General features: G+C 45.1%; 1 protein-coding gene across 2 annotated transcripts; it reads right to left on the reverse strand.

Annotated features, from left to right (window-relative positions):
• Window positions 1–7,670: 7,670 nt before the first annotated feature.
• LOC121555202 (glycophorin-C) lies at window positions 7,671–59,680 on the reverse strand. 2 transcript variants are annotated; one of them, XM_041869045.2, is made up of 4 exons: window positions 59,349–59,680; window positions 56,833–56,971; window positions 9,336–9,377; window positions 7,671–8,359 (listed from the first exon to the last, which is right to left on the reverse strand). In XM_041869045.2, the coding sequence occupies exons 2-4, from the start codon at window positions 56,912–56,914 to the stop codon at window positions 8,163–8,165; spliced, it is 321 nt and encodes a 106-aa protein (XP_041724979.1). In that variant the 5' UTR covers window positions 56,915–56,971; window positions 59,349–59,680; the 3' UTR covers window positions 7,671–8,162. The 2 variants fall into 2 exon arrangements, with proteins under 2 accessions (XP_041724979.1, XP_045067990.1); XM_045212055.1 differs by lacking the exon at window positions 59,349–59,680 and having other exon boundaries at window positions 56,833–57,043.
• Window positions 59,681–72,089: the final 12,409 nt, after the last annotated feature.

Genomic DNA, 72,089 nt, shown 5'->3' on the forward strand with positions numbered 1-72,089 from the left:
CTAACAAAATCTATGGGGCCCCGCTGGGGGGGGACCCACTGGTTGATGCTTTAGAAAACCCTCTTAGGCCTCACTCCCTCCTATCTGAGATTCCTACTGTAGCCCTCATCCTCCACATACAACACCCGTTCTGCCAGTCACATTCTGTTAAAGGTTCCCAAAGCACACACAACGTCCCTGGGTCGCTCCTCTTTTCAGTTCGCTGCAGCTAGCGACTGGAACGAGCTGCAAAAAACACTGAAACTGGACAGTATTATATCCATCTCTACATTCAAAGACTCAATCATGGACACTCTTACTGACACTTGTGGCTGCTTCGCGTGATGTATTGTTGTCTCTACCTTCTTGCCCTTGTGCTGTTGTCTGTGCCCAATAATGTTTGTACCATGTTTTGTGCTGCTACCATGTTGTGCTGCTACCATGTTGTGCTGCTGCCATGTTGTGTTGCTACCGTGTTGTTGTCATGTTGTGTTGCTACCATGCTGTGTTGTTGTCTTAGGTCTATCTTTACGTAGTGTTGTGGTGTCTCTCTTGTCGTGATTTGTGTTTTGTGCAACATTTTTATTTTTAATCCCAGCCCCCGTCCCCGCAGGAGGCCTTTTGCCTCTTGGTAGGTCATCATTGTAAATAAGAATTTGCTATTAACTGACTTGCCTAGTTAAATAAAGGTTAAATGTTATTTAAATAAATATATACAAAAGTATGTGGACACCCTTTCAAATGAGTGGATTCGGCTATTTCAGCCACACCTGTTGCTGACAGGTGTATAAAATCGTGTACACAGCCATGCAATCTCCATAGACAAACATTGGCAGTAGAATGGCTTTACTGAAGAGCTCAGTGACTTTCAACATGGCAGCGTCACAGGATGCCACCTTTCCAACAAGTCAGTTTGTCAAATTTCTGCCCTGCTAGAGCTGCCCCAGTCACCTGTAAGTGCTGTTATTGTGAATTGTGGATATGTCTAGGAGCAACAACGGATCAGCCGTGAAGTGGTAGACCACACAAGCTCACAGAACGGGACCGCCGAGTGCTGAAGCGCGTAGGCGTAAAAATCATCTGTCCTTGGTTACAACACTCACTACCAAGTTCCAAACTGCCTCTGGAAGCAACGTCAGCACAATAACTGCTAGTCGGGAGCTTCATGAAATGGGTTTCCATGGCCGAGCAACCGCCCACAAGCCTAAGATCATCATGTGCAATGCCAAGCCTTGGCAGGAGTGGTGTAAAGCTCGCCGCCATTGGACTCTGGAGCAGTGGAAACGCGTTCTCTGGAGTGATGAATCACGCTTCACCATCTGGGAGTCTGGATGCCAGGAGAACTCTACCTGGTGGAGGAGGAATAATGGTCTAGGGCTGTTTTTCATGGTTTGGGCTAGACCCCTTAGTTCCAGTGAAGGGAAATCTTAACTCTACAGCATACAATGACATTCTAGACGATTCTGTGCTTCCAGCTTTGTGGCAACAGTTTGGGGAAGGCCCTTTCCTGTTTCAGCATGACAATGCCCCCGTGCACAAAGCGAGGTCCATACAGAAATGGTTTGTGGAGATCAGTGTAGAAGAACTTGACTGGCCTGCACAGAGCCCTGACCTCAACCCCATTGAACACCTTTGGGATGAATTGGAACGCCGACTGCGAGCCAGGCCTAATCGCCCAACATCAGTGCCCAACCTCACTAATGCTCTTGTGGCTGGATGGAAGCAAGTCCCCACAGAAATGTTCCAACATCTAGTGGAAAGCCTTCCCAGAAGAGTGGAGGCTGTTATAGCAGCAAAGGGGGGACCAACTCCATATTAATGCCCATGATTTTGGAATGAGATGTTCAACAAGCATGTGTCCACATACTTTTGGTCATGTAGTGTATGTTACTACTGTCAAGTGGACAGGCAAGGTATGATAGCAGTATGCCTACATGTTTCTTTGGGTATAGTTTTGTTGTTTGAGCGTGAACGATTGTTACGGAGAGTATATGGTTGGAAAGAGAATGGATTATTTCAATGAAGCCGTCCATGCTTTAGCCATTATTAAGGTCTGAGGCTAGAGGCTCTGAGTGATGCAACCTGACCAGGAACATCTCTGGGCCCTAGTTATAACTAGACTGTAATTATGAAGTTCAGTCAGATTTATACTGTACGGCAGAAATAGATTAATTCCCCTGGAATCATGTTGGAGCTTAGAGATTTCAGAAGAGTGGTTTACATGGAAGCAATACTCAGTTCATCGTTTCTCAGCTTGTTTAGCGTTCAGAACTAAATCTTCTCTGCAGGGGGACACATGCTTGATAGGTTTCACAGCAGTCTTTTGATGGTGGGCTCGTCAGAGGTTTTGATAAACAGACTCGCTCGGACTATACTCAGCTGTCTGTTGATCCGGAACAGCTCACCAGTCACGGAAAATAATTCTGAACCCGAGCAGAACTTGTCACTCATTAATACATGTATATTATTGTATATATATGGGTCGTTCCACAAATTCGGTGCCTTTTGAGAAGTGCAACTTGGTAAAAGCAACAAAAAAAACGTTTGATTTCACCTAATTTTAACATTTTGTCATAAAGAACACATTCAACTTAATACAAAACGAGTTTTCCTCAAGAGGTTAAATAAAAAATTATTATACTAATGGGTGCCAAATAAAGTAACAGGGTTGACCGTAACAGGGTTGACCGTAACAGGGTTGATTGTAACAGCATTGACGATTTCATCTTAAGTCAGCCATAAATCCCCTTGTAACAGGGGGAATTGAAGCATGTTGTGTGCAACAGCGAATGGCAGTTGGGTGACAGGGTTGACGTGTAATGCGCGACCCTCTCAGTTTTCCACCACAATACACAAGCAAATGGCAAAAACAATAGAACCAGCTCACCTGCTTTTACACTATGATTTGACTATGTTCAATTTTTTGGTGTTGTTGTTGAAAATGAATAGTTTCACCATATTAAAATGAGAGTTCAGTTCACTTAAAGGGGTTGACCTTAAAATGAGTTACAGATGTAAATAAATCACTAATCACATGAAATAAATTATTATCTTCAGAAATGACTTTGTCAAAGCAACAAAATAACTATGATGGTGAAAACTTGGAGACATTTTGGGGTTAAGTGGGTTAAAATGTTCCTAAAAGTCACAGAGGGTGCATGGAGGGACATGTCAAAATGCTGAATCTTAGCACTTTCGCAAGTCTTTATTCATATAAAAAATATGTTTTATTGAATTTTCCATGTGGTCTATATTAAAGGGCACTTCATTTAATATAACATGCTTTTAAAATTCAATATTGGTGCACAATTTCTACTATCAAAGGAACGCAAAAGGCACTCATTTTGTGGAACGACCCATATGTCATTTTCGAAAACTTGGAAATAGTAAGTTTGACTTGGAATGCCTTTTATTTGCTTTTAGTTTAATATACCTTGTGGAAATAAATAAAACATTTGAGCTTCAAAATAATTTGTCAACATTAATATTTAAACAGTTAAGAAAACATTTGTGGTGAAGGGGACTTAGAATATATTCCTCCCGCTTTAATCCGGTTATCCCTCAGTGCAAAAGAAACAGAGTAACATTTTATTTCTTACTGCTGCTGAGGCAAGCTGGGATCTTTCTGCTCTGTTTGTCAATGTCAGTGGTCTCCTGTCAGTTAAGAATGGGAAAAAATAAATGAAATGGATGTTTGAAAACAGCTATTACTGTATGCAGTTCACTTACAGTGAAAGTCAATGGCATGCCCTATTGCAAAGAGGGCAAAAAGCAAACAGATGATGCATTCTGGGATCAATCTACAGTTACGTAAGAGCTTTTGCTATATGCTATGCCGTAGCATAGCCATGCATCCTCTTACTACAAGTCTTTTCATTTTTATCTTGTGTTAGGAAATTACTAGAGAGAATTTCAATATCTTCAGCAGAGATGAAATAGATTTTGGTGACAAGTGTCTTATGCTCCACTTAACGTGTGATCTAAAAAGAAGTGGCCACCCTATGGAGAGTGAATAATTATATCGTTGTGTGTGTCTTATACATGTTTGCAGAGATTTAATCATACCTTGATCAGCACTAGTTATCAAAGCAAAATGTGCAGAGGAGCCATCTAGTTATCAAACCTGCTGTTTGAACCAAGACAACTCTCATTTCTTTTCAAACTTGGCAATCATAGAGACAAAGAAAAGTTCTGCTGAGTTTTCACATTTCACATAGCCAACAGAGAATAGGGGGGTTGGGAAATTAAAATGAGTCTTGGAGCTCAGGGGCGTATTTCCAGTTGCCATTTCCACCACAATAAAATTAACTGACAAAAAACATTTCCTTGGTGTTCTCATTTTTGTTTAGTTTCATCCTGGCAGAAAGTCACAAACAATATCCAATGATTGAAGTTGTTCTTTCACTGAGTCAGGGCAGCTATAGCTGGAAATTAGATGTACTTTAATATTGTATTTTTTTGCAAGGCAATTTAAAAAGCATCATTACAATGTTCCAAGAAATAATCCCACAAAAAGTTCCACAAATAGATTTACAACACTTATCCATCCTCAGAAATTTGAACAGGACATAAATTTGTCAGGCTCTGACATAGTCATCATTGAGTTCTGCACCAATCCCAAAACAATGATAGTCTGTAATGTCCATTCTAAACATTTAATGGACACAAACCGCACAATACTTGAAGAATCAATAATGCATTAAAAAGCATTTTTTATTCATTAGTAATGTTGAGGTGTAATTTATTAGGCCCAAATCAGGATGGGAAGACCACAATATGTTTGGTTTTCTGTGGCTCTCCAAATAGCATGTCAATTTATACTTGGAATTGACCTAAGTCAGTTGACAGGCTGCTAGTGAGAAAATATCATTAGGAACCGGTCTGAACCCTGGTTCTCCCTGTCTAGGACAGAGCATCACTTTGGCCTTCACAACTAACCCCCATCAGGCAAGGTCTTCCTTCATTTTAAAGTTTAAAATTGATTAAATTGAGATATTTTTTGTCACTGGCCTACAGACAATACTCCATAATGTCAAAGTGAAATGATGAAATGTCTTGAGTCAATAAGTATTCACCCCTTTGTTATGGCAAGCCCAAGTAAATTCAAGAGTAAACATTTGCTTAATAACATGTCACATAATACGTTGCATGGAATCACTCTGTGTGCAATAATAGCAATAATAGTGTTTAAGATTATTTTTGAATGACTGCCCCATCCCTGTACCCCACACATACCCTTATCTCTAAGGTCCCTCAGTCAAGCAGTGAATTTCAAACACAGATTAAACCACAAAGACCAGGGACGGTTTTCAGTGCCTCGCAAAGAAGGGCACCTATTGGTAGATGGGTAAAAATAAAAAAGCAGACATTGAATATCCATTTGAGCATGGTGAGGTTATTAATTACACTTTGGATGGTGTATCAATACACCAAGTCACTACAAAGATACAGGCGTCCTTCCTAACTCAGTTGCCGGAGAGGAAGGAAATCGCTCAGGGATTTCACCATGAGGCCAATGGTGATTTAAAACAATTCCAGAGTTTATTGGCTGTGATAGGAGAAAACTGAGGATGGATCAACAACATCGTAGTTACTCCACAATACTAACCTAATTGACAGTGTGAAAATAAGGAAGCCTGTACAGAATTTATTTTATTCCAAAACATGCATCCTATTTGCAACAAGCCACTAAAGTAATACTGCAAAACATTTGGCAAAGCAATTACATGTTTGTCCTGAATACAAAGTGCTATGTTTGGGGCAAATCCAATCCAATACATTGCTGAGTACCACTCTCCATATTTTCAAGCATAGTGGTAGCTGCATCATGTTATGGGTATGCTTTAATCGTTAACGACTGGGAGTTTTTCAGGATAAAAAAGAAACGGAATGTAGCTGAGCACAGGCAAAATCCTAAAGGAAAACCTGGTTCAGTCTACTTTTCACCAGAGACTGGGAGCTTTATTCACCTTTCAGCAGGGCAATAACCTAAAACACAAGGCCAAATCTACACTGGATTTGCTTACCAAGAAGACAGTGAATGTTCCTGAGTGGCCGAGTTACAGTTTTGACTTAAATCTGCTTGAAAATCTATGGCAGGACCTGAAAATCGTTGTCTAGCAATGATCAACAACCATCTTGACAGAGCTTGAAGAATTTTGAAAGAAAAACAATCTAATCCATTTCGAATACAGGCTGTAACACAACAACATGTGGAATAAGTCAAGGGGTATGAATACTTTCTGAAGGCACTGTAGCTGGTTTAGCTCTCTCGTTATCTCTTTGGGTCTGTAATTAACTAGTTATTAACCAATGATACATGCGTTCCCTTGAAATTGGTATCTCACTTTTTTCAGACAGGTCCCCATAGGAAGATGTTCCGCATGACAAATTAAGAGTTTCATTCAAAAATGCTATATATCCATTCTCAGAAATGTTGGGATATTAGCATTTATTGTTAAAATGATTTATGAAAGAGATTGGTGTGTTTTTTCACAACTCAATATTAGGAAGTTGTTGCTAATGTTTGGTATACTCAGTGTTTTGTTTAAAATCTATCGATGGTTTCATTTTAGAGAAACAAATAATAATCTATTTATTTTTACGTTTTACAAATGTAACAAATAGCTACATTTTTAAAATAAAGAACTATACAAATGATACATTTGAAACATCAATATTTATAGTCTATTCACACACCTCTGCGTCAGTCTAATTAACATAAGAAAATCAAAATCAGTCAGTTTAAGCTAGAGTTGGGTTGCGTCTCAATCCATTGCATCCGCCGATGTTGGCCTTCCGCATCTGCGCTGGAAAGTGGCAGAGCTACAGCGCTGTTTATATAAATAGGTATTCTCATGAAAACGTCTGTGCGTCCGAACGGTTTGGCCTACTAACTAATATAACCAAATGGAAAGATGTAAAGGTGAGACTCTCACGAACACGATGGTGTTCTCTGTTTTGCTCTATGACCCACACGGGACTCGTCTGAAGTCGGTACCGCCGATGTGCCAACTTCCGAACCATTTGGGCTACAAACTAATATGACCCCACTGTGGACACAAGTGCCATGGGACTCATCTGAAGGTCACCCGGTACCGGTTGAAAAAAGGAATGGAAGTATGGAGCTAGTTTTGTGCCAACGAAAAAAGGGGTTAAATATGTGTCCAAAAAACAAAAATATTTCCTGATCTTTCTTATATCTCCTAGATATAGCACAGACACTTCAAAACCTTGTTCCTTATGATGTATTTTTTGACCGTCTTTTTTTTGCCATTTATGAACATGTTATTCAATTCGTTTCTATGGGATATAGTTGTAAAGGCCAAATTCAATATTTTAACAAGTAATTGTTTTGATACCTACAGGGGTCCTAATCATTCTAAATCAAATATATAAATGATCCATGTTATGACATCTTTAAAACAATTACATATGTTAACTTAGTAGAACGCCAACCCCCACAACCCCACCCCGCCCCCACACACACACAGTAATATGAGATCTGTATGTAAAACATTTTAGTCATTTAGTAGATGCATTATCCAGAGCAACTTACAGTAAGTGCATTCCTCTTAAGATAGCTAGGTGAGACAACCACATATCACAGTCAAATAAACAGGATACGAACATTCCATTCCAGCTAAACAATTGATATGTAGCGTTTTGCAAAAAAAACACATTTTCATACACATCTAAAAACTATGAATAAAAAATCTGTGTACAGTAATATTTTACACACACATGTATAAGCAATCATTTCTGATGGAAAAACACAAATGAAATCAACTCTTCAAATATAGCCTCCTCATAGCAAAGCCAATGTTTTGTTTCTCTATGTTTGGTGATATGCCAAATATATTAAAGAGGAAAACAGTTAGGTGTGAAGAATACTGAATAAATATTATCGTAAGATGCCTCTTTGGTAAATTGTTGTCTAATCAGTCACTGACCAGAGTCTCATCAGGAAAACAGACCTTTAGCCAGAGTCTCATCAGGAAACAGAGACCTTTAGCGATAGAAGCAGATCATCTTTAACTGATAGGACATTATTCACTTAAGTACAGCGAGGTCATTTTCACCCACTCTCCAAGCTTTCTATTCTCCAACCCCAAAATACCCCAAAACACATATTTTGGGAGCCTAATGTCCATAGTAAACAGCAGGGGGCGCCACTCCTCAGATTAGATAAAGTACTCCTTCTTGCTCTCGTCCATGGCATCCTGAAGAGCCGGGTCGCCCCGGAGCGCCGCATCCGCTGTTTCGGCAAACTCAGTGCCCTTGTCCTCGTTGGTGTGGTAGGTGCCCTTGTGCCGGTACATGTAGCGAATCACTACCACCGCCAGGCACAACAGCACCAGGACCACAGCAGCAATGACAGCTACAAATGCAGATGAGGATGTTATAGCAAGGACTTCGGCTTCACAATGACAATTCACTATCACAATGACAATGGCAAAATACAATGGGGATGGTTTTTACAATAGCCCGCGATTCTTCACGGGCAGGACTTCGACCTTGAAGTGTCATTGATCTTTGAATGGGCAAAGTCATTGGAATGTATGTGGATCAGAAAGAAGACTGCTCCTTGCCTAGTTGGTAAACGCCAACCCAAAAGGGATATGCATCTCCAAAAGACTGATCAAGCTTAAACCTGCCAACAGAGTGCAGTGCAAAACAAGAGTTTGTTATGTAGTGTTTTCGGCAAGTACTAACCACTGTGAACAGGCCCAAACAGCTGTTTCTCTGTTATTTTCAAATGAAAATTGTTCAATCAAAGTTCATCGTGATAGTTTGCCAACAGTGAATGGTAGCGGTAGTGTGGTAGGAGAGACACTTTGTCCTACTGTGAACCGTTAAGTTTGAAAGAACTGCCTGAGGCAGAAAACCACAACTTGTGAAGATGTTTTGTGACTTAATAGTCTATTTTGTGGAATGCCAGTCTCTTGATAATATAAAAGACAGTTTCAGGCTAGATTCTAATTTGAACACATTACTGGCAGAAGAAGAACAGTGTCTTTTTAAATGCATATTTCGTGGTCTTTTACAGCTGTTGGCAGACAATGGCAATATTTTGTGCCATAAAAATAACAGTAGCATTACATTTTAAATTTGGCCCGTTGGTTGGCTGACTTCAAAAATTGGCTTTAAATAGCTCTGTTCCGAAACATTTAGCAGACTCTATTGCTCTCTGAAAGAAAGAGAAAGAGATGTATTTGTGTTGCACCATCATTAAACTTCTGCCTCCAGCATCAAATCTATCAGCAATATCGACGTGGATGAGGTTTGCAGTGGGAGGCAAAGCATGGAAGGCCTTTGAATGTTCTGGGTATGAGAGGAACTCTATTATAACTCACCTCCTAGTATGGCATCCAAATATCCATCGTCCACATTGTAATCTAAGGAGGCAAAAAGAAAGGGATTTCAGATCATGTGCTAATATACTTACATAAGGTTACATAAATAAGTTACGTACAGTACAGTGTGTAGTTATTATAACGCTGTAAGTATAATTATTTTACCTTCAATTTATGCCATGTATCTTGAACCACATTCATATTTATTTTCCCCAGACTTTGAATTTGTTATTTGAACATGTGAATCTTTCATGATGTTTTTTTTATAGACAGCTGTCTCTCTGGTGTGTGTGTGCAGAGAGATATTTTGTATCTGTCACCGGGGGGACAAAACTCTCATTGGAGAAAGTGATTAAAGGTAATCATTAATTATAGCGCAGGCAGCATCTGCCTGCCTTGACTTTCTCTGAAGGACAGTCACAGAGTCAGTCAGCCAGAGACTAAACTGTGTCATTTATAAAAACACAACGTGAGATCCAACATGGAGATTGATCCTCACAAGCTTGAGAAAGCGCTATAGCTAAAGAAAGAAGAAAGAAATATATGTTTTCTTTGTTAAGTCCCCAAAGTGCGCAATTAAAAGGCAGCCTCATTAATGCCTAATCACCCAAAACATCTAGGTGTTCACCCACTCATTAGATCCTCATCACGATGCATTGTTTACAATGTGGACACATTGTCAGCAATTAAAGGGGCATTACAGAACCTGATCATTTGGGACAGAGGGAGAGAAATGAAACAACAGATCCCAGTGTGTAGTTACAGCCTGTGGTAGGAAAGGGACACATCTAAACAGCACCATGGGTGTGGCTCTTTCAGTAACTAAATCACTATTTGAATTTCTATTTTTCTTTTTCAAATTAGTAAAAACAAAGAGCTTTAGGCCTATGGACTTTGACGAATGCTTGTCTGTTCCAGGGGGCTATGAATCCCATAACCGTCATTAACTTGTTGCTATGATTGGCTATTTTAGATGCAGACTCACATTATTCAAAAATGCGAAAACTCAAAACACAAAACTAAAAAATGAACCCACCAACAGGAGTTATGGGGGCTGCTGCTACACTCAGACCTGTGAATATACTGGGATAGCAGGCAGGGTTGTGGAATGCAGAGCAGGAGTAAGAAGGTGGCAGGTAGCTTAGTGGTTAAGAGCGTTGTGCCAGCAACCGAAAGGTCGCTGTTTCTAATCCCCGAGCCGACTAGGTGAAAATCTGTCGATGTGCCCTTGGGCAAGGTACTTAACCCTAATTTCTCCTGTAAATCGCTCTGGATTAGAGCGTCTGCTAAATGATGAAAATGTAAGACAATATGACTTTCACTCCAGAAACGTATAATCATAATAGTCTCTTCACTTCATGGTTGCTGAAACAATATTTTTTTACATAGTTACACAATAGGTATAACTGATATACTTATAAAATGTAGGTAGACAATGTTGCTCAACATTTCGTTACAGAACTGCACTCTTTCAACTGCATGCATAATTTAAAATACTTGCAGCAAGCAAACCCGGCTGGAAAAAATAGAAACGTTGATTAAAGGCAAGATTTATCATCACAGATAAGTCAGCCAGTCAATAGTATAAAGCGGGGATGAGCAACTGGCGGCCCTTTGTACGAATTTCACACCCCAAAAAATTATATGTACAGTGCCTTCGGAAAGTATTCAGACCCCTTTACTTTTTCCACATTTTGTTACATTACAACCTTATTCTAAAATGGATTACATTGTCCCCCCCCCCCATCAATCTACACACAATACCCCATAATGACAAAGGGAAAATAGGTTTTTATAAATGTATGCTAATTTATTAAAAATTAAAAAAACTGAAATATCACATTTACATAAGTATTCAGACCCTTTACTACGTACTTTGTTGAAGCACCTTTGGCAGCGATTACAGCCTGGAGTCTTCTTGGGTATGTCGCTACAAGCTTGGCACACCTGTATATGGGGAGTTTCTCCCATTCTTCTCTGCAGATCCTCTCAAGCTCTGTCAGGTTGGATGGCGAGTGTCGCTGCACAGCTATTTTCAGGTCTCTCCAGCGATGTTCGATTGGGTTCAAGTCCAGGCTCTGGCTGGGCTTCTCAAGGACATTCAGAGACTTGTCCCGAAGCCATTCCTGCGTTGTCTTGGCTGTGTGTGTCCCGAAGCCACTCCTGCGTTGTCTTGGCTGTGTGCTTAGGGTCGTTGTCCTGTTGGAAGGTGAATCTTCGCCCCCGTCTGAGGTCCTGAGCGCTCTGGAGTAGGTTTTCATCAGGGATCTATCTGTACTTTGCTCCATTCATCTTTGCCTCGATCCTGACTAGTCTCCCAGTCCCTGCCGCTGAAAAACATCCCCACAGCATGATGCTGCCACCACCATGCTTCACCGTAGGGATGGTGCCAGGAGTCCTCCAGATGTGATGCTTGGCATTCAGGCCAAAGAGTTAAATCTTGGTTTCATCAGACCAGAGAATCTTGTTTTTCATGGTCTGAGAGTCTTTATGTGCCTTTTGGCAAACTCCAAGCGGGCTGTTATGTGCCTTTTACTGAGGAGTGGCTTCCGTCTGGCCACTCTACCATAAAGGCATGATTGGTGGAGTGCTGCAGAGATGGGTGTCCTTCTGGAAGGTTCTCCCATCTCAAAGAGGAACTCTAGAGCTCTTTTTATTTATTTATTTCACCTTTATTTAACCAGGTAAGCCAGTTGAGAACAAGTTCTCATTTACAACTGCGACCTGGCCAAGATAAAGCAAAGCAGTGCGATAAAAACAACAACACAGAGTTACATATGGGATGAAACAAAACAAAGTCAAAAATACAACAGAAATAAATATATATACAGTGTGTGCAAATGTAGCAAGTTATGGAGGCAAGGCAATAAATAGGCTATAGTGCAAAATAATTACAATTAGTATTAACAACTGATGCTTAAAGTTAGTGAGGGAGATAAGTGTCTCCAGCTTCAGAGATGTTTGCAATTTGTTCCAGTCATAGGCAGCAGAGAACTGGAAGGAATGGCAGCCAAAGGAGGTGTTGGCTTTGGGGATGACCAGTGAGATATACCTGCTGGAGCGCATACTACGAGTGGGTGTTGCTATGGTGACCAATGAGCTAAGATAAGGCGGGGATTTGCCTAGCAGTGATTTATAGATGGCCTGGAGCCAGTGGGTTTGGCGACGAATATGTAGTGAGGACCAGCCAACAAGAGCGTACAGGTCACAGTGGTGGGTAGTATATGGGGCTTTGGAGACAAAACGGATGGCACTGTGATAGACTGCATCCAATTTGCTGAGTAGAGTGTTGGAGGCTATTTTGTAAATGACATCGCCGAAGTCAAGGATCGGTAGGATAGTCAGTTTTACGAGGGCATGTTTGGCAGCATGAGTGAAGGAGGCTTTGTTGCGAAATAGGAAACCGATTCTAGATTTAACTTTGGATTGGAGATTCTTAATGTGAGTCTGGAAGGAGAGTTTACAGTCTAACCAGACACTTAGGTATTTGTAGTTGTCCACATACTCTAGGTCAGACCCGTCGAGAGTAGTGATTCTAGTCGGGTGGGCGGGTGCAAGCAGCGTTCGGTTGAAGAGCATGCATTTAGTTTTACTAGTGTTTAAGAGCAGTTGGAGGCTACTGAAGGAGTGTTGTATGGCATTGAAGCTTGTTTGGAGGTTTGTTAACACAGTGTCCAATGAAGGGCCAGATGTATACCAAAATGGTGTCGTCTGCGTAGAGGTGGATCTGAGAGTCACCAGCAGCAAGAGCGACGTCATTGATATACACAGAGAAAAGAGTCGGCCCAAGAATTGAACCCTGTGGCACCCCCATAGAGACTGCCATAGGTCCAGACAACAGGCCCTCCGATTTGACACATTGAACTCTATCAGAGAAGTAGTTGGTGAACCAGGCGAGGCAGTCATTTGAGAAACCAAGGCTATTTAGTCTGCCAATAAGAATGCGGTGGTTGACAGAGTCGAAAGCCTTGGCCAGGTCAATGAAGACGGCTGCACAGTACTGTCTATTATCGATCGCGGTTATAATATCATTTAAGACCTTGAGCGTGGCTGAAGTGCACCCATGACCAGCTCGGAAACCGGATTGCATAGCGGAGAAGGTACGGTGGGATTCGAAATGGTCGGTGATCTGTTTGTTAATCTTTCAAAAGTTTGTAAACTTTTGAAAGGCAGGGCAGGATGGATATGGGTCTGTAACAGTTTGGATCTAGAGTGTCACCCCCCTTGAAGAGGGGGATGACCGCGGAGCTCTGTCAGAGTGACCATCGGGTTTTTGGTCACCTACCTGACCAAGGCCTTTCTCCCCCGATTGCTCAGTTTGGCCGGGCGTCCAGCTCTAGGAAGAGTCTTGGTGATTCCAAACTTCTTCCATTTAATAATGACGGAGGCCACTGTGCTTTTGGTACCCTTTCCCAGATCTGTGCCTTGACACAACCCTGTCTCAGAGCTCTACGGACAATTCCTTCGACCTCATGGCTTGGTTTTTGCTCTGACATGCTCTGTCAGCCGTGGGACCTTATATAGACAGGTGTGTGCCTTTCTAAATCATGAAGAATCTCGCTTCACCATTTGGCAGTCCGACGGACGAATCTGGGTTTGGCAGATGCCAGGAGAATGCTACCTGCCCCAATGCATAGCGCCAACTGTAAAGTTTGGTGGAGAGCCCTGACCTCAACCCCATCGAACACCTTTGGGATGAATTGGAACGCCGACTACTAGCCAGGCCTAATCACCCAACATCAGTGCCCGACCTTACTAATGATCTTGAGGAAACTAGTCCCTGCAGCAATGTTCCAACATCTAGTGGAAAGCCTTTCCAGAAGAGTGGAGGCTGTTATAGCAGCAAAGGGGGGACCCATGATTTTGGAATGAGATGTTCATCGAGCAGGTGTCCACATACTCTTGGTAATGTAGTGTAATATACAATGCCATTAGAAAGTACATTCACACCCCTTGACTTTTTCCACATTTTGTTGTGTTACATCCTGAATTTAAAAATGGAATAAATTGAGATTGTGTGACAATACCCCATAATGTCAAAGTCAAATTATGTTTTTAGACATTTTTACAAATCAAAATGAAAAACTGAAATATCTTGAGTCAATAAGTATTCAACCCCTTTGTTATGGCAAGCCTAAATAAGTTCAGGAGTAAAAATGTGCTTAACAAGTAACATAACAAGTTGCATGGACTCACTCTGTGTGCAATAATAATGTTTAACATGATTTTTGAATGACTACCTCATCTCTGTACCCCACACATACAATAATCTGTAAGGTCCCTCAGTCGAGCAGTGAATTTCAAACACAGATTAAACCACAAAGACCAGGGAGGTTTTCCAATGCCTTGCAAAAAAGGGCACCTATTGGTAGATGGGTTAAAATAAAAAAGCAGACATTGAATATCCCTTTGAGCATGTTGACCACACTATCCCTTTGAGCATGTTGACCACACTATTTACCAAGAGAGTTTTCATCTATATTTTTCATAGCTGTCTATTTACCACCACAAACCAATGCTGGCATTAAGATTGCACTGAATGAGTTGTACAAGGCCATTAATCAACAGGAAAACGCTCATCCAGATGCAGCGCTCCTAGTAGCAGGGGACTTTAATGCAGGGAAACTTAAATCCGTTCTACCTAATTTCTACCAGCATGTTAAATGTGCAACCAGAGGGGAAAAAACTCTAGACCACCTTTACTCCACACACAGAGACGCATACAAAGCTCTCCCTCGCCCTCCATTTGGCAAATCTGACCATAACTCTATCCTCCTGATTCCTGCTTATAAGCAAAAACTGAAGCAGGAAGCACCAGTGATTCGGCTAATAAAAAAGTGGTCAGATGACGCAGATGCTAAGCTACAGGACTGTTTTGCTAGCACAGACTGGAACATGTTCCGGGATTCTTCAGACAGCATTGAGGAGTACACCACATCAGTCACTGGCTTCATCAATAAGTGCATCGATGATGTCGTCCCCACAGTGACCGTACGTACATACCCCAACCAGAAGCCATGGATTACAGGAAACATCCGCACTGAGCTAAAGGGTAGAGCTGCCGCTTTCAAGGAACGGGACTCTAACCCGGACGCTTATAAGAAATCCCGCTATGACCTCCGACGAACCATCAAACAGGCAAAGAGTCAATACAGGTCTAAGATTGAATCATACTACACTGGCTCTGACGCTCGTCGGATGTGGCAGGGCTTGAAAACTATTACAGACTACAAAGGGAAGCACAGCCGCGAGCTGCCCAGTGACACAAGCCTACCAGACGAGCTAAACCACTTCTATGCTCGCTTCGAGGCAAGCAACACTGAAGCATGCATGAGAGCACCAGCTGTTCCGGACGACTATGTGATCACGCTCTCCGTAGCCGATGTGAGTAAGACTTTTAAGCAGGTCAACATTCACAAGGCCGCAGGGCCAGACGGATTACCAGGACGTGTACTCCGAGCATGTGCTGACCAACTGGCAAGTGTCTTCACTGACATTTTCAACATGTCCCTGACTGAGTCTGTAATACCAACATGTTTCAAGCAGACCACCATAGTCCCCGTGCCCAAGAACTCTAAGATAACCTGCCTAAATGACTACCGACCCGTGGCACTGACGTCTGTAGCCATGAAGTGCTTTGAAAGACTGGTCATGGCTCACATCAACAGCATAATCCCAGAAACCCTAGACCCACTCCAATTTGCATACCGCCCCAACAGATCCACAGATGATGCAATCTCTATCGCACTCCACACTGCCCTTTCCCACCTGGACAAGAGGAACACCTACGTGAGAATGCTATTCATTGACTACAGCTCAGCATTCAACACCATAGTGCCCTCAAAGCTCATCACTAAGCTAAGGATCCTGGGACTAAACACCTCCCTCTGCAACTGGATCCTGGACTTCCTGACGGGCCGCCCCAGGTGGTAAGGGTAGGTAACAACACATCTGCCACACTGATCCTCAACACGGGGGCCCCTCAGGGGTGCGTGCTCAGTCCCCTCCTGTACTCTCTGTTCACCCATGACTGCATGGCCAGGCACGACTCCAACACCATCATTAAGTTTGCCGACGACACAACAGTGGTAGGCCTGATCACCGACAACGATGAGACAGCCTATAGGGAGGAGGTCAGAGATCTGGCCGTGTGGTGCCAGGACAACAACCTCTCCCTCAACGTGACCAAGACAAAGGAGATGATTGTGGACTACAGGAAAAAAAAGAGGACTGAGCACGCCCCCATTCTCATCGACGGGGCTGTAGTGGAACAGGTTGAGAGCTTCAAGTTCCTTGGTGTCCACATCACCAACGAACTATCATGGTCCAAACACACCAAGACAGTCGTGAAGAGGGCACGACAAAGCCTATTCCCCCTCAGGAGACTAAAAAGATTTGGCATGGGTCCTCAGATCCTCAAAAAATTCTACAGCTGCACCATCGAGAGCATCCTGACTGGTTGCATCACCGCCTGGTATGGCAACTGCTTGGCCTCTGACCGCAAGGCACTACAGAGGGTAGTGCGTACGGCCCAGTACATCACAGGGGCAAAGCTCCCTGCCATCCAGGACCTCTATACCAGGCGGTGTCAGAGGAAGGCCCTCAAAATTGTCAAAGACTCCAGTCACCCTAGTCATAGACTGTTCTCTCTGCTACCGCACGGCAAGCGGTACCGGAGTGCCAAGTCTAGGTCCAAAAGACTTCTCAACAGCTTCTACCCCCAAGCCATAAGACTCCTGAACAGCTAATCATGGCTACCCGGACTATTTGCACTGCCCCCCCCCCCCCTCCCTTTTACGCTGCTGCTACTCTGTTAAGTATTTATGCATAGTCACTTTAACTCTACCCACATGTACATATTACCTCAACTACCTCAACTAGCCGGTGCCCCCGCACATTGACTATGCAACGGTACCCCCCTGTATATATAGCCTCCCTACTGTCACTTTATTCTATTGTATATATAGCCTCCCTACTGTCACTTTATTTTTACTTCTGCTCTTTTTTCTCAACACTTTTTTGTTGTTGTTTTATTCTTACTTTTTTTGTTTAAAATAAATGCACTGTTGGTTAAGGGCTGTAAGTAAGCATTTCACTGTAATGTCTGCACCTGTTGTATTCGGCGCAAGTGACCAATAAAATTTGATTTGATTTGATTTGATTTGATTTGAAGTTATTAATTACACTTTGGTTGGTGTATCAATACACCCAGTCACTACAAAGATACAGGTGTCCTTCCTAACTCAGTTGCCAGAGAGGAAGGAAACCGCTCAGGAATTTCACCATGAGGCCAATGGTGACTTCAAAACAGTTACAGAGTTTAATGGCTGTGATAGGAGAAATCTGAGGATGGATCAACAAACATTGCAGTTACTCCACAAAACTAACCTAACTGACAGAGTGAAAAGAAGGAAGCCTGTACAGAAAAAAATATTCCAAAACATGCATCCTGTTTGCAAGAAGGCACTAAAGTAATACTGCAAATCCAATACAACAGATTACTGAGTACCACTCTCCATATTTTCAAGCATAGTGGTGGCCGCATCATGTTATGGGTATGCATGTAATCATTAAGGACTGGGGAGTTTTTCATGATAAAAAAGAAATGGAATGGAGCTAAGCACAGGCAAAATCCTAGAGGAAAACCTGTTTCAGTCTGCTTTCCACCAGACACTGGGAGATGAATTCACCTTTCAGCAGGACAATAACCTAAAACACAAGGCCAAATCTACACTGGAGCTGCTTACCAAGACGACAATGAATGTTCCTGAGTGGCCGAGTTACAGTTTTGACTTAAATCGGCTTGAAAATGAATGGCAAGACTTGAAAATGGCTGTCTAGCAATGATCAACAACCATCTTGACAGAGCTTGAAGAACTTTTAAAAGAATAATGTGCAAATATTGTACAATTCAGGTGTGCAAAGCTCTTAGAGATTTACCCAGAAAGACTCACAGCTGTAATCGCTGCCAAAGGTGTTTTGCATCAGGGTGTGATGTACTGCATCAGGGGTGTGAATACTTATGCAAATGAGATATTTTTGTATTTCATTTTCAATAAATTAGTAAACATTTTTAAAAACATGTTTTCACTTGGTCATTATGGGGTATTGTGTGTAGATGTCTCCCGAGTGGCGCAGTGGTCTAAGGCACTGCATCGCAGTGCTAGCTGTGCCACTAGAGATCCTGGTTTGAATCCAGGCTCTGTCGTAGCTGGCCGTGACTGGGAGACCCATGGGGCGGCGCACAATTGGCCCAGGGTAGGGGAGGGAATGGCCAGTAGGGATGTAGCTCAGTTGGTAGAGCATGGCATTTGCAACGCCAGGGTTGTGGGTTCGATTCCCACGGGGGGCCAGTATGAAAAATAAAAAATAAATGTATGCACTCACTAACTGTAAGTCGCTCTGGATAAGAGCGTCTGCTAAATGACTAAAATGTAGATGGGTGAGAAAATACATATATTAAATCCATTTAGAATTCAGTCTGTAACACAACAAAAAGTGGAATAAGTCAAGGGGTCTGAATACTTTCTGAAGGCACTGTAATGTGAGGACATCCTGATGAACTATGTACAGTGGCTTGCGAAACTATTCACCCCCCTTGGCATTTTTCATATTTTCTTGCCTTATAATGTCACGACTTCCGCCGAGGCTGCCTCCCCTCCTTGTTCGGGCAGGTTTCGGCGTTCTGCGTCACCGGCTTACTAGCTACTGCCGATCCATTTATCATCACTCCATTTGTCTTGTCTTCAATCACACACACCTGGTCCTTATTCCCTCATTAGTCATGGTATAAGTGTTCCCTCTGCTTCCTTGTCTGTGTGGGTGATTGTTTGTTTGTGGAGGTTAGTGAAGCTCGGTGGAGCTCGTGTATTGTGTATCGACGGGAGAATTTTCCCCGTGTGCCTTGTATTTTCCAGTGCGCCTGTTTTGTGCCCTGGAGTGTGTTTGATGCATTTCTGCGTAAACCTGTATTTTGCGGATTAAATCCTGATATTCTGTGATTTATCCTCCTGCGCCTGACTCCTTCATCACCACCTCATCCCATACAACCTGGAATTAAAATGGATTTTTGGGGGGTTTGTTTCATTTGATTTGCACCAAATGCCTACCACTTTGAAGATGCAAAAAAAATAATTTGTGAAACAAACAAGAAATAAGACACAAAAACAGAACTTGAGCGTGCATAACTATTCACCCCCCCCAAAGTTAATACTTTGTAGAGCCACCGTTTGCAGCAATTACAGCTGCAAGTCTCTTGGGGTATGTCTCTATAAGCTTGTCACATCTAGCCACTGGGATTGTTGCCCATTCTTCAAGGCAAAACTGCTCCAGCTCCTTCAAGTTGGATGGGTTCCGCTGGTGTACAGCAATCTTTAAGTCATACCACAGATTCTCAATTGGATTGAGGTCTGGACTTTTACTAGGCCATTCCAAGACATTTAAATGTTTCCCCATAAACCACTTGAGTGTTTGCTTAGTGGTGTTGCAGACTCTGGGGCCTTTCAGAACTGGTGTATATATACGGAGATCATGTGACAGATCATGTGACACTTAGATTGCACACAGGTGGACCTCATTTAACTAATTATGTGACTTCTGAAGGTAATTGGTTGTACCAGATATTATATAGGGGCTTCATAGCAAAGGGGGTGAATACATATGCATGCACCACTTTTCCGTTATTTATTTTTTATACTTTTTTGAAACAAGTTATTTTTTTCATTTCACTTCACCAATTTGGACTATTTTGTGTATGTCCATTACAAGAAATCCAAATAAAAATCAATTTAAATTACAGGTTGTAATGCAATGAAATAGGAAAAACGCCAAGGGGGATGAATACTTTTGCAAGGCACTGTATATATGTATACAGTGCATTCGGAAAGTGTTCAGACCCCTTTACTTTTTCCGCTTGGAGTTCGCCAAAAGGCACCTAAAGACTCTTAGACCATACAAACAAGATTCTCTGGTCTGATGAAACCAAGATTGAACTCTTTGGCCTGAATGCCAAGCGTCACGTCTGGAGGAAACCTGGCACCATCCCTACTGTGCAGCATGGTGGCGGCAGCATCATGCTGTGGGGATGTTTTTCAGTGGCAGGGACTGGGAGACTAGTCAGGATCAAGAGAAAGATGAACGGAGCAAAGTACAGAGAGATCCTTGATGAAAACCTGCTCCAGAGCACTCAGGGCCTCAGACTTGGGTGAAGGTTCACTTTCCAACAGGACAACGACACTAAACACACAGCCAAGACAACTCAGGAGTGGCTTCGGGACAAGTCTCTGAATGTCCTTGAGTGGCCCAGCCAGAGGACGGACTTGAACCCGATCGAACTTCTCTGGAGAGACCTGAAAATAGCTGTGCAGCGATACTCCCCATCCAACTTGACAGAGCTTGAGAGGATCTGCAGAGAAGAATGGGAGAAACTCCACAAATACAGGTGTGCCAAGCTTGTAGCATCACACCCAAGAAGACTAGAGGCTGTAATCGCTGCCAAAGGTGCTTCAACAAAGTACTTAGTAAAGGGTCTGAATACTTATGTAAATGTGGTATTTCCGTTTTAAATTTTTAATAAATTTGCAAACATTTCTAAAAACCTGTTTTTGCTTTGTCATTATGGTGTATTGTGTGTAGATTGATGAGGGGAAAAAAAACAATTTAATCAATTTTAGAATAAGGTTGTAATGTACCAAAATGTGGAAAAAGTCAAGGGGTCTGAATCATTTCAGAATGCATTGTATATACAGTACCAGTCAAAAGTTTGGACATACCTACTCATTCAAGGGTTTTTCTTTATTTTTTACTATTTTCTACATTATAGAATAACAGTGAAGACATCAAAACTATGAAATAACACATATGGAATCATGTAGTAACCAAAAACGTGTTAAACAAATCAAAATATATTTTATCGTCAAATATATATTCTTCAAAGTAGCCACACTTTGCCTTGATGACAGCTTTGCACATTTTTGGTAAAAGACCAAGTCCATATTATGGCAAGAACAGCTCAACGAAGCAAAGAGAAACGACAGTCCATCATTACTTTAAGACATGAAGGTCAGTCAATCCGGAAAATTTCAAGAACTTTGAAAGTTTCTTCAAGTGCAATTGCAAAAACCATCAAGCGCTATGATGAAACTGGCTCTCATGAGGACCACCAGAGGAAAGGAAGACCCAGAGATATCCTGCTGCAGAGGAGACGTTCATTAGTGGTGTGGGGGTGCTTTGTTGGTGATTTATTTAGAATTCAAGGCACACTTAACCAGCATGGCTACCACAGCATTCTGCAGAGATACACCATCCCATCTGGTTTGCGTTTAGAGGGACTATCATTTGTTTTTAAACAGGACAATGACCCAAAACACACCTCCAGGCTGTGTAAGGGCTATTTGGCCAAGAAGGAGAGTGATGGAGTGCTGCATCAGATGACTTGGCCTCCACAATCACCCGACCTCAACCCAATTGAGATGATTTGGGATGAGTTGGACCGCAGAGTGCAGGAAAAGCAGCCAACAAGTGCTCAGCATATGTGGGAACTCTTTCAAGACTGTTGGTAAAGCAATCCTCATGAAGCTGGTTGAAAGAATGCTAAGTGTGTAAAGCTGTCACCAAGGCAAAGGGTGGCTACTTTGAAGATTCTAAAATCTAAAATATATTTTGATTTGTTTATCACTTTCTTGGTTACTACATGATTCCATATGTTATTTCATAGTTTTGATGTCTTCACTATTATTCTAAAATGTAAAAAATAGTAAAAATAAAGAAAAACCCTTGAATGAGTAGGTGTGTCCAAACTTTTGACTGGTAGTGTATATATACACTGCCGTTCAAAAGTTTGGGGTCACTTAGAAATGTCCTTGTTTTCGAAAGAAAAGCAATTTTTTTGTCCTTTAAAATAACATCAAATTGATCAGAAATACAGTGTAGACATTGTTAATGTTGTAAGTGGCTATTGTAGCTGGAAACGGCTGATTTGTAATGGAATATCTACATAGGCTTACAGAGGCCCATTATCAGCAACAATCCGTCCTGTGTTCCAATGGCACATTGTGTTTGCTAATCCAAGTTTATCATTTTAAAAGGCTAATTGATCATTAGAAAACCATTTTGCAATTATGTTAGCACAGCTGAAAACGGTTGTGCTGATTAAAGAAGAAATAAAATTGGCCTTCTTGAGACTAGTTGAGGATCTGGAGCATCAGCAATTGTGGGTTCGATTACAGGTGTTGTGGAAAATAACCACTATATTTTATTACAAATCAGGTCTTACAGAGTTTTTGTTGCATCAAGAAATGACTTTTTTAAAGTTTTCAACAAAGCCGATACCAGTCTGCAGAGTGGTACCCCGTTCTGTTTTCCTCACGTCACATTATATACCATCATCCCCCACTCTTCTAGCTCTAAATCCCTCCCTCTTCAGTTTCCCGCTCTTTATCACTCCACACCCACTTCCTTTGTCCCTGAGGACGGCTGAACTATTACTCCAACCAATCACTCGCTCCCCTGTCTTGCACACACACTCATGTTTAGTTTAAACATGACAAGGCCCTAAATTCCACAAACCTCACCCCCTCATGCTGTAATCAATCAAGAAGATACCAAGGAGACAAAGGTCTAGCCCAAACTCGATTCAACCCTGGTGCCGCTCCCTTCACTGTGTTTGAAGAGAGAGACAAAAGCCACAAGCTAGTTTCAGTCTCTCATCAGATAAGACAGCAAGCAATTTGACCCTAGGGCAGATTTCCTCTCTACTCCCCCACACAGTGAAATTAAATGACCCAATACAAATCCTGGCCCAGTAACAAACAATTCTAACTTTATGCTCTTGATTAACCCAGTTCTACCCCATAGTGTCACGGTTTCGGCCGAGGCTGCCTCTCTCCCTTGTTCGGGCAGGCTTCGGCGTTCGTCGTCTCCGGAATTCTAGCTGCCACCGCTAGATGTTCGTTTGCTTTTGTCTGTTTGTTTACACACCTGTTTCTGTTTTGACGTAATTAGTGTCCTATAAGTTTCTCGTTGTGTTTGTCTAGTGTTGTGTGTGATTGTTTCGTGTCAGGTGTTTGTGCGTAACCTGTGTTTTCGGTACGCCAGTTCTATTAGCTTCCTCCTCGGTTGAGGAGAGTTTTTGCGCTCTGTGTTTGTGCGCTCGTGTGTGACGCCTGTGTGCGTCTGTTTGGCCTCAGGCCGCCTTTTGGATTATTTTGCTCAAGTAAAGTCTTGTTGGACTGTACATCTGCTTCTGCGCCTGATTCCACACCACACCATTTCAACACCCTTGACAGAATCACACACCGTGCAACAATGGAATCAGCAGGAGCCGAAGCAGCCCAGACGAGACTGGAAGCCCAGGTTCGGGACCAGCAAGAGCAGCTCCTGCAGATGGGGACCGCCCTGCAGGAGGTGATTACCACACTCCGAGGCTGGGGTTCGCCCTCCACCGCCGCCCGCCCTGCCAGCACCATCGGCCAGCCCGCCCATTCCAGCGCCGGAACCTCGAGGAGTCCGACTATCTCTCCCGAGGGCCTACGACGGGACCGCGGCTGGGTGTCAGGGATTCCTGCTCCAGGTAGAGCTATACCTGGCCACCGTGCACCCGGCACCTTCAGGGCATGAGAGCGTGTCCGCCCTGATCTCCTGCCTGGCCGGAAAAAGCGTTGGAGTGGGCCAACGCGGAGTGGAGGAAGATCGACGCCACGACGATTACGTACACCGAGTTCTCCCGCCGCTTCAGGGCGGTGTTTGACCATCCCCGGAGGGGAAGCGGCGGGGAGCGTCTGGTCTTCCTCCGGCAGGGGAGGAGAAGTGCCCAGGAATTCGCGCTCGAATTCCGTACTCTAGCGGCAGATGCAGGGTGGAATGATCGGGCCCTCATCGATCTATACCGATGCAGCCTACGAGAGGACGTCCGTCGGGAGCTGGCTTGTAGGGACACCAGCCTCACTTTCGACCAGCTGGTTGATATGTCCATCAGGCTGGATACCTTGCTGGCTACCCGCGGATGTCCTGCGGAGGGTCCGTCCATTCCACCCTCCAGCGTCTCCGAGCCTTGTCCTATGGAGCTCGGGGGCGCTGGCGCTAGAGAGAGGAGGAGTCGGCAGGCTAGGGGGTCCATCCACTGCACCAACTGTGGTCGGGGAGGACACACCGCGGCTAGGTGCTGGGGATGGCCTCCTAGGGGAGATGACGACAGGTCCCGCACTGGGGATTCCCTCCAGGTGAGTAGGCGCCCCACTCACCCAGAGCTCACTGTTGCCCATTTTTGTATGCCTGTACGTTTTCCACAGGTAGCACCTCATTCCCAGCATAAGGCGCTGGTAGATTCAGGCGCAGCTGGGAATTTTATTGATAAAAAGTTTTGGTTAGCGTTAGGGATTCCCCTCATTCCTGTTGATGTTCCTTTTCCCGTTCACGCCTAGATAGTCGTCCGTTGGGTACGGGCTTAATCAGGAGGTCACGGCGCCACTTAGGATGTGTGCGCAGGGGGATCATCAGGAGATGATTCAGCTGTTCCTGATTGACTCTCCTGCGTATCCGGTGGTGCTGGGCATGCCCTGGTTGAGTACCCATAACCCAGCGATTTCGTGGCAGGAGAGGGCTCTGATGGAGTGGTCTGCTCAGTGTGTGGGTAGGTGTTTGGGCGTTTCCGTAGGGGCTACCTCGGTGGAGAGTCCAAACCAGGTGCCCGCATTGCACGTTCCACCTGAGTATGGGGATTTGGCTATTGCGTTTAGTAAGGCGAGGGCGACGCGGTTGCCACCCCATAGGCAGGGGGATTGTGCGATAAACCTCCAGGCAGGAGCTGCGCTCCCACGGAGCCATGTGTATCCTCTGTCTCAGGAGGAGAAGAAAGCTATGGAGATTTACATAGACGAATCGCTGAGACAAGGATACATACGGCCATCCACTTCCCCGCGTCATCGAGTTTCTTTTTCGTGAAGAAAAAGGATGGTGGTTTGCGTCCGTGCATCGATTACCGTGGTCTCAATCAGATTACGGTGAAGTATAGTTATCCACTCCCGCTGATTGCGACCACGACTGAGTCGTTGCATGGGGCGCGTTTCTTCACGAAATTAGATCTCAGGAGCGCGTACAACTTGGTGCGCATCAGGGGAGGGGTGATGAATGGAAAACAGCCTTTAGTACCACCTCGGGCCATTACGAGTATCTGGTCATGCCATACGGGTTGATGAACGCTCCATCAGTTTTCCAATCATTTGTGGATGAGATCTTCAGGGACATGCAGGGGCAGGGGGTGGTGGTGTACATTGATGACATTCTCGTGTACTCACCTACCCGTGTCGAGCATGTGGCCCTGGTGCGCAGGGTGTTGCGGAGGCTGGTGGAGCACGACCTGTATGTGAAGGCAGAGAAGTGTCTGTTTTTCCAGGAGTCGGTCTCCTTTTTGGGTTATCAGTTGTCTGCGTCAGGGGTGAAGATGGAGGTAGACCGGGTGTCGGCCATGCGTAATTGGCAAACACCAACCACTGTGAAGGAGGTGCAGCAGTTTTTGGGGTTTGCAAATTACTACAGGAGGTTTATCCGGGGTTTTGGACAGGTGGCAGCTCCCATCACGTCTCTGTTGAAGGGGGTCCGGTGCGTCTGCAGTGGTCGGCCGAGGCGGACAGGGCGTTTGGGAGGCTGAAGGACCTGTTTACCTCGGCCCCGGTGCTGGCGCATCCGGATCCCTCTTTGCCGTTCCAAGTAGAGGTGGACGCGTCGGAGGCCGGTTTAGGAGCCGTGCTTTCACAACGGTCTGGCGCGCCACCTAAACTCCGCCCCTGTGCTTTTTATTCTAAGAAGCTCAGTCCGGCGGAGCGGAACTATGACGTAGGGGACAGGGAGCTGTTAGCCGTGGTACAGGCTCTAAAGGTGTGGAGGCACTGGCTTGAGGGGGCTCAACACCCTTTCCTCATTTTGACGGACCACCGTAACCTGGAGTACATCCGGGCGGCGAGGAGGCTGAACCCTCGCCAGGCAAGATGGAGTATGTTCTTGACCAGGTTTACTTTTAAGATCACGTACATCCCTGGTTCACAGAATGGCAAGGCAGATGCGCTGTCTCGGCGGTATGACGCGGAGGAGAGGTCCGTGGAGCCCACTCCCATACTGCCTGAGTCGTGTCTGGTGGCACCGGTAGTGTGGGAGGTCGATGCTGAACTCGAGCGGGCGTTACGCACCGACCCTAGTCCACCACAGTGCCCGGAGGGTCGGGAAGTACGTTCCGCTCGAGGTTCGGGGATCGATTGATCTATTGGGCTCACACGTCACCCTCCTCTGGACATCCGGGTATCGGCCGGACAGTGCACTGTCTTAGTGCCAAGTACTGGTGGCCCACGTTGGCAAGGGATGTGAGGGTTTATGTTTCCTCCTGCTCGGTGTGCGCCCAGTGTAAGGCGCCTAGACATCTACCTAGGGGTAAGTTGCTACCCCTGCCCGTTCCACAACGGCCATGGTCCCACCTATCAGTGGACTTTATAACAGACCTTCCCCTCTCCCAAGGGAATACTACCATCCTGGTCGTTGTGGACCGGTTCTCTAAGGCCTGTCGTTTGCTCCCCATGCCGGGTCTTCCTACGGCCCTGCAAACTGCCGAGGCACTGTTTACCCATGTGTTCCGGCACTACAGGGTACCCGAGGACATTGTGGCTGATCGGGGTCCCCAATTCACCTCCAGAGTCTGGAGAGCGTTTATGGAGCGGTTGGGGGTCTCGGTGAGCCTCACCTCGGGTTACCACCCGGAGAGCAATGGGCAGGTGGAACGCGTAAACCAGGATGTGGGTAGGTTTCTCAGAACATACTGCCAGGACCGGCCGGAGGAGTGGTCAAGGTACGTTCCCTGGGCCGAGATGGCCCAGAATTCCCTACGCCATTCCTCCACTAACCTGACTCCATTTCAATGTGTGTTAGGTTACCAGCCGGTTCTGGCACCCTGGCAGCAGAGCCAGATCGAGGCTCCTGCGGTGGATGAGTGGGCGCGGCGCTCGGAGGAGACTTGGAACGCTGCACACGTCCCACCTGCAGCGGGCCCTCCGACGTCAGAAGGCGAGCGCTGATCTCCACCGCAGTGAGGCACCGGTGTACGCACCTGGTGATCGAGTCTGGCTCTCTACCAGAAACCTGCCCCTCCGCCTGCCCTGTCGGAAACTGGGTCGGCGGTTTGTAGGGCCATTTAAAGTCCTGAGAAGGTTGAACGAGGTTTGTTATAGATTACAGCTACCTGTGGAGTATAAGTGTTGTGACGTCACGAGAGGCTACACAGCTTTCAGCGGGATTGCTCAAGTAGTGCAAGGAGACAAGGTTCAAACAAAACAAGGATTTTATTATAGGTCTTGGGAAATTAACGAAAATATAACAAAATTCTGTTCTCTTGTGGCTCTTTAAGGGTTAACAGTTCAGGGATGTCTCTTCCACATCCAAAATCATAATTCTCACTCGCTCAGATAACTTTTCCCCAGCCTTACTGTAGTCCACGTTGCAGCTAGTGGCCAACCCAGCAAAAAGTCCTTCCAAATGTCTCTCACGTATTTCCACAGGTGCATATATCCAAAGGTGAGTATTTCCCAAAGGTAAGTATCTCCAAATCCTTATATTCCTCATGGAAGTGGACGTGCAGCACTCTTGTCCTCCAGAGAGCCCAGGTTGGAGACTGTGTCTCTTCACCCCCCACACACTCCCTCAGTGTGTCTCTTCCCCTTCCCAAACCTTCAGCTCATCAGCTCCTCATTTGTTTCAGCTGCGTGGGAAGATTGGCCATAGAGGGGTGGAGTTCCCGACCATACCAGCAGATGGAGCCATAGCTGTCTGGGTTTGCAGCCACCTCAGGGGGATGTAATGTCCCTCCAGGACACAGCCTCTCGTGACATCACACATCCCCCTCCTCGGGACCGACGTCCTCGTCGGGGTAAAGGCAGCGAAGAAGGCATCACGCCGGGAGAGGCGTCCGCATTGCCGTGGTGCTTGCCAGCCCTGTGGACAACAGAAAAGTTAAACGGTTGCAAGCTCAAAAACCATCTGGTTACTCTACTGTTTGATTCCTTGTTCTTGGCCATCCACTGCAGAGGGGCTTGATCAGATACCACAATGAAACGTCGGCCCAGGAGATAGAACCGAAGGGACTCCAGGGCCCAGACTACAGCCAGACATTCTTTCTCCACCGTTGAATAGTTCTTCTCTCTTGGAAGTAACTTTCTGCTTAGGTAGAGAATGGGATGTTCTTCACCGTCATGTGCCTGGGTGAGGACAGCACCCAGACCCACCTCCGAAGCATCCGCTTGGACAATGAATTCCTTCTTGAAGTCTGGTGCTACCAGGATCGGACTGGAGCAGAGTGCTCGCTTCAGGTTGAGGAAAGCCGCCTCCGCCGCAGGGTTCCACTTCACCATTCGTGAGTGGCGTTTGGTCGTCAGCTCCGTCAACGGTGCAGCTATGGTAGCAAAATCTGCAATAAAGCGTCTATAGTAGCCAGCGAGGCCCAAAAATGACCTTACTTGCTTCTTGGTGATGGGCTGCGGCCAGTCCTGTATGGCCCGCAGTTTGGCTTCCTGTGGTTTGACCAACCCCCGCCCAATGGTGTACCCCAGGTAGTTTGTCTCACTGAAGGCCAGCTTGCACTTCTTCGGGTTTGCCGTGAGCCCTGCTTCCCTGAGCGAATCCAGCACCGCTTGTACCCGGGGTATGTGGCTGGCCCAATCCGGACTTTGTATAACAACATCATCCAAATAAGCCGCTGCGTGCCTCTTGTGGGGCGCAAGGACTCGATCCATCAGGCGTTGGAACGTGGCAGGTGCCCCGTGGAGACCAAACGGAAGTCGGGTATACTGGTAGAGCCCCTCCGGGGTGGCAAAGGCTGTCTTCTCCTTAGACGCCGGGGTCAGGGGCACCTGCCAGTAGCCTTTTGTGAGATCAAGAGTGGTTAGGAAACGAGCATGCCCCAAGGAGTCTATTAAATCATCGACACGAGGCATTGGGTATGCATCAAATTCAGACACTTCATTCAACTTTCGATAGTCATTACAAAATCGTACTGAACCGTCTGGCTTGGGAACTAGTACGATGGGACTTGCCCAGGCACTGTGGGACTCTTCGATTACTCCCAACTCCCGCATCTTCCCTTACCTCCTTCTGTATAACCACTTTACGAGCCTCTGGCACGCGGTACGGGCGCTGGTTTACCGTTCGGCCAGGCATGGTGCGGATCTCATGTTGGACCACCTCTGTGTGACCGGGAAGGGAGGAGAAGACATCCTGGTTCTGCTCCACGAGTTCCAGGGCCATCTGTCGTTGATGTGGGGACAGATTTGGACCCAGCTGAACCTCTTCTCGCGCCGGTTCCTTGGTCTCTGTGGGGGTAGACAGCTGAACAGCGCCTCTCTGGCGTGCCACTTCTTTAAAAGGTTAACATGATAAATCTGCTCAGTTTTCCTTTTATCTGGTTGCCTCACCTTGTAGTTTACTTCTCCCATGCGTTCAATGACCTCATATGGTCCTTGCCAGGTTGCCAGGAATTTACACTCAACGGTTGGCACCAGGACCAGCACTCTGTCCCCCGGCTTAAACTCCCTGGGTTGAGCAGATCTGTTGTAGGAGGCTTGCTGTTGCCGCTGACTGGCCTCCAGGTGTTCCCGCATCATGGGATAGATGGCCTTCATTCTCTCCCTCATAGCCCCGACATGGTCGATCAGTGTCCGCTGTTGGCATGGCTGCTCCTCCCAGGCCTCCTTGGCGATGTCGAGCAGCCCTCTGGGTCTGTAGGAAAGCAAGAGCTCAAAGGGTGAAAAACCAGTAGAAGACTGAGGTACCTCTCTCACCGCAAATAATATGTAGGGTAACAGCTGATCCCAGTTGCGCCCATCTTCCCCTACCGCTTTCCGCAGCATGGATTTTAGTGTTTTATTAAAACGTTCGACTAGGCCATCTGTCTGGGGGTGGTAGACCGAGGTTCTCAGCTGTTTGATTTTCAGTAAAGCACAGAGTTCTTTCATCACTCTGGACATGAATGGAGTCCCTTGGTCCGTCAATATCTCTTTTGGGATTCCCAGACTAGTTGAGAGACGGAACAGCTCCTTGGCGATTTGTCTGGATGTAGCCTTCCTCAGCGGAATGGCCTCCGGGTACCGGGATGCATAGTCCAGAATGACCAGAATGTATTGATGTCCCCTGGAACTTTTCGGTAAGGGCCCGACTATGTCTAATCCAATCCTCTCAAAAGGAGTTTCGATAATGGGCAAGGGAATGAGCGGGTTTCTATATGTGGGCTTTGGCGCAACCTGCTGACACTCAGGGCAACTACGGCAGTAGTTCTCTATCTCTTTGTGTACTCCTGGCCAAAAGAAACGTTGCATGATTCTTTCCTTAGTCTTCTCTACCCCCAAGTGGGCCCCTAGCGGGTGTGTGTGTGCTAGGTTGAGTACTGTGGCCCGATAGGGCTGTGGCACGAGGAGCTGTTCATGCACTTCATCATTTTTCTTGACTATCTGATATACTAACCCCGGTTTACTGCGAAATGGGGGTAAGTAGGGTTTGTCTTATCACCTAACACTACACCTTCTAATACCTGCACATTTCTTAAGGCATTTGCAAGAGTAGGATCTTGTAATTGAGCCGTACCATACTGGCCTGTGAGAGGGGGAAGCTCTTGGGTGCCTGGGACGTCTTCTTCACTGGAGAACGGAGCACTTTCCTGGGCTGCGTTCTCTTCTCCGTATCCGGACCAGTCTCGGTGTCGGTCTGGGCACCTGCCATCCCTATCAGAGCCCGGGCGGGAGTGAGTAACTCGGAGGATTGCACCGGAGCCTTCCCAGGATGAGTCTTGCCTCTCCGTTTCCGAGGTACTCGGGTTATCCTCTCCTGAGACTCTCTCCAGAGTGGGTAAAAGGCTGGGCAGTCTCGTCCAATTAGGACAGGGACGGGAGGGAATCAACCACCCCCCGCCGTCGTGTGTATGGTTCCCCGTGTGCTGGTCATTGTAAGTTCAGTAATGGGGTATTCTCTGGTGTCCCCATGGACACAGGAAACTGGGAGGACTTTCCCCGGGGTCAGACACGTTGGGCCCACCAAATCCTTACGCACCAGGGTGGCCCGGCTACCAGAATCCAGTAAGGCCTCCACATCATGGTGATTCACAGTTACCGGGCAGGTGGGGGGTCGATCTGGGCCGCCATCTACGACTCCCAAGAGCGAGGCAAACGGTGTGTGGGTGCTGAGCTGGAGGACTCCGCAGTGGGCATAGGTTCATCGGCTGGTTTCCCACACTGCCAGGAGATATGTCCCATCTCCCCCACACCGGTAACACTGTCGAGTTTCCCCCTCCTGGTGTACTCTTCTTGGACCCGCCTGGTTTCTGGCTCCCCCCTGGAGCCGGGATAAGTCCTGACGTGGCTGGGTTCGAGACCTTGGGGTCCTTTGGGACGGGTTCTTCCCATTTGTGGTGGGGCCGCACTCCTGGGGTCTTTTCGGGAAGCATTCAGCATCTCCGCTGTGGCCTGGTACTTTTCCACAGCTTCCACGGTCAGATCAGCCGTGGTCAAGGCCTGTTGACTGATGAACCGTTTTGCCTCATAAGGCAGGGCGCGTGAGTAACGATCCACCACAACGGCCTCCACCACCGCCGCTGCTGTATTCCTCTGCGGATCCAGCCATTTCCTTGCGATTCGGACAAGTTCATGCATCTGCGCCCGAGGAGGTTGGTCTGGTTGGAAGGTCCAGCTGTGAAAGCGCTGGGCCATACCAAACTTTGTGAGTCCATATCTGCTGAGGATCTCAGACTTCAGGGCATCATAGTCAGTAACCTGGTCAGGGCCCAGGTCCCGGACAGCATTCAGCGATTCCCCGGTTAGAAAGGGGGGCTAACAGACCAACCCACTGTTGCTTGGGCCAGGCTTCCCTAGTGGCCGTGGCCTCAAATGCATGCAGGTATGCCTCAATGTCATCGGTAGCTCCCATCTTAGATATAAAGTCACTTGCCTTTATTGGGCGGGTATTTTGGACAACCCTCTGTCTCTGCAACTGCAATTCCTCTGCCTTCAGAAGGTTGGCTTTCTTTTGCTCCTCCAAGAGAGCCACGTTTGCTTGCATCTGGGCTTGCTGGCCAGCAACAAGGGCTTTCAATATGTCCTCCATTTCAGTCGGCGGGGAGCCTACGGCCAACTTGGAAAACTGGGTGATCAAACCTTCGGTATCCTCCTCTGACATGCACTATTAGCGCTTGAGCGTGCCCGTATTCTCCACCATCTGTGACGTCACGAGAGGCTACACAGCTTTCAGCGGGATTGCTCAAGTAGTGCAAGGAGACAAGGTTCAAACAAAACAAGGATTTTATTATAGGTCTTGGGAAATTAACGAAAATATAACAAAATTCTGTTCTCTTGTGGCTCTTTAAGGGTTAACAGTTCAGGGATGTCTCTTCCACATCCAAAATCATAATTCTCACTCGCTCAGATAACTTTTCCCCAGCCTTACTGTAGTCCACGTTGCAGCTAGTGGCCAACCCAGCAAAAAGTCCTTCCAAATGTCTCTCACGTATTTCCACAGGTGCATATATCCAAAGGTGAGTATTTCCCAAAGGTAAGTATCTCCAAATCCTTATATTCCTCATGGAAGTGGACGTGCAGCACTCTTGTCCTCCAGAGAGCCCAGGTTGGAGACTGTGTCTCTTCACCCCCCACACACTCCCTCAGTGTGTCTCTTCCCTTCCCAAACCTTCAGCTCATCAGCTCCTCATTTGTTTCAGCTGCGTGGGAAGATTGGCCATAGAGGGGTGGAGTTCCCGACCATACCAGCAGATGGAGCCATAGCTGTCTGGGTTTGCAGCCACCTCAGGGGGATGTAACGTCCCTCCAGGACACAGCCTCTCGTGACATCACAGTGTATTAACCCCTCGTTCCATGTGTCCCTTCTCAGGCCGGTGGTAGCGGGCCCACTCCAAGAAGATGAGATCTTGGAGACTCCTCCGCCCCCGTTGGACATCGAGGGGGCACCGGCGTACTCCGTAAGATCCATCTTGGATTCGAGACGTCGGATGGGGGGTCTCCAGTATCTAGTGGAGTGGGAGGGGTACGGTCCGGAGGAGCGGTGCTGGGTGCCGAGGAGAGACGTGTTGGACCCGTCGCTCCTGACGGAGTTCCATCGGAGGCATCCGACGCGCCCTGCGCCGCGTCCCCCTGGTCGTCCCGAGGCCGGAGTCGGCGCACGTCTGGAGCCGCGCGTCAAGGGGGTACTGTCACAGTTTCGGCCGAGGCTGCCTCTCTCCCTTGTTCGGGCAGGCTTCGCGTTCGCCGTCTCCGGAATTCTAGCTGCCACCGCTAGATGTTTCATGTTCGTTTGCTTTTGTCTGTTTGTTTACACACCTGTTTCTGTTTTGACGTAATTAGTGTCCTATAAGTTTCTCGTTGTGTTTGTCTAGTGTTGTGTGTGATTGTTTCATGTCAGGTGTTTGTGCGTAACCTGTGTTTTCGGTACGCCAGTTCTATTAGCTTCCTCCTCGGTTGAGGAGAGTTTTTGCGCTCTGTGTTTGTGCGCTCGTGTGTGACGCCTGTGTGCGTCTGTTTGGCCTCAGGCCGCCTTTTGGATTATTTTGCTCAAGTAAAGTCTTGTTGGACTGTACATCTGCTTCTGCGCCTGATTCCACACCACACCATTTCAACACCCTTGACACATAGTCCATTAAACTCTACAGTTCATTAATAATAATTCACCACACAGGCTCAAAATGGCCAGAAACAAAAAACGTTATTCTGAAATTCGTCAGTCTATTCTTGTTCTGAGTAATGAAGGCTATTCCATGTGAGAAATTGCCAACAAACTGAAGATCTCGTACAACGCTGTGTACTACTCCCTTCACAGAACAGCACAAACTGGTTCTAACCAGAATAGATAGAGGAGTGGGAGGTCCCGGTTCACAACTGAGCAAGAGGACAAATACATTGGAGTGTCTATTTTGAGAAACAGATGCCTCAAAGGTCCTCAACTGGCAGCTTAATTAAATAGTACCCGCAAAACACCAGTCTCAACGTCAACAGTGAAGAGGCGACTCCGGGATGCTGACCTTCTAGGCAGAGTTGCAAAGAAAAAGCCATATCTCAGACTGGCCAATAAAAAGAAAATATTAAGATGGGCAGTCTGAGACATGGCTTTTTCTTTGCAACTCTGCCTAGAAGGTTTTACCAAGTAGGATATATTCTGTCATTCGTTGGAGGTTATCTAGCAAGCTCAGCAACTTTGGTCATTTGACTTTTGTTTGACTGCCATTAGAAAGTTTGTATGATTCGTCAACGCTACTCAGGGTGCGCTTTGTGTGTCCTGAGTGCACACAGTGTCTAGATGGCCTAGGCCTACTGCTGAAATGTGCTGAATTAATTGAGGAACATGATAACGCTCAGAATGAATGGCCTGTTTCGCAATTCACAACAATGTCATTGGCGATCAAATGTACTCTTATTACTAAATATCAGTTTCACTTGCTGTGAAATCTTTACATAGTGGCGCAACCAAACCGACAATGTAGCACAGCGACAATCTTATTTGGGGAGAACCCTGGCATAGTGCCCATAGCTTGGTTTTAAACGCTTTAAATGGACACTTCCGAGTATTAATCCCTACTGATCACTGACCACGATAAGGCAGCCTATAGGGAGGAGGTCAGAGACCTGGCATTGTGGTACCAGGACAACAACCTCTCCCTCAACGTCAGCAAGACAACGGAGCTGATCGTTGACTGCAGGAAATGGAGGGGCGAGCATGCCCTCATCCACATCGACGGGGCTGTAGTGGAGCAGGTCGAGAGCTTCAAGTTCCTCTGTGGCCACATCACTAAGGAATTAACATGGTCCACTCCACCCACCCACACCCCCCCCCCCCCCCCCCACACACACACACACACACAAAGTTGTTAAGCGGGCATGACAGGGTCTCTTCCCCCTCAAGAGGCTGAAAAGATTTGGCATGGGACCTCAGATCCTCAAAAAGTTATGCAGCTGCACCATTGAGAGCATCTTGACTGGCTGCATCACTGCTTGGTACGGCAACTACAAGGCACCCGACCGCAAGGTGGTACAGATGATGGTGAGCACGGCCCAGTACATCACTGGGGCCGAGCTCTCTGCCATCCAGGACCTCTAATCCAGGCAGTGTCAGAGGAAGGCCCAAACAATTGTCAAAGACTCCAGCCACCATAGTCATAGACTGTTCTCTCTGTTACTGCACAGCAAGCGGTACCAGTGCACCAAGTCTGGAACCAACAGGGCCCTGAACAGCTTCTACCCCAAGGCCATAAGTCTGCAAAACAAGGCTGCTAAATAGCTAATGAAATGGCTACCTGGACTACCTTCATTGACCCTTTGTTTTGCAGTAACTCTCTTGCACTGACTACATGCACACACACTGGACTATACCCACACACTCACACACACTCACATACACTACAGGCACCTACACACACATAACATGCGCACACATGCATACTGACGCCACACGCACACACGCACACACTCACATACACACACACACACACTCACCACAAACGCTGATGCTACTGCTCCATTGCGGAAGACACATTTCAGTAGAATGCATTCAGTTTTACAACTGACGAGGTATCTCCCTTTCCATATACGCTGCTGCTACATCTCAGTCTATTATCTACCCTGTTGCCTAGTCATTTTATCCCTACCTATATGTACATAGTTACCTCAATTACCTCATACCCCTGCACATCGACTCAGTACTGGTACTCACTGTATATACTCATGTTATTACCTCGTACCCCTGCACATAGACTCGGTACTGGTACTCCCTGTATATAGCCATGTTATTACATCATACCCCTGCACATCGACTCAGTACTGGTACTCCCTGTATATAGCCATGTTATTACCTCGTACCCCTAAACATAGACTCAGTACTGGTACTCCCTGTATATAGCCATGTTATTACCTGTTATTTCCTGTATATAGCCATGTTATTACCTGGTACTCCCTGTACATAGACATGTTATTACCTAGTACTCCCTGTATATAGCCATGTTATTACCTGGTACTCCCTGTATATAGCCATGTTACTACCTGGTACTCCCTGTATATAGCCATGTTATTACCTGGTACTTCCTCTATATAGCCATGCTATTACTTGGTACTTCCTATATATAGCCATGTTATTACCTGTTATTTACTGTATATAGCCATGTTATGACCTGGTACTTCCTGTATATAGCCACGTTATTACCTGGCACTTCCTGTATATAGCCATGTTATTACCTGGTACTCCCTGTATATAGCCATGTTATTACCTGGTACTCCCTGTATATAGCCATGCTATTACCTGGTACTTCCTGTATATAGCCTTGTTATTACCTGCTACTCCCTGTATATAGCCATGTTATTACCTGGTACTTCCTATATATAGCCATGTTATTAATTGGCACTTCCTGCATATAGCCATGTTATTACCTGGTACTTCTTGTATATAGCCATGTTATTACCTGGTACTCCCTGTATATAGCCATGTGATTACCTGGTACTTCCTGTATATAGCCATGTTATTACCTGTTACTCCCTGTATATAGCCATGTTATTACCTGGTACTCCCTGTATGTAGCCATGTTATTACCTGTTACTCCCTGTATATAGCCATTGGCCCTCCTGTAGCTCAGTTGGTAGAGCATGGCGCTTGTGGGTTCGATTCCCACGGGGGCCAGTATGAAAAATTTATGCACTCACTAATTTGAAGTCGCTCTGGATAAGAGCATCTGCTAAATGACTAAAATGTAAATTGGATCAATGACAATACAACTTTGGTGGCAGGTAGCTTAGTGGTTAAGAGCGTTGTGCCAGTAACCGAAAGGTTGCTGGTTCTAATCCCCGAGCCGACTAGGTGAAAAATCTGTCGATGTGCCCTTGAGCAAGGCACTTAACCCTAATTGCTCATGTAAGTCGCTCTGGATAAGAGCGTCTGCTAAATGACAAAAAATGAATAAAAATAAAATAAATAAATAAATAATGTTCTTACCTGGTATTTCCTGTATATAGCTTTGTTATTACCTGGTATTTCCTGTATATAGCCATGTTATTACCTGGTATTTCCTGTATATAGCCATGCTATTACCTGGTACTTCCTGTATATAGCCATGTTATTACCTGGTATTTCCTGTATATATAGCCATGCTATTACCTGGTACTTCCTGTATATAGCCATGTTATTACCTGGTATTTCCTGTGTATAGTCATGTTTTTACCTGGCACTTCCTGTATATAGCCATGCTATTACCTGGTATTTCCTGTATATAGCCATGCTATTACCTGGTATTTCCTGTATATAGCCATGTTATTACCTGGTATTTCCTGTATATAGTCATATTATTACCTGCTACTTCCTGTATATAGCCATGTTATTACCTGCTACTTCCTGTATATAGCCATGTTATTACCTGGTACTTCCTGTATATAGCCATGTTATTTTTACTCATTATTGTTATTCGTTACATTTTACATTTTAGTAATTTTAGCAGACGCTCTTATCCAGAGCGACTTACAGTTAGTGAGTGCATACATTTTTCATTCGTTATTCACTGTATTTCATTCCTCACGTTATTATTTCTATTTTTATTTCATATTTTCTATCTTTAACTCTGCATTGTTGGAACTGGACCTGTAAGCATTTCATTGTTAGTCTACACCTGTTGTTTAAGAAGCATTTGGCAAATTACATTACATTTTACTTTATTTTATTTGTAGATCTGGGAGCCGAGGAGAGAGCTCAAATCCCTGATAAATTTGCCAAGCAAACACGGGGGGCCTGTCTCACCCGGAGGTGTCTCCTCGTTAGCCTCAGATCCAAGATCCACTCGCCGCCGCAACATGGAGAGTGGGACATCTGCACTGCCCGATGGGGACAGCTAAGTCACACCCAAGGGCAGATTTCTCTTCCCATCACCAGAACCAAAAGGGGCTGACAGGCAGGCAAAGGCGTGAGGAGGGTGGTGGAGGGTGGTGGAGGGTATCGGGTGCCACAGAGCATTAGAGCACCATCGTTCATCCCCTCCTCTTTCTTTCACACATTTAGCCGACACGTCCCGGGAGCGAGATACACTGCTTTCATCGCATTCCCAGAAGTGGCGTTAATCTTGCCCAAAGCCGACTGTGAAGCAGGGCTGGTAAGTGTCTCCCTGTAGGAAAGAAGGGAGAACTGAAAGCCAAATTATTTCCACCCTGAAGGTCTGCGGCTGACACTGGGCTGATATGGTATTCCCAGGAAATAAATATATGCTAAAGCCTGGCTGCAATCTAGCTCCAGTGGCTTGTCGTCCCTAAATGGCGGTCCAATTTCAAGTTTCAAGTTTTATTTTTGATCATATGCACAAGTACAGTGAAATGCTTGACTTGCAAACCCTTCCCAACAGTGCAGTATAAACACAACAGCAAGAGAGGAAGACAACAGGAGAATGTAAGCTGTGTACAGGGTCAGACCAGATCGTAAGGAAAAGTCAATCATATTAATTTAAATGTTAGATACTATGAGAAGCAAGATACCAGCCTATCACACTGCATGGACCAATCTTAATGAAAATTGTATCGCGTAGTGCAGTTGGTTCTCTAATGTGGTTTCCAGTATGGGGGTATTGCAGTGGGACAGTCCATTTCCTGGTTCCCTCTCTGGGCCAGCTGGCCCTGTGCATGTCATTAATGGAGTTGTGATAAGTCTTGAGATGTAACCATGACAATAACAACACTCTTGGTTTTCTGGCAGCAGTCACTTGAGGCCATCCGTGCTGTGGCAACACAATGATGTTTTGAAAATCAAATGAACAGTTGTCGCGTTGTTGGTAAGTTGTACTTGTTGGGTGAGTTGAGATGTTGTTCATTTTGTTATTCCACAAATATTTGGGATCATTTAGTTTATTGGCCCCAATAAAGTGGCAGAAGGAGCTTGGGAATAATCTTCAGCTCAGTCTGAGAAGTAGGGCCTATCAAACAACATGAGTTTGGGAGACAAGCATCAGAAGCGTTAAACATGCAGGCGATTGATATGAATTCTGCTAAAACTGCAATAAAAAAACACAGACAATACTGCGTTCAAAAGTATAGTTTCACCTTGTCTCAGTGGATTAAAAATAAAATAATTGAAAGGGCATTTCTTTCTACAGTATTTCCCAGCTGTCATTGTCTGGTGGGTATGACGGACTCCTGATTTCCTTCAGCAAACAGCTCAGCTGTGGCCCGCTGCCTGTGCCTAACTGAGGGTGAAAGCATCCACTAAACGCCTGGCTAAACACCACTCTCCCTCCACCATCTCTCTCGGCTCTTCCTCTTTGGGTAACGTTCCACAGAGATGGATGCTCATCTTGTATTTTTGAACACGCTGAGGGCTGCTCATGCAGCTGTCTGAAAAAAATGAAATGCACCTTTGGAATTCTGGCAGCTTTCTGGTGGAGCAGGTGGAGAGGCTGTGCCTTGGTTAAACATGATCGTATTGAAGTTCCGCTGGTGCTAGGAGTAATTTAATTATTATTTATTTATGTATTTATTTATTATACTGTGTACTTAATTTTCAGAATATATATACTGCATGTCGAGAAACGTATAAACAAGCCTACTGGATGTTTAATATACAGCATTTGTGCTTGTGGATGAGCTAAGCACCAACCAATATTAACACAGCTATTGTTAGGTATATGTTACAGGAGTAACCATGAACAATCATAACCACTCACACCAAATACCTACTCCTCTGGTCTTGAGACTGCAAGGCCTCCATAAAAACAATGAACATTCTCCCAGCGTCAGGGTCGTAGAAAGCATTAAGATAATGCTCCTGAGGAAAATGTTGAATGTTTACATTTGTCGGGCAAAGGAACTTAATCCTTGCAGATGACTTTTAATATGCAAAGTTCGCATCGTCTCTTCTCCTCATACTCCTTTGCTGGGCTCCAAAATAGATTTGACTTTTTGACTTTAAAAAAACTTTCATCTATAATTAATGTACATGTGATCTGAACCTGTCACGGTTCAGACAGACGACAAGAGGACCACAATTGCGTCACACCAGAAAGTTTATTTAAACTTAAGGGGAAAGGGATGTAGGGAGTGAGTGAAGGCTCCAGGGGTTATCCCGTCCGATGTGCTGGGTCTGTGCCTCCCCCCAGTGGCAGCGATGCGTCCGATGACGCCGGTGGTTGGTGGTCCAGAAGTCCTGGGGGGGGGAGGAAACACAGACACAACGGGGCGGAATGAAACCAGGCAGCAGTACAGTTCAAGGGCAATCCAAAATACGTAGTAGCAAGGCAGAAGGCTGGTCAGAGTTACCGGGATTGAAGAGTAGTCAGGAGTCGTAATGGCAGAAGCAGGTCTGGATCTCCTGAGGCAGAAGAGTATCCAAAAACCAGGCAGGTCCGGGGTCACAAAACCAGGGTGAGCCAGAAGCGCGAGCAAACAGGTTCCGGGTGTGAGCTTTGCAGACGATCTGACACCGGAGAGCTGAAAGACAGGGCCTTAAATACTGGGAGAGGTTAGTGGGTAATGCAGCGCAGCTGGCAGAGTAATTAGAGCCGAGCAGAGCAGGGACAGGTGGAGCTAGTTAGGCTGAGTAGAGAGAGGGAGGTGAGCAGAGTGGAAGATAGTGGAAACAAATTAAGGTGGTAACCCGGTGGAGTGAGAGGGCTCATGACAGAACCCTGCCTCTCCTGCACACTGCAGGTACAAAAAAACATCACTTTGACTTGCTCATTCCTTTTCCTCGTCACATCACATTACATATTTCTTATTTATCCCCTGCAGTAAGAACACGTGAGAGTAAGACTGGTATGGTATTGTACAACAAAAAGTATCTCTTAATGGACTATTCAATGAATAGGCAATAAATTGCTGACAGAAAAATTGCTTTGATTTCATCACCAGAGTTAGCAGTTCATAGCTCTTTTTGAGGAACTGAAAGGCTGAGCTTAGTGCTTCCATTCCATTAAGTCCAACAGTGGAACTTCCCGATAGACTATACAAAGGACAGAATGGACAGGTATGTATTGGTATGTACAATGGACTGCAATCCAATATTACTACATTTTCTTGGTTACATTAACTTTGTTGTCTGAGAAAACAATCGTGCCCCGTTAATCAAAATGGCTCCTTTGTTTGAGCTGACCAAAGCATCATTTTCTCTGCCACATTCCAGACACATTTTTCCCCCTTAAATATTCTATTCATGCACTGACCTCCAAGTTACCTTGGTGATAAGGATACGAAGGAAAGGATGGGTAGTGGTGGGTGGGAGGCATCTTATCAGCTCTAAAACCACGCAGACATGCAATTTTAAAGGGGATTCATATGAGAGGTTTGACTAGCCTCTATGATTTCATTAGCTAAACACAGATCCCTAATGGGAACCGCCATTTCACATTTTCTTTATACCGCCAATTAACACCGTGAATGCTAGTTACTTTGCTCTAGGATGGACACTGACAGCACTGACAGCGGACGGTATCTTCACTGATGGACTGTTCATGTTCAGTATTACCAGAAAGCATTGTGTTGAGCGATCTCATGCTAAACACAGTTGAAGTTGCATGGTAGGCATTTAGGCTAGATATAGTCTTGCGTTGCCATACCTCCAAAATCACCTCCCAAGCCTGGTTCTCGACGAGGCTAGGGTAGATAGTGGCGCTCTAGTGATGCAGGTTTATCATAATCTTCAGTCTTGGCAATGGAGGTTAATGACCGCCTGAGGCACGAAGCAGCAGAACGACTTCACGTTTGAATAAAGTTATCTCTATTAAAACGACCTGCCAGGCATAACTAATCAACGCATTCTAATGAGTTTCTTTCTTCTGCTGCTTTAGACTGGGTTGCTTAGGAGGAGCAATAGTGCAAGCAATGCCAGTGTAAAGGACATCACGCTGCTTGCTTAGCAAGTACCACTTCCTCCTGATTCGGCTCACACCGAAGCTCGAACCCAGGACCTCTGCCTTGCTAGCACATGTGATCACCCTCCTGAAGACACCAGCTGACGCCATGTGAAAAGAAAGCTATTCGCTGGCGAAAGTGGGGACACTTCAGGCTGAGGAGTAAGTTTCACACATCCCCATGTGCTACACAAATCAAATAAAATTTTATTTGCCAAATGCGCCGAATACAACAGGTGTAGATCTTACAGTGAAATGCTTACTTGCAAGCCCTTAACCAACAATGCAGTTTTAAGAAAAATAAGTGTCAAGTAAAAAATAGATAAGTAAAAAATAAAAATAATTAAAGAGCAGCAGTAGAATAAAATAACAGTAGGGAGGCTATGTACAGGGGGGTACCGGTACAGAGTCAATGTGCGGGGGCACAGGTTAGTTACCACAGGTTACACCAGTGCAATCTGGCAATATGGGAACATCGTTAATGAACTTGCAATGAGGTCTTTACAAACTAACACACAGCAAAGCAATTATCAGAATAGTTCTGTCTATATGGGCAGAGAGAGGTAGTTTACAGAAAACAGCTTCAAGGTTTCATTCAATCATGAAATCTGGCTGCGTATCTCAATCAATACAGTATACAAAACAACTCATCTTCTTTTACTCAATCCATCTCGCAGATACATGAGGCCATTTTCTATATATGGGAACAAAACAGCCAGCTGTTATCAGTGAATTAGGGTCCACTGAACAAACACAATTATCAGTCACCTTAGTCTAGGCCTCATGAGAAACAGTAGATAATAAACTGTCTGTGTTCAAGGTAAAATGGGATGTCGTCGGAGGTCTCGTAATTGTGCCAAGGATACTACGTGAAGCTAATTTGTGGAGTGAAATGCTCTGTACAGAGGAAGGCCAGGCCTCTTTGTAGCCTTGAGAGGAGTGGCGTAAAAGCCCAATTTATCAGCCAGTTGGTGGGTGAAGTGTTGAGTTGGAGTTACATTTTTGTCAGACACCTTTTTTTGTGTTAAACTGCACAGGCTTTACAAACCGGTATTTTCAGTGTTGAAAACGTGTTATTATCTGGCCTCCGATCAACCTGGGGTGAAAAGCATATTTCTTCTGGCTGTAGGCGTGATTGTACGAGAGATCCTATCAGAAAATGTGTCCTCGAGGGAGCGCTTCTTGGGACCTGAGGTTGTTTACCAAATGTTATGTGTTGTGTTATAACAAGTTAACTATGCAGAATTTTGTTTTACAGAAACCTAACCATGTGCCATGATCATCCAAAATGCAAATTTCCCTTCCACGGCTATTTCCCTGCTCGTTGCTACCCAGACAACCCTTCTCTGTTTTCAGACAGGGGATGGAATGCTGACCAGAACCAGAATTCTCAATGAAAACATTTCAATCACAGCTCTGTAAGGAAGCAAGGGAGCTAGTAGGCCAACAGCTGGCAGTGGGAGGGAAAGAAAGAGGAGGAAATGGAGAGACAAAAAGGAAGAGAGGAAATACAGGGGCGGGGCTTCTGTGCAGAGGCTAAGGGGAAGCCACACATTGGCAGAAGCTCTGGTTTGTCAACAAGTGGTCTGTACTGGGCCCCTCCACCCACTCCCCAGAACCACTCCCCAGAACCATTACACTGAACCGTTACACTGTGTCTCAAATATTTGGCATTACTCTCCCTTTTCACTTATCTTGCCTCTCCTCCCACATCCTCTCTCCGCTTTCCACTGTCTGTATCCGGCTGTGTTCCGGCGTTCATCTCGCTATCTCTCTCCCACTCTCTTAGTCTCCCTAGGCACCGTCTGCTAGTTCTGTTGCAAGATCAAAGTTATCCTCCTACAGTGATCGATGACAATGCTATCGTCGGACTGCCATGGAATACTCTAAAAGTAATTAACCCGGTGAGGAAGCCTCTAGATTGGCATCTGATCATTTACGATGCCACCATGAGGACGGCTCTCAATAAAACATTGGATCCAACATCCCAGCTCTGATTAAGACCAAAAAAAAAGTATCTTTCTTCCCCACTTGTAGCTTCACTTATTCATCGGACCCAGAGCTGTCAGAGTGATGGGTTAGGGTGCGCCCCAGATCCCCTCTCCGAGACTTGTTACCAGGAGCCTTACAACCTCTTCAATAACCTTACATTTCAGGTCAAAACCTCCTGTGAAGCACAGTGGTAACTTCATATAGTTGTGAGAAGGATGATAACAAAATGGATACTTTCATGATAATTATATCCTGCATGTTCCAAACAGTGTAATACATATTGAAGTGTAACATATTCACCTTGTTGTCAGAATTCATGGGTGTGTAACACTGTATTACGGCTTTGGGTGTTTGGTTTCGAGCACTGGTTTTCAGAATAAACCAATTATAATAGTCGGTGGCCTGAGTGACCAGTTAAAGATTGATAGATAACATTGTGGACACACATATTTCCTGAGTCACTGGGTGAAGCAGGGCTGGCTCTCTGCACATCCTGTTTGATGACAATGTCCAATATTTCACTTCAAAACAAAGACCGAAAATGATAACAAATCCAACTGGAATTAATGAGTCGTTGGCTCAGAAAAAGAAATAAGAGGAGCGTCGCAAAAATAGTGTTTACCAAGCACAAGCTCAGTTTAAATTTTCATGAAGGAAAACGTTTTATCTTTCAGAGAGGACGAAATAAAGGAAATGGGTTCTGAATTACTGAGAGAGTTGACATGTGGAAGATTGTGAATGACCCACTGGTCACCAGGTTACATATATAGTTATTTAGCGACTGGGAAATAATATTCTGTTTCAGGGAGATCATATTGGAAAATGAAGCTAGAAGGGAAGCACTGTTTGTCTTTTAAGATGGGTGGTCGACTGGAGATAGACAGCCCAAGGGCCTACGACCAAATTGTGAAAAACAGTTTGAGGATCTAATGAAGGTTTGGGAAAATATTGTGTTGGACACATACAGTAGTAGCAGCATTGTTCGTTCATCCTTTCCCCTTCGTCACGAATTCAGCCGAGGCTGCCCCTCCTCCTTGCTTGGCAGGTTTCGGCGTTCGTCGTCACCGGCTTACTAGCCACTACCTCTCCATTTATCATCACTCCATTTGTCTTGTCTTGTCAATCACACACACCTGGTTCTTATCCCCTCATTAGTCTGTGTATAAGTGTTCTCTCTGCCCCCTTGTCCTTTGTGAGTGATTGTTCGTTGTGTGAGTGAGTAGCTGGGTTGAGCTACTCTTTCCTTGTATGCAGCCAAGGTTGATTTTCCCTTGTGCTAGTTTCGTTCTGTCGCTATATACGCTACATTATTGTACACTGAATAAACTCTGGATTTTGGTGTTTTACCTCCTGCGCCTGACTCCGTCATTCACACCTCATGACACTTTTCTCCTTTACTTTTCTACAACAGTGAGAGAATAGATTCAGAAAGTCACACAACTTTAGAGAAAGAGGTGGTGCCCTGACTACGTGCCAATCATCAACCTCAAACAAATAGACATTCAAATAAACATGATTTAACCAGGCAGACCAAATTACAATTCCACTATGTTTTCCGAAATCTTTACTTGACCTAACTGACCAAAGTGAACCAGTCCCCCAGCAATGCCAACAGCTTTGCCCAGCCCCCACAATTGTCAACTGAAATTTAGGCTATTAATACCCAACTTAACAGATGGCCCTCGGCTGAAACACTTATTAGCCTTAAATCAGACACTGTCCCCTGGAGACTTTGGCTCAGGGATTTTCTAAAGGATTGTTATTTGAGAAATTAAATCACTTCCGTTCAGATGCTTTCAATTACCTCAGTGCTCCCCTGCTGGTTCCATACTACATCATTATGAAATCACACAAAGAGGAAAATAATTGCAGGCAAAAGGTTACTGGCAGCAGGAAGGAAGATCTCTCCCCCTGTGAATTATAGGAACGCAAGTAGTTGCATTATGTTTAGAGTCGGAGTGGCTTATGAACAATAACAAGTATCAGTTTTATTTTGGAGAACAACCACTGGCTGCACCATGCACTGTACAATCTAAAATAGGATAATATAAACAATAAAGAAAAGTTAGGGTTCATGAACTTTGAACTTTCACATTGTTTGAGACCATGGCGACCCATAACGTTATGTAAACCTGTCTGTCATTAAATACTCTATCCTGCTGAATTGTTCTGGTCTGGGAACTGGTGATAATGAAAGCTGAACAATGGTATCAGTGTTTCATTGACTTCCTCTCAACAGGGGGATATTTGCATTTTATTTTGCAGTATTACTTTAGTGCCTTGTTGCAAAGAGGATGCATCTTTTGGAATATTTTTATTCTGTACAGGCTTCCTTCTTTTCACTCTGTCAATTAGGTTAGTATTGTGGAGTAACTACAATGTTGTAGATCCATCCTCAGTTTTCTCCTATCACAGCCATTAAACTCTGTAACTGTTTTAAAGTCAACATTGGCCTCATGGTGAAATTGCTGAGCGGTTTCCTTCCTCTCCGGCAACTGAGTTTGGAAGGACGGCTGTATCTTTGTAGTGATTGGGTAAGTGTAATGAATAACTTCACCATGCTCAAAGGGATATTCAATGTCTGTTTATAAAAAATTAAAAAATACCCATCTACAGTACCAATGGATTCCCATCTTTGCGAGGCATTGGAAAACCTCCCTGGTCTTTGTGGTTGAATCTGTGTTTGAAATTCACTGCTTGACTGAGGGACCTTACAGATAATTGTATGTGTGGGTGTACAGAGATGAGGTAGTCATTCAAAAGTCATGTTAAACACTATTATTGCACACAGAGTGAGAGCCCATGCTACTTCTTATGTGACTTGTTAAGCAGATATTTACTCCTGAACTTATTTAGGTTTGCCATAACAAAGTCGTTGAATACTTATTGACTCAAGATATTTCAGCTTTAAATGTTTTATTAATTTGTAAAAAAAAAAAACAGAATAAAAACATAAATCCACTTTGACATTATGCAGTATTGTGTATAGGCCATTGACCAAAAATCTAAATGTAATGTAAGTTCAGGCTGTAACGCAACAAAATGTGGAAAAAGTCAAAGGGTGTGAATACTTTCTGAAGGCACTCGGAAAGTATTCAGACCCCTTGACTATTTCCACATTTTGTTACGTTACAGCCTTATTCTAAAATTGATTAAATAGTTTTTCCCCCTCATCAATCTACACACAACACCTCATAATGACAAAGCAAAAATAGTTTTTTTGATTTTAATGGCAAATGTATTAGAAAAAGATCACATTTACTCAATACTTTGTTGGAGCACCTTTGGCAGGGATTATAGTCTCGGGTATGATTCTACAAGTTTGGCACACCTGTATTTGGGGAGTTTCTCCTATTCTTCTCAAGCTCTGTCAGGTTGGATTGGGAGCGTCGCTGCACAGCTATTTTCAAGTCTCCCCTGAGATGTTTGATTGGGTTCAAGTCCGGCCTCTGGCTGGCACATTCAAGGACATTCAGAGACATTATTTTTTTTGTTTTTGTTTTTTTTACAGACACTTTTATCCAAAGCGACTTACAGTCATGCGTGCATACATTTTTTTTTTGTGTATGGGTGGTCCCAGGGATCGAACCCACTACCTTGGCGTTACAAGCGCCGTGCTCTACCAGCTGAGCTACAGAGGACCACAGACTTGTCCTGAAGCCACTCCTGCATTGTCTTGGCTGTGTGCTTAGGGTCGTTGTCCTGTTGGAAGGTGAATCTTCCCTCAGTGTGAGGTCCTGAGCGCTCTGGAGCAGGTTTTCATCAAGGATCTCTCTGTACTTGCTCCGTTCATCTTTCCCTCAATCCTGACTAGTCTCACAGTCCCTGCCGCTGAAAAACATCCCCACAGCATGATGCTACCATGCTTCTCCGTAGGGATGGTGCCAGGTTTCCTCCAGACGTAACGCTTGGCATTCAGGCCAAATAGTTCAATCTTGGTTTCATCAGACCAGAGAACCTTGCTTCTCGTCGTGTCAGTGTGGCCGGGCGGCCAGCTCTAGCAAGAGTCTTGGTGGTTCCAAACTTCTTCCATTTAAGAATGATGGAGGCCACTGTGTTCCTGGGGACCTTCAATGCTGCAGAAATGTTTTGATACCCTTCACATTTTCCAAATCATGTCCAATCAGATGAATTTACCACAGGTGGACACCAATCAAGTTGCAGAAACATCTTAAGGATGATCAATGGAAACAGGATGCACCTGAGCTCAATTTCGAGTGTCATAGCAAGAGGTCTGAATACTTATGTAAATAAGGTTTTTTATTTTGTTATTTTTCTACATTTGCAAAAATGTCTAAAACCCTGTTTTCACTTTGTCATTATGAGGTATTGTGTGTAGATTGCTGAGGATTTGTATGTATTTAATCCATTTTAGAATAAGGCTGTAAACTAACAATATGTGGAAAAAGTCAAGGGGTCTGAATATTTTCCGAATGCACTGTATAGATACATATACACACTGTATAGAGATAGATAGATAGATAGATAGATAGATAGATAGATAGATAGATAGATAGATAGATAGATAGATAGATAGATAGATAGATAGATAGATAGATAGATAGATAGATAGATAGATAGATAGATAGATAGATAGATAGATAGATAGATAGATAGATAGATAGATAGATAGATAGATAGATAGATAGATAGATAGATAGATAGATAGATAGATAGATAGATAGATATAGATAGACACTCACACACTTTCCTGTCTTTCTCCTCATTCTTCTTGGAAAGACACTTGGAAAGAGAACTCATCCCTCTCTTTACTGGCTGCCTTGGGGGTCATATCAGGCTGGGAATATAAAGTGGAGACATTATCTCTTCCAACCACATGGCAACTGTAGAACACTGCTTTCCCTTTTCCCGTTCCCTCTTCTTCCTTGCCTTGTCATGTAAAAGGCAGCAGTTGTCCCATTGCGGACAAGGTAAAGGGGGAATGGGAAGGTTCTGCGCCAGTTTTCTAATGGCTATGAAATCTTATGACAGGATCAGATTACTTGCTTCAGGCATGGTTGAGGCTGATTGGGGACAGATGGTGCCTGGTCCCGTGCTCCACGTTGCCTTGCTGCCTATGGGGATGTGTAAAGACGTTTGTTCTCTGCCAGGCTAATTATTGTAGACACAGACAGACCAGTGAATCAGGAAGAGAGACTGAGACAGATAAACAGAACCGTCTAGACCGTTGCAGATAGGTTTAGCGCCTGGCGAAGGCTTTTGGTCTTTCATAGAAAAGCCTTGAATGTTTGTTGCCGTGTTTTTGGCCTACTTAACTGCTTCTCAGCTCTGCCCCCGTGGGGAATTCTTGCAATTTGATTAACAAAAAAATAAATGTAAAAATATTAGCAAAATCTGAACCAACTTTTTGATATTACTAATAACATTTAGATTGAGTTTAGATTGTGATGTGTGTAACACTCCTGCACTGGGATTTACACTGCATGGGAGTGCTAGAAACATCTCAGAGTTGTCACTCTTTACCCTGAGTGGAATCAATTAAACACCTCTCCTGTCTCCAGAAACTGACAGACGAACACTCCAAGGGAATTGGAAAACTTAGTGGACAGCTATCCTCCAGGACCAGCATCCAGCCTCCCTGCCAGGCCCCTGATTGGCTCTTCCTGGTGTGAAGCTAGCAGCAGCGTAAGGCAGAGAGGGAGAGTGTGAGGTAGTTGGTGCTGCTGCTGCGGCAGCACATCTGTCCTGTTATCTCAGGAGCATTGAGCTGATGGGATTGGGGGGAATGGGGAGGAGACTCTGGGGTCCTAAGATAAACAGACACTACAGAGAGGCCTCTTTGGGATTGTTGTTGGGTCTCTCCCGTCTCGCCACATTGCTTTAGAACCCCTCTCCTCAACTCCCTTTTGGAGAAATCCCTCCAACCCCTGCGGTTCCAAAGCCAACATCCTGCTCCAAGAAGATAGGAAGGGTTATTTCCTGTTCCCATCTCTTGTTTACTTTCACTCCAGTTTTCTCCCTTTATTTTGTTATTGATTTCTCCAACTACCCCATCCATCCCAGCCTCAATCTACAGGGAACTGCCATATAAAGGAAACACCAACATACAGTAGATTGTCTTAACAGGGCGTTGGGCCACCACGAGCCACCAGAACAGCTTCAATGCGCCTTGCCATAGATTCTAGAACTCTATTGTCTGGAACTCTATTGGAGGGATGGGACACCACTTTGCATCCCTCATTTACTCATGTTTCCTTTATTTTGGCAGTTACCTGTATCTCTGTAGCACTTTCTCTCAATGGTGGAAGAAGTACCCAATTGTGATACTTGAGTAAAAGTATTGATACCTTAATAGAAAGTTACTCAAGTAAAAGTTAAAGTCACCCAGTAAAATACTAATTGAGTAAAATTCTAAAAGTATTTGGTTCTAAATATACTTAAGTAACAAAAGTAAATGTAATTGCTAAAATATACTTAAGTATCAAAAGTAAAAGTATAAATCACTTCAAATTCCTTATATTGAGCAAAGCAGACGGCACCATTTTATTGTTTTTAAAATGTAGCTAGCCAGGGGCACACTCCAACACTCAGACATCATTTACAAATTATGCATTTGTGTTAAGTGTGTCTGCCAGATTAGAGGCAGTAGGGATGACCACGTATTCTCTTGATAAGTGTGTGAATTTGACAATTTTCCTGTCCTGCTAAGCATTCAAAATGTAATGAGTACTTTTAGGTGTCAGGAAAAGTTTTTAAAAAATGTTATAGTAAAGTACAGATACCCCCCAAAACTACTTAAGTAGTATTTGAAAGTATTTTTTACTTAAGTACTTTACACCACTGCTGTCTCTCAGCCTCACATGCACTGTTACCCTCTGTTACTCTCTGAGTCTCTGTCTTTGTCTGCCTAATCCTCTCTGAAGGAAGTTCACTCTCTCTCTCCTTTTTTCTTCCTGTCTTCTTACTTTTGAAAGTAAAGTAAAAACCTACTGTACCTATAGTAGGCTAATGACAGCCACCAGACCAGCTGACTGACAGCCACCAGACCAGCTGACTGACAGCCACCAGACCAGCTGACTGACAGCCACCAGACCAGCTGACTGACAGCCACCAGACCAGCTGACTGACAGCCACCAGACCAGCTGACTGACAGCCACCAGACCAGCTGACTGACAGCCACCAGACCAGCTGACTGACAGCCACCAGACCAGCTGACTGACAGTCACCAGACAAACTGACTGACAGTCACCAGACAAGCTGACTGACAGTCACCAGACCAGCTGACTGACAGTCACCAGACCAGCTGACTGACAGTCACCAGACAAGCTGACTGACAGTCACCAGACCAGCTGACTGACAGTCACCAAACAAGCTGACTGACAGTCACCAGACAAGCTGACTGACAGTCACCAGACAAGCTGACTGACAGCCACCAGACAAGCTGACTGACATTGACCAGACCAGCTGACTGACAGTCACCACCAGACAAGCTGACTGACATTCACCAGACCAGCTGACTGACAGCCACCAGACAAGCTGACTGACAGCCACCAGACCAGCTGACTGACAGCCACCAGACCAGCTGACTGACAGCCACCAGACCAGCTGACTGACAGCCACCAGACCAGCTGACTGACAGCCACCAGACCAGCTGACTGACAGCCACCAGACCAGCTGACTGACAGCCACCAGACCAGCTGACTGACAGTCACCAGACCAGCTGACTGACAGCCACTAGACAAGCTGACTGACAGCCACCAGACCAGCTGACTGACAGCCACCAGACCAGCTGACTGACAGCCACCAGACCAGCTGACTGACAGCCACCAGACCAGCTGACTGACAGTCACCAGACAAACTGACTGACAGTCACCAGACAAGCTGACTGACAGTCACCAGACCAGCTGACTGACAGTCACCAGACCAGCTGACTGACAGTCACCAGACAAGCTGACTGACAGTCACCAGACCAGCTGACTGACAGTCACCAGACAAGCTGACTGACAGTCACCAGACCAGCTGACTGACAGTCACCAGACAAGCTGACTGACAGTCACCAGACAAGCTGACTGACAGTCACCAGACAAGCTGACTGACAGTCACCAGACAAGCTGACTGACAGCCACCAGACAAGCTGACTGACATTGACCAGACCAGCTGACTGACAGTCACCACCAGACAAGCTGACTGACATTCACCAGACCAGCTGACTGACAGCCACCAGACAAGCTGACTGACAGCCACCAGACCAGCTGACTGACAGCCACCAGACCAGCTGACTGACAGCCACCAGACCAGCTGACTGACAGCCACCAGACCAGCTGACTGACAGTCACCAGACCAGCTGACTGACAGCCACCAGACAAGCTGACTGACAGCCACCAGACCAGCTGACTGACAGCCACCAGACCAGCTGACTGACAGCCAGCAGACCAGCTGACTGACAGCCACCAGACCAGCTGACTGACAGCCACCAGACCAGCTGACTGACAGCCACCAGACCAGCTGACTGACAGCCACCAGACCAGCTGACTGACAGCCACCAGACCAGCTGACTGACAGCCACCAGACAAGCTGACAGTCACCAGACAAGCTGACTGACAGTCACCAGACCAGCTGACTGACAGCCACCAGACAAGCTGACAGTCACCAGACAAGCTGACTGACAGTCACCAGACCAGCTGACTGACAGCCACCAGACAAGCTGACTGACAGCCACCAGACCAGCTGACTGACAGCCACCAGACCAGCTGACTGACAGTCACCACCAGACAAGCTGACTGACAGTCACCACCAGACAAGCTGACTGACAGTCACCAGACCAGCTGACTGACAGCCACCAGACAAGCTGACTGACAGCCACCAGACCAGCTGACTGACAGCCACCAGACCAGCTGACTGACAGCCACCAGACCAGCTGACTGACAGCCACCAGACAAGCTGACAGTCACCAGACAAGCTGACTGACAGTCACCAGACAAGCTGACTGACAGTCACCAGACAAGCTGACAGTCACCAGACAAGCTGACTGACAGTCACCAGACCAGCTGACTGACAGCCACCAGACCAGCTGACTGACAGCCACCAGACCAGCTGACTGACAGCCACCAGACCATCTGACTGACAGCCACCAGACCAGCTGACTGACAGCCACCAGACCAGCTGACTGACAGCCACCAGACCAGCTGACTGACAGCCACCAGACCAGCTGACTGACAGCCACCAGACCAGCTGACTGACAGCCACCAGACAAGCTGACAGTCACCAGACAAGCTGACTGACAGTCACCAGACCAGCTGACTGACAGCCACCAGACAAGCTGACAGTCACCAGACAAGCTGACTGACAGTCACCAGACCAGCTGACTGACAGCCACCAGACAAGCTGACTGACAGCCACCAGACCAGCTGACTGACAGCCACCAGACCAGCTGACTGACAGCCACCAGACCAGCTGACTGACAGCCACCAGACCAGCTGACTGACAGCCACCAGACAAGCTGACTGACAGTCACCAGACCAGCTGACTGACAGCCACCAGACAAGCTGACTGACAGCCACCAGACCAGCTGACTGACAGCCACCAGACCAGCTGACTGACAGCCATCAGACCAGCTGACTGACAGCCACCAGACAAGCTGACAGTCACCAGACAAGCTGACTGACAGTCACCAGACCAGCTGACTGACAGCCACCAGACAAGCTGACAGTCACCAGACAAGCTGACTGACAGTCACCAGACCAGCTGACTGACAGCCACCAGACAAGCTGACTGACAGCCACCAGACCAGCTGACTGACAGCCACCAGACCAGCTGACTGACAGCCACCAGACAAGCTGACTGACAGTCACCAGACCAGCTGACTGACAGCCACCAGACAAGCTGACTGACAGCCACCAGACCAGCTGACTGACAGCCACCAGACCAGCTGACTGACAGCCATCAGACCAGCTGACTGACAGCCACCAGACAAGCTGACAGTCACCAGACAAGCTGACTGACAGTCACCAGACCAGCTGACTGACAGCCACCAGACAAGCTGACAGTCACCAGACAAGCTGACTGACAGTCACCAGACCAGCTGACTGACAGCCACCAGACAAGCTGACTGACAGCCACCAGACCAGCTGACTGACAGCCACCAGACCAGCTGACTGACAGCAACCAGACCAGCTGACTGACAGCCACCAGAGCTGCTTATGCAAACAAACAACATCAGGCACTGGCTGCTTCACAGACGCCGCTTTTGTACAGCTACTACCAGCTGGTTGCAAAACAGATCATAATTCTTCAACACCTATTCAATGTGTCCTGGCCCACAATTGGTGCTTGTTGAGCAAATGGATTGTTAACAGACCTGCATACATATGGACGATCAAATGTACATACACCTTAGCGTGTGATTAAATGAATCTTGTATTCAGGGTTGTGTGTGCAGTCATGTAGTTATAAACTCAAAGCCTTACATAAAAAATAAAAAAAACGGAATGCCTCACTCTGCTAGTTGTTTATTTGACCTCAGCAACAAAATGGCCCCCACACAACACAAGGTCATATTGCAGTCATACGGTGAAGGATACATAGACGCCTGAAGGAGCCCAGTTGGAGATACACGTCACATCACTACACGAGGATGACCCCATAGCACTGTTATGACCGCCACACTCATGTACTTCATTTGTGGTTCACAGAGGTGGTGCTATCGGCCTGTGCTGTATGTAGGGAATGATTCAACCTGTAGGCATGATGGCAGGTAATTGTCAATTAACATTAAAATCACATTTGCCCCATTGCACTTTAGGGACATCAGCAGCCAAGCATGGGAAGCTTAATCATTATCATTATCATCTTACAGAGGGAGTTACTGGAGCTCATCCTCTTTCAAAAGTGACAAGTCAGTCTCTAAAGTTGGGACTTTTTCATCTATTTTGAAATAATTGGACCTCTTTTTTTGCTTCAACCTAATTCCTGTCAGTAGTGACTGCACAATATCGAGTTAAATCTAAAGCCCTCAAATATTATTTTACGGGTTTCAGGTGTGCTGAAGTAAAATTAATCTCTTGCTTACGAGGAGAAAGAATAGGTTCACAGACTTGTGCACAGGTAATGTTACCCTCCCTTCCTAAAGCTCATATGCCTTATGGGGTGGAGAACCAGTAACTTGCTTAAGTAGCGGAAGAGAATGATATGTGCTGCTGCCTCTCCTCTGTTACCAAAATTGAGTTTAAAAATGCATCACCGGAAAATAGGAACAGTCAGGTCCTCAAAGACGGCTTTATAAATTCTGCAGGCGTTTGACTCCCTCTCTCCTTGGCCCATAGCTGCCTCTCTCATTGTGTAGCCTATAGGTGTATCGTGTGATAATATTTGATATTATGTTATTACCTTAAATGCTTGAGAGTATGATGTATGGAGAGAAAAACGTGATCTAGACACTGACTAGGCCAATGGCCGACGTGGTAGTGTTCTCCACGTTCCAATCACAGCCTCCCTTTATGGTCCCATCATTTATCCTGAAACCCACAGAGATTAATATATACGGTAACTGACTATTGCATTTTCAGAACTTCTTCAGCCAGGGTGCCTTCTTCAGCCAGGGTGCCTTCTTCAGCCAGGGTGCCTTCTTCAGCCAGGGTGCCTTCTTCAGCCATGTGCTTTGCTTCTCATATCCAGCCAGATGTTTGTTTGTCATCGCATCACTAATGAGGGTGTACTTTTTCTCATGACGAGATTGCGCCTTGTTAAATCAGAGATAAAAGTCCCATTAAACAGCAGTGTTAAAGTGCCTAGTTGTGAGAGCTGTTTTTTTCCTATAGGTTTCTAGATGTCACTCTGGCAACGGGTCCCCTGCTGTCAGGCCAGGGCCCAGCGGTCTGAGGAAGTCTATATTCACACCTGTCATATCGCCTGGCTGCTCCCTCTCCCCGACACCCGAGGAGACAACACTAGCATGCACAAGGGACAGCATAGCTGAAGTCTCCCCTGACTTTGAAAAGTGAAGGCATTTCTAACAGACAAGCATCTACCTCCTTTCCCCCTCCATACTTGTGTGCCTCAGGTATTTCTCTATACATAACCATACACTTCCAGCATGTATTTGGTCTGATAGCAGGTGGCAACCTGTCTGTCAAAGCATATTCAATGATTAATTCTCAAATCTTTGTAACAATTTCTAACAATTTTATCAATCTTCTCCTCCCTCCCTCTGCTTCTGTCAATGTTTGGCCACTTTACAAGGTAGCTCTTGACAGGAAACACAACGGTGGAGTAAAAAAACAAACAAAAAACTGTCAAATTATACAAGCAGCACTCAACATGCCTCTAGGACTGCCAGGTGTTTGATACGTGTTGTGCTTCAGGGGTTTTCTCTCTCAGGGGTCAACAAGGTCAGCGGTCATGTGCTTTACAATGTGGAGTATGGGGGTTGTCAGGAGTTACAGGACAGTGAGTCTGTTTCAGTACTTCTACTCCAAACTCTTCTCCCTTCTGTTTTACAGTGCAGCAGCAGAAGATGACGCTGCAGTCAGCATTTAAGAATGCCACGCATGCTTAGGGATTGTTCTGTTCTGCAAAGCCCAGGCTGCTCAGACAGGCAGAGAGCGGTGTGGTGTGTGGTGTGTGGTGGTTAAACGGTACCAGACCTGACCGTGGAAGAATACTCACTGGTTGGCATGAGTTGTGTCATGGCTTCTGGTTTCGCCTGGTCGGGGGTCGCGTTAAAGGCCACAGCCGTGGAGTTCTCCATTCCCGAGCAGAGCTGGTGTTAGGCAGGACGTCAGGAGAGGGGGATTGAGGGGGACAGCTGACAGAGAGAGGAAGAGAAGGAGAGAGAGAGAGAGAGAGAGAGAGAGAGAGAGAGAGAGAGAGAGAGAGAGAGAGAGAGAGAGAGAGAGAGGGAGAAGGAAGGAAGGAAGGAAGTCAGAGGGTAAAGGGGGATCCTGAAGGAGGAGCGTAGGGGTGTTATTCGGCTCTCTGTATCAAATCTCAATAGGAAAGGAAGTCTGAGGAAGAAGTATATTAATCTCTCAATCTCTCTTAGCCTGTTTGGTATAGGTGAAAGAAACTTCTACTGTACACACACACACACACACACACACACACACACACACACACACACACAAACACAAACACACACGCATGTACATACACCCTGGACTGTTGCGCTGATGCACTCACTAGATCTTGCTGTCCTGTCCCAGATTTAGGTATATGAATAACAGGCCACACCTCTAATTTCTACATAGACAATATCTAAGAGGTTTTGCAAGTATCTCACTCCAAACTGTCAATCAAATCACAGTGGGTCGTGGCTCACCAAGAATCTGAGGCTGCCTATCCGATCCCATTTCCTTGGACGTGGTCCATAATCCCTCCTCCCTCCCTCTGCTTCCCTCTGCTTCCCTTTGCTTCCCTCTGCTTCCATCTGCTTCCCTCTGTTCCCCTCTGCTCCCCTCTGCTCCCCTCTGCTTCCCTCTGCTCCCCTCTGCTCCCCTCTGCTCCCCTCTGCTTCCCTCTTCTCCCCTCTGCTCCCCTCTGCTCCCCTTTGCTCCCCTCTGCTTCCCTCTGCTCCCCTCTGCTTCCCTCTGCTTCCCTCTGCTTCCCTCTGCTTCCCTCTACTCCCCTTTGCTTCCCTTTGCTTCCATTTGCTTCCCTCTGCTTCCCTTTGCTTCCCTCTGCTCCCCTCTGCTCCCCTCTGCTCCCCTCTGCTTCCCTCTGCTCCCCTCTGCTCCCCTCTGCTTCCCTCTGCTTTCCTGTATCTGCAGCCTGCTGCTGATCCAACACCTTTCTAACAAACAGAGGAAGTGCAGCTTTGAGGAAGCATGGAGCACAGCCTTATCACAGTCAAACAGTCAGATATACAGTTTACTCTTGAGAGCTGAAAACTCTCCACTCACCCCCCTCCTCTGCCCTCCTCACACCAACCCTGTCTGTCCTGTCTGCCGTCTCCCCTGTCTGTCCTGTCTGCCGTCTCCCCTGTCTGTCCTGTCTGCCGTCTCCCCTGTCTGTCCTGTCTGCCGTCTCCCCTGTCTGTCCTGTCTGCCGTCTCTCCTGTCTGTCCTGTCTGCCGTGTCTGTCCTGTCTGTCCTGTCTGCCGTCTCCCCTGTCTGTCCTGTCTGCCGTCTCCCCTGTCTGTCCTGTCTGTCCTGTCTGCCGTCTCCCCTGTCTGTCCTGTCTGCCGTCTCCCCTGTCTGTCCTGTCTGCCGTCTCCCCTGTCTGTCTCCCCTGTACTGTCTACTGCTCTTCCTATGGTACTCAGCCAGCCTCTCTTATGTCACAATAGATGATATTCTTTGTGATCAAGCTTCCTCTGTTCAAAGGAATAATTAATGTGTCTAGTAGTTGAAAAAATTGCCTATTTTCTGGCCTTTGTACTTTGTGCCTTTGTGTTCAATTTTTAAAGTTAGAGCTTTATGTGACTCCAGAACTTTAGGTTCAGCACGCACAGAAGGTGTGACGCTCTGACATCACCATGGTTACACAGAAAATGTCAGTACCGGTAATTAACTTGATTGGGACCGAATGTCCTGGATCATTTTGCCTCAGAACTTCTGTGTCTTGGAGAGTATTGCAGTACCCAACCAATGTCAAGTAAACAACCATAATATTTTGACTCAAGGGTCTCATGTAGAATACAAGCATTGATTCTGAACTTAATTCATCACAGAAGTAATTTTTAACAACGTTTTCAGTGTTTGGTGTCTAATGGCTGACTGGTTGCCAGATGTCATTCCCAGCTGCACCGTCACATGAGCTGAAAGGGCAGTTTGACTTTAGTTTTCATAGAACGTAGATGACTGCATCATAGATGTATAAACCTACATAGGCTACTGTACATACCACTATCTGCCTCCATTATAACTTCATAGAAGTGTCTTATGTGAGGAGACACAGGTACACCTTGACCAACGTTGAGGTGAGAAAAGAGCCTTCTGGTTGTAACAAACCTCCGAATGGAAATGGCAGCTTGTGTGAGTAAACAACTAATCAACAAGTTGCCTCATCATTTCCTGCTTCAATAATAGCTATGAGACCACTGTGTAGTATATCTCTGTAAACAAACTTGAGAAGCTCTGCCTTCACCGGCTCTTTTATTATGACAACTGGTCATCTGTCAAGAGCAGGTGAAGGCAGAGCTTCCCGAGTTTTCACAAAGGACCTTCAAAGGAGCATGCACTCACCAAATTTCCAGAGCTGCACAGCAACAAGTTTCCAAAAACTCCTGCCTACACTCTCTAACTCCACTCTCCAAGAAGAAACTGTTATTCAGAACAGAGCAGCAGAACATTTAAAGGCAGTCAGTCCTCCCTCTTGACAAATCTTTCACCTTATACCATTCACTCAAATACTGTCTGTCGCCAAAACTTTTTTTTTAAATCTCTCCCTGAAAACCGGGTGTGCTGTGCAGCACGTGAACTGTGCTTTTTCCCCCAGTGCCTGTAAACTCAATTCCCTAACTAATGATCTCTTCTGCTCAACCAATGGACCGAGAGGCCCCTCCCAGCAACAAGCAAATGATTCCCAAGTGTTTTAACGCTGAGTTTCACTTTAGGCCAGGGTAGGCTAGAGGGAGGAGACAGGAAGAGGGAGGAGACAGGAAGAGGGAGGAGACAGGAAGAGGGAGGAGACAGGAAGAGGGAGGAGACAGGAAGAGGGAGGAGAAGAAGGGGCAGGGCGTTGACCTCTATCCAAAATGTAGTCTGTGAAGGACTGCAGTTGACTCTTAAGGCTGTGGACCGAGCAGAAACACATTCATCATGGGAGTTATGTAGTCCAAAACCTGGCATCGATTCAGACAAGGTTTGCTCAAACTGACTTAAAGGAGCAATAACAAAGGGACACCCCACTATTGCTTTGGTTAACAGCTGAGGGATGTGGCTGGAGAAATGTAACCACTCTCAAATTCATTAAACAGAGCTAAGGACTGACTATCCATGATATAAAAATTATAGTTTTAACCATGTTTTGAGGGTATACAGTGTTTCTTTACAATTACATTGTTTACAAACAATAGAGAAAAGCAAGCTTATATTTTGGGTTCCGATGCGGTACAACTGTAAAACTAAGAAGCTCTTGAGGCATTCATAAGTTATATTTGTCAGGAATCAATGGGTATATATAATTAATTTAAAACTCCCAAAATGGATGTACCAATAGCAGATTGCCCCTTTAACAGAGAGGGTTTCAGCCTATAGGGAATTCAATTCATGGCTCTAGAGTTACAGTTGTGTGGAATGAGGGAGAGTGATGAGAGAACGGGACTGGAATTTGAACAGCTGCACAATACTCAGGGAGTGTTCATCCAAACGCCATGTCTAGTTGCACAACACAGTACATGTAGCCAGAGCAGTTTAAACCTTGTCTGCCTTTGTTACCATTTTGTAAAAGATTCTAAAGAATTCTAGAGGTATTCTAAGACTAATGAGGGATATTACGCAACCAGATTATTAAGACTTAATGCACACCCCCTACAGCAGATATCGACTTTCATTTGGTCTGATTGATCACGTCTGTCATCAACATGGCAATTTAAACATACTATTTCTGTACAGTACTGTGCTTACTCAGTGTAACAATCATTAAAAATTATATTAATGTAACACCTAACACCTTAGCTCCAACTCGAAGCCTGAATCCTTTTTAATGGTCATAATTGGCTCATTATGCACGGTCAACTTTCACCTCAGCAAGACTCGATTGTGAACATAACCAATCCATGACTGGATGACAAAGAGGTGGGGGATATGTATCTGATCACCATGTGTCAGTTCACACTCATTATCCCTGACTCCTGCAGAAATCCTCTGCCAAGCTTAAAGCTAATCTCATTCTTCTCTATTCGTGTTCCACGTTCCACAGACTACATAGAACCCAGGAGTCTTTCATCTCTGCACAAGGACACTACTATACTATACTGAGATTATACTGAATTATGCATAGAAAATTGGCATGATATCACAATAACACCCTCTACACAGAAAAACATGTTTTGAAAGGACATGACGTCATCTTTTCATGATCAAAGTAGGAAGGAAGGCTACTGACTGACTGTCAATGAGGTAATAGACTGAATATATCATTTTAGATTGAGCCAAGAATGCAACACCCATGACAGCATCAATGATGGCTTTGTTACATCTACCATTTCAAACATTTATTTTATTGTCCTTTGCTTATATTTACAAATATTTCCTCCAGTGCATTCATCTGGTTAGTGGCAGATCGAATCTTTGAGGTATCAAAAAAAAGCAGGTGCTTGGTGTCAGTGGTGCTGTTTGGTCCTCATTTGAAGGTGCCCTAAACATGTGGGGTCTGTGTCTGTGAACATGGTGGCACTACATGCAAGTCCACCCACTGCTACACTAGGTGTAGATGGGGAGAACAATAGAGTTCCTGTTTCATGCCACATTTTGTTTAAATCTTGTGGCGTTCCAGGCCTAAGATGATAATATATACTCTATGGTAACATTGTTTTAACATGTTTGTACTAAAAGAAGAATTGACAATATACCACACTACATCTTTTTCAGGGGCTGTATGAACTCATTGTCTCGGTTTACAGTTGACACATGTCTTTATTCCTCCCTGTCTGACTTTCCAGGGTGTTCGTTTTCTGAGAGAGGTAATATTGTTTCTCCAACAGCATTATATTATTTTTGACATATACATGCAGTGGGATTGCTCATCATCTGGCCATTTATCTAAGATGTCTTCGCTTCTTGCACTCTATAAAATACGTATCTCTGGCTCTACTTTCACACCGACACACATGATTTGTCTAAACCCCTTCTGGCAATGTCTTAAATCATCATGACCCAATCTTCCTATCTAGGTTCGCTCAACTACCTCTGCCTTGCTGAAGCATTGTTGTCAACTTCACCTCTGTCTTCCTGAAGCATTGTTGTCAACTTCACCTCTGCCTTCCTGAAACATTGTTGTAAACTTCTCCTCTGTCTTCCTGAAACATTGTTGTCAACTTCACCTCTGCCTTCCTGAAACATTGTTGTAAACTTCTCCTCTGCCTCCCTGAAACATTGTTGTCAACTTCACCTCTGCCTCCCTGAAACATTGTTGTCAACCCAACCTGGTAAATGGTAAACAATTGTTATTTATTTACACGCATTTTCATTTATTTTTATTTGATCAGGTAGACCTAAGTTGACTGAGAATACATTATCATTTGCAGCAACGACCCGGGGAATAGTTGCAGGAAATGAGACAATTGGAAACTGGATGTATTGAGCTAAAACGTGATGTATTGCATGTAATACATTTAATGGACAGTTTTTAATTAGATAAAGATAATCAGGAAACACAATGGAAAAGAACTGTGAAGGAAAGATAAACCCCTGTTTTTTAATCACATACCTTTGAATATCTGTTTTAGTTCCTCTGTAGCTCAGGAATCGTTTCTAAGAAACAAGCTACAGACTCATCGATAGACAGGAAAATATCTAATACTATACGTTTCACAACCTGGTTATATAAAACATAATAATAATAAACAGAAATACAGGCCAAATGTAATTTATCCTGAAATAAGTGAATCAAGGCTGTTTAGAGATAAAAGTGAGTTATATTGGTGTTATATTTTTATTTCGAATACACATCACCCATTGAGCGGAGAGTGCTGCGGGGTTCCTCGACACATTGATGGACTGCAATTTAAATAAAGCTTCGCTAGCTGGAACTGAATAGCTTTTTAATTGCAGCCATTTTCTTTAAAAAATGGGGGTGACTGGTGGCTGTCAGGGACTACAGATGCCAGGCAAACTGTTTTTATACCCGTCTCACTGGCACCAGATGTTTTGCTTGTCATTTTAGCGATTACATTAATTACCTAGAAAACTCATTGTCTTACTGCATACATCGCGTTACTGAAGTGGTGATACTAAACATGGGCATCAGAGCTCATTCATTTGCATCACCAACCCTCATCAATTTACGCAGTCACAGAGCATGGCATACTAAGTGGTAAGAATAACAAATATCAGTCATATCATATGCAGGGATGAAGTGTTTGTATACTGTAGGTTCCTGTAGTAGTCTGATATATACAGTAGCTAACACTATATAACCCCATATAATAGTCTGATATAGACAGTAGTTAACACTATATAACCCCATATAATAGTCTGATATATACAGTAGTTAACACTATATAACCCCATAAAATAGTCTGTATTGACTGACCTTCATGTCTTAAAGTAATGATGGACTGTCGTTTCTCTTTGCTTATTTGAGCTGTTCTTGGCATAATATGGACTTGGTCTTTTACCAAATGGCGCTATCTTCTGTATACCCCCCTTACCTTGTCACAACACAACTGATTGGCTCAAACACATTAAGAAGGAAAGAAATTCCACAAATTAATTTTTAAGAAGGCACACCTGTTAATTGAAATGCATTCCAGGTGACTACCTCATGAAGCTGGTTGAGAGAATGCCAAGAGTGTGCAACGCTGTCATCAAGGCAAAGGGTGTCTATTTGAAGAATCTCAAATAGAAAATATATTTTGATTTGTTTAACACTTTGTTAGTTACTACATGATTCCATATGTGTTTTTTCATAGTTTTGATGTCTTCACTATTATTCTATAATGTAGAAAATAGTAAAAATAAAGAAAAACCCTTTAATGAGTAGGTGTGTCCAAACTTTTGCCTGGTAGTGTATATAGTAGCTAACATTATATAACCCCATATAATAGTCTGATATATACAGTAGTTAACACGATTTAACCCCATATAATAGTCTGATATATATTTTAGCTACCGCTATGTAACCCCATAAAAAGTGCATGGCCAGGCACGACTCCAACACCATTATTAAGTTTGCCGACGACACAACAGTGGTAGGCCTGATCACCGACAACGATGAGACAGCCTATAGGGAGGAGGTCAGAGACCTGGCCGTGTGGTGCCAGGATAACAACTTCTTCCTCAACGTGATCAAGACAAAGGAGATGATTGTGGACTACAGGAAAAAGAAGAGGACCGAGCACACCCCCATTCTCATCGACAGGGCTGTAGTGAAGCAGGTTGAGAGCTTCAAGTTCCTTGGTGTCCACATCAACAACAAACTATCATGGTCCAAACACACCAAGACAGTCGTGAAGAGGGCACAACAAAACCTATTCCCCCTCAGGAGACTGAGGGGGAATAGGCATGGGTCCTCAGATCCTCAAAAAGTTCTACAGCTGCACCATCGAGAGCATCCTGACTGGTTGCATCACCGCCTGGTATGGCAACTGCTCGGCCTCCGATCGCAAGGCACTACAGAGGGTAATGCGTACGGCCCAGTACATCACTGGGGCCAAGCTTCCTGCCATCCAGGACCTCTATACCAGGCGGTGTCAGAGGAAGGCCCTAAAAATTGTCTAAGACTCCAGCCACCCTAGTCATAGACTGTTCTCTCTGCTACGGCACGGCAAGCGGTACCGGAGCGCCATGTCTAGGTCCAAAATGCTTCTTAACAGCTTCTACCCCCAAGCCATAAGACTCCTGAACAGCTAATCATGGCTACCTGGACTATTTGCATTACTATTACTATTACTATTACACACCTAACACCATCTAATAGCCTGATATATACCTAACCTCAACACCCCATCAACCTTGTAGAAATAGACCCATGTGAGCTAAATTGTATTTTTTATTTTATTATTCAAGATCAGCATTCTATAAATATTCTCTTTTGGATACTGTATCTTCATTGCTAGCGAAGGTGGTTGTTGGCTTGTGCAGTAAGATCCAGCTCTCTGTTCCATTAGTGAGATGGGCTGGTTGTTGTAATTAGTGAAAACACTGCTCCATTCACACAGACAGGCAGGTCCAGGAAGACTTCTGATGATTGATTCTGTGGGCACACACACACACACACACACACACACACACACACACACACACACACACACACACACACACACACACACACACACACACACACACACACACACACACACACACACACACACACACACACACACACACACACACACACACACAGTAAATTGAGCAAACTATGATTCAACGGTGTTATTGAGTATGAAAGTATATTGCTGAGAATGTATTTTTAATAATCTCTGTTCCCATGGTGATGCTGACTAAACATGGAAAATAGTTTTGTCAGTATTCTTCCAAGGACACATTTTCTGAACTAATGCATAACACCACTGTATAACAATATTGTATAAATACAGTGATGTACTGTAACATGAACAACCACAACGGTGGTGGGCCGGGCCAGTGGTGCTATTTCCCCCTACTGCCCATTCCATCTTTAAGGGTAAAAAAAAAAAGTTTTTAGCAACAATCTTTTGACACAACTGCAAACTTCAAGGAGTAGGCCATTTAAGGAGTTGGTCTGAAGATGCCCTCTGATGTCATCCCCCCCTCCATGCTTACAGGAACAATAGAGAACAAAAGAGGAAAGGAACACCTCCCCACTTGTCCCATGTCATGAGGTAAAAAGAAGACTGGACTGCTACTTTAAAACAGTGGATCACATTTATTTTAAACAGAGATTTATTTCACTAGAGGAATACAAAGATGACATCATCACATTCAGAGTTCTGCGTTCTGTTTCATGCTTCTTTGACTGTTTTTGTTGGAAACTTGAGATAATGGCAGGAGGAGATGTGTGATGGATGACACAGATTGTATACACGGTGGGGATTCTCAGTGTTGGCATTTGGGGCTTGACAGTACTAGTGTCTCGTCAGGCCGATACCAGATAGAGAGACGGAGGAAGGTAAAGGACGGCAGGATGTGACAGAACAGAGGTAAAACTTGAAACCATAGAATTACAGTTCAATTTCTATGCCTGAAACAGTGGGAGATTGAAAATTACAGGTATAATTTCTCTGAGTACAGCCCTTCCGTTTCAAAGTGAAATCTGTTTAAAATGAGAGTAGTTAGTAACGTTTCCTGATTTCACGTTGACTATATAATTAAGTTGCATTCCATATGTACAAATATACAATTTGAATAGAACAATCGTTAACATTTAAACCAACATTCCCTGGTGGGTGTACCGGCGACCATCTTTGAGGTGCCATTCAGAATATTCAGACTAATCATTCAAAATCTTCATTTCTCCTCCCTCTTGTTGTTATTTAGGTGACATGATTAACACATACTAATGGACTCTGGATGAACAACACACATATCAAGAGGGACAGAGATGTTACAGTCCACTTTGCAGGGAAGAACCCATTTCCACCAATCACTAGCTATCTCCTACTCCCATCCTCCCAACACTAGCAGGTCATATACAGTACTCTAGGATCCTGCTTCAGCCAGAGTCACAGGCAGTCAGTTAGCCAGTGTTGTGGTACTCCAACTGTAATATGTTATTGCCTTTTGAAACCTGAGATTCCTGCTTTACTCGTAACATGACTGTCCTTTACCTTCGTTGAAAAATATCCTCAAAGTTTGTCTCGCTCGTCAGAATTTCCTTGATTTGTGGTAGGGAAATAGTTTGAAAGCTGCACGCTCAAAAGTAGTAAGGGGAGGCCGGGTGAAGTTGTAACATATTTAGTATTTTCCTCTATAATAGACCTGTTTGGGTTAGTGCTCATTTGTAGAGTGGCTCTCTATTTAATAATATGCCATTTAGCAGATGCTTTTATCCAAAGTGTGCATACATTTTTACGTATGGGTGGTCCCGGGGATCGAACCCACTACACTGGCGTTACAAGTGCCATGCTCTACCAATTGAGCTACAGAGGACCACAGCTATTTAACCTCAGCATGCATTTCTTCACCATTCTGAATGTGTAAAGAATCCATATGTTATTCTGAAATATGAGCACAGAAATACTGGACATTTTCAACTCTTATTATGGCGGCAATTTGACACAATTACAATCACAGCCCCCCCCGGTCTCGGTATTGACTCGGTCTCGACCCCCCCGCTGGTCTCAGTATTGACTCGGCCTCGCTTTAGGTGGTCTCACACACAACACTGTAGTCAGCCATGCCAAACTGCACCAGTTCCCAATTATCAGTTTCATTGTGTCTATTTTGCTGGTGGTTAAACCTTATCAGAGTCTGTTCTGTGCTTCGTGCTTAATTGGAGAGCTATTCTTGATTAAAGCTTGTGCACGATTTGCTCAGAGTAGGCTGAGGCTCCCTAGGAGCAGTCATGCAGGAGTGTGAGAATATGTTGTGGTTGAGTCACGATCACGGTCGTTTATGGCCATCATTATATGAAAGCAATTAATGCTCTCATTATGTTGTCTCTGTTTGACTAAACTAAAGAAATGGATGTATAGCGAAACAATGGAAGTAAGAAATAACAGGTAAAAACAAAGAGTAACAATTATTTTTCAGCTGAGAATAGAGTATAATCAAAAAAATAGAGTATAATCAAAAAGCATCACACACACACACACACACACACACACACACACACACACACACACACACACACACACACACACACACACACACACACACACACACAAAAGTGCATAGCTATATGGCTATTTTCTCATCCTTCTACACCCCACTTTCAACTTTCAACTTTCCTCATCATGTTGTTTTAGTTCTATGGAACACAAACTGCTTTCAGGTGGCAGTGGAATAGTGCCGCAGTACCCAAACCGACCAATAAGAGGAGCTCTGGCACTTATCTATCTGACCACAGAGAAGACTGTTGTTCATCAGTGTGGCGGTTTTCATCACTTTCACACTCCTCCTTTCGTTGGATCTTTGTAAGGACTCTAATTGCGGAAATTCTTGGCATCATCTTGCACAATATGTCCCTCGGAATAATCTCCTTTGCCATTCACTTAATGCAGTATGAATGTCTTTCTCATTAGACGTATTGACAATGCCTTCTATGGTCTCCCTCCCTCAGATCTGTGTTGCAGCCACGCTTATTCTCTAACCAGACGCCAACCCTCTCTTATTTTATTCTCTCTCTCCATCCTCCTCTTCTGCTCCACCCACTCTCTCCTTTCTCACTCTCCCTTTATCCCCCCTCTCACTATCGCTTATTCTGTCTAGTGCCCCTGCTTTCTCTCTCTTTCTCTCTCTTTCTCTCTCTCTCTCTCTCTCTCTCTCTCTCTCTCTCTCTCTCTCTCTCTCTCTCTCTCTCTCTCTCTCTCTCTCTCTCTCTCTCTCTCTCTCTCTCTCTCTCTCTCTCTCTCTCTCTCTCTCTCTCTCTCTCTCTCTCTCTCTCTCTCACTCTCTCTCCCTCCCCTGCCCCCCCTCTCTCTCTCTCTCCCTCCCTCCTACTTGCTCCGTCTCCTGCTCATGGCTCAGATAAGCGTGAACGAGAGTGAGTGAGCCAGTGGATGCGGGCGGGAGTCAGAGTCTAATGCCAGATGACTGGAAATCTATGACGCTTGGTTTAGCCCAGGGGGTGGGCGACAGCAGCGTGCGTCCCAGATACAGTCTGGTGGAAGAACAGAAGAAGAGAAACATGGCTAACCAAAGCAAAGATCACAGGAAGAGTGTGTGTGTCGGTGTGTCGGTGGGTGTCGCAGTAGGTCAACCATACAACCACCAACACAGCCCACAGGGCTTTTGCCAACCAGTGGCCACCCACTTACGAGATCATCTCTGTGAAGAAGAAGAAGAAGAAGAAGAAGAAGAAGAAGAAGAAGAAGAAGAAGAAGAAGAAGAAGAAGAAGAAGAAGAAGAAGAAGAAGAAGAAGAAGAAGAAGAAGAAGAAGAAGAAGAAGAAGAAGAAGAAGAAGAAGAAGAAGAAGAAGAAGAAGAAGAAGAAGAAGAAGAAGAAGAAGAAGAAGAAGAAGAAGAAGAAGAAGAAATAGCTGGTGACAGCCTGAGGGGAATGGCATACAAATGTTTTTGCCTTGTGTGTGTCTGTTTGTGGTTCCTGTTACCTGCTGTGTGTGTGTCTGTGTGTGTGTGTGTGTGTGTGTGTGTGCGTATGTGTGTACATTTTGCCTATTTGTGCTGTTCTATGGGAGTAGAGCTTACACCATGGGTTTCTCTCTCTAATCCATCCTCCTTCCTCAGGGCCAGTTTATCAGGGTTTACATTTTGAGAGGCAGTAAAGCTGCGCTGTACACCTGCATGTGCAATGCCACACATCTCCAGGTGTGCGTGTGTTTGAGAGACATTCTGTCTGTGTGGTCATTGATTTTACATCCCCCTGTGGATTTTTGGTCCGTGCGTTTAATCAGCTGAAAAGAGAAGAAAGCATAGATATGGTAATAAATCTGCTGCAGCCCAGTAAGCCATGTCTGAGCCTCGCCCATCTTGGTTAAATCAATTACCCTGTGTGTTTGCTCTTCCCAGCATGCTTTAGTCACACGTCTCTGACCTTGTAGAAACATCCTCTGAGCAGGTTTGAGCTAAACAAGGTGCAGCACTAATCACTGAAATGGAAATGTCCTCCCGATCGGCAGGGGAAAAAATAAATAAATGCTGTGACCGTGGTAAACTGTGGATGCGATATCCATAACTGGGACAAAACAACTACCTCTGCAGAATCTAGACGCACAGGCCACAAATCCATTTGTGGATAAGAAATGCATAGGTTATTCTCCCAATTTATTTCAGCGGTTCTGAAGCCTCTCTCTGCCTGAATCTGATTGCTTTGCGTCACAATAGCCATTAATAATATCATAGTGCCTCTCATTGAAGAGGGAAATTACTGTGGGTGTTAGGGTTAGGTTGCTGCCGCGAGAGTGAAACCTTTCATTAATGATGCACTGCATCCTGGGTAGCTGGTTAACCTTTGGTTGACACCCTGACTTCAGCGTTTAGTCACTGACTCAGAAATCTCTCACGAACGATGGACTGAATGGAGAAATCAAACCAATCAGTCTCTTTGTGATCGCTGTAAACCAAGCCCCCCAAAGTGCTACCTTAAGGTATGTGTGTGTATGTGTGTGTGTGTGTGTGTGTGTGTGTGTGTGTGTGTGTGTGTGTGTGTGTGTGTGTGTGTGTGGGTGTGGGTGTGTGTGTGTGTGTGTGTGCTGGTATATGTATGATTGTAAGTCGCTCTGGATAAGAGTGTCTGCTAAATGATGCAAATGTAAAATTGTGATCTGACATTTCAACAGGCGATTCCACCATAAGGGAAGCAAACTTGAAATACAGGCAGTAGGGTTGAATGTTTGAAGGGTTGAAGGGTTGGTAGGGTTGAAGGGTTGGAAGGGTTGAAGGGTTGAAGGGTTGGAAGGGTTGAAGGGTTGGAAGGGTTGAAGGGTTGGAAGGGTTGAAGGGTTGAATGTTTGAAGGGTTGGAAGGGTTGGAAGGGTTGAAGGGTTGAATGTTTGAAGGGTTGAAGGGTTGGAAGGGTTGAAGGGTTGGAAGGATTGAAGGGTTGGAAGGGTTGAAGGGTTGGAAGGGTTGAATGTTTGAAGGGTTGAAAGGGTTGAAGGGTTGAATGTTTGAAGGTTTGAATGTTTGAAGGGTTGGAAGGGTTGAAGGGTTGGAAGGGTTGGAAGGGTTGAAGGGTTGGAAGGGTTGAAGGGTTGAATGTTTGAAGGGTTGAAGGGTTGGTAGGGTTGAAGGGTTGGAAGTGTTGAAGGGTTGGAAGTTACATTGGACGGACAACTCTCCTGTTGCAACATGTCAGCAGGCAGCAGGCAGCAGGAAGCTTCTGAGTACTACCAGGGGTGTCATTTCAGCTAAGCCTAGGGTATGGCAAATTGACAGGGATCCCCCCTTTCAAGGACATTTATCAAATTGAAGCTAATTTACTGCATTTCTACACAATGAAAAAACTATAAAATGCATTTTGGAGAACGGTAAAAACAAGCAACATTGACTCCAGCCAGTTGCTTTAGCTTCATTCACCTCAGTCAATAGGGGACTTAACATTCTACAAACACATGTATTACAATAATTACCTATACCATCTACCACAGCCATCTCTACCTCTGCACTGTCGCGCTGCTCCCTTCAGCTGTGTTGACGCGCTCTCCGTAAAGGGAGCCAGCCATACAAACAGCCTCCCACTCCCAGGCGTCCGCATGGTCCTAAAGTCAGCCCCACATTACCGCTAAACTGCGTTGACATTTAATTCGGGATTGGAATGATTTCAGTAGCCTATTTTCAATTGTTGGTGTTGAGCTAGAGTACGGTGACTGCCAAACCCTGCCATACCCATGAATGACCCTGAGTACTACACGTACTTAGAAAGGAGGGGCTGACTGACTGTGTGTCATTGATTTAAAAGCCCATGGGACCTAAAACCTCCTAGTCTCTTCCTACTCCCTCTCCGCTCATCGATCCATCAGCCGATCAGAGATCCTCTCTGGAGAGACATCTTCCTCCCTCTAATGATTTCAGAAGCACGATGACGGTCTTACCGTGAACACTCCTCGTGGTGTAGGAAGAGAGGTTTCCTTATTGGACCATGAAGCTGAGACAATACAGCTTCTTGTCAAAACAACATCCAATGCATGCGTTCCTGATTACAATTTCTGCTTCAGAGAGCACTAATGAAAAAGTGCGTAGATAAAATAAAAGCTCCACGTCGTCGTCGTCGTCGATTAACATGAAAACACTCAGAAAAATTCATTTTCTAGATCTGCAGTATGACTAAACAGCACAAAGCAGACAGTGTGAAATGTGATTCCTCCTGCCAACCTGCGTGAAAATGGCTGATTCAGTTTCTTCTTTTTTTAAAGCCTGTCTTTTTTATTTTTCTATAAGCGGCGTTGATATTAAAGCACGTACCCAAATGAATGGCTGGTAGTGTACACATACAGTATTAAAGCAGGTACCCAAATGAATGGCTCCTGACATCGTAAACAAAAATCAATACCGTTACTTCAATTAGCTTTTTGGCATGGCCTGTTGGGCGTATAAGCAATTCACTCTATGAAAGTTGGCAGTGAGTGGCCAATTCATTTTAGCTTGTCGATACCCTAATTAACATCAAACAAAAACGGCATACTTTTTAAAGATGTTTTAATGTATTTTCCGATCTCTGTA

This window comes from Coregonus clupeaformis, chromosome 40, assembly GCF_020615455.1.
Source record: "Coregonus clupeaformis isolate EN_2021a chromosome 40, ASM2061545v1, whole genome shotgun sequence".
NCBI classification, from domain to species: Eukaryota; Metazoa; Chordata; class Actinopteri; order Salmoniformes; family Salmonidae; genus Coregonus; species Coregonus clupeaformis.

Coding starts and splice junctions, on each gene's coding strand:
- LOC121555202 (XM_041869045.2), bottom strand. CDS start 56,914: ATGGAGAACTCCACGGCTGTGGCCTTTAACGCGACCCCCGACCAGGCG. Junction 9,378..56,832: donor GACACAACTCATGCCAACCA/GTGAGTATTCTT, acceptor TTGCCTCCTTAG/ATTACAATGTGGACGATGGA. Junction 8,360..9,335: donor TTTGGATGCCATACTAGGAG/GTGAGTTATAAT, acceptor CTGCATTTGTAG/CTGTCATTGCTGCTGTGGTC.